The sequence below is a fragment of the Lepisma saccharinum genome, chromosome 2 (assembly GCF_977018435.1).
Source record: "Lepisma saccharinum chromosome 2, izLepSacc3.1, whole genome shotgun sequence".
Taxonomy (NCBI): Eukaryota; Metazoa; Arthropoda; class Insecta; order Zygentoma; family Lepismatidae; genus Lepisma; species Lepisma saccharinum.
Window position 1 is genome coordinate 17,554,526 of NC_139230.1, and position 67,145 is coordinate 17,621,670.

The following is a 67,145-nucleotide window of genomic DNA, read 5'->3' on the forward strand; positions in this document are numbered from 1 at the left end:
TTCGTACGTTTTTTCCACGTGTCTCCACATCCAATGTATCCATGCAAAGTTTGATGAAGATCTGAGTATGTCGTTTTGGACCTTATCTGGAACCTCCCATCTGAAAATTTGAAAATTCTTAAAAAATTCGTCCAAAATCTTGATGTCTCCAATCTCTTGTTTTGTACGTTTTTTCCGTGTCTTGACATCCAATGTATCTCTGCAATGTTTGGTGAAGATCTGAGTATGTAGTTTTTGACCTTATATGGAACCTCCTATCTGAAAATTTGACCAAAATCTTGATGTCCCCAATCCTATGTTTTGTATGTTTTTTCCACGTGTCTTGACATCCAATGTATCCCTGCAATGTTTGGTGAAGATCTGAGTATGTAGTTTTTGACCTTATATGGAACCTCCTATCTGAAAATTTGAAAATTCTTAAAAAATTTGACCAAAATCTTGATGTCCCCAATCCCATGTTTTATATGTTTTTTCCACGTGTCTTGACATCCAATGTATCCCTGCAGAGTTTGGTGAAGATCTGAGTATGTCGTTTTTGACCTTATCACGAACATCCTTTCTGAAAATTTGAAAATTCTTAAAAAATTCGTCCAAAATCTTGATGTCTCCAATCTCTTGTTTTGTACGTTTTTTCCACGTGTCTTGACATCCAATGTATCCCTGCAAAGTTTGGTGAAGATCTGAGTATGTAGTTTTTGACCTTATCTGGAACCTCCCATCTGAAAATTTGAAAATTCCTAAAAAATCCGTCCAAAATCTTGATGTCTCCAATCTCTTGTTTTGTACGTTTTTTCCACGTGTCTTGACATCCAATGTATTCCTGCAAAGTTTGGTGAAGATCTGAGTATGTAGTTTTTGACCTTATATGGAACCTCCTATCTGAAAATTTGAAAATTCTTAAAAAATTCGACCAAAATCTTGATGTCCCCAATCCTATGTTTTGTATGTTTTTTCCACGTGTCGTGACATCCAATGTATCCATGCAAAGTTTGGTGAAGATCTGAGTATGTAGTTTTTGACCTTATCTGGAACTTCATTTCTGAAAATTTGAAAATTCCTCAAAAATTCGTCCAAAATCTTGATGTCTCCAATCTCTTGTTTTGTAAGTTTTTTCCACGTGTCTTGACATCCAATGTATCCCTGCAAAGTTTGGTGAAGATCTGAGTATGTAGTTTTTGACCTTATATGGAACCTCCTATCTGAAAATTTGAAAATTCTTAAAAAATTCGACCAAAATCTTGATGTCCCCAATCCTATGTTTTGTATGTTTTTTCCACGTGTCTTGACATCCAATGTATCCATGCAAAGTTTGGTGAAGATCTGAGTATGTAGTTTTTGACCTTATCTGGAACTTCATTTCTGAAAATTTGAAAATTCCTCAAAAATTCGTCCAAAATCTTGATGTCTCCAATCTCTTGTTTTGTACGTTTTTTCCACGTGTCTTGACATCCAATGTATCCATGCAAAGTTTGGTGAAGATCTGAGTATGTAGTTTTTGACCTTATCTGGAACCTCATTTCTGAAAATTTGAAAATTCCTCAAAAATTCGTCCAAAATCTTGATGTCTCCAATCTCTTGTTTTGTACGTTTTTTCCACGTGTCTTGACATCCAATGTATCCCTGCAAAGTTTGGTGAAGATCTGAGTATGTAGTTTTTGACCTTATCTGGAACCTCCTATCTGAATATTTGAAAACCCTTAAAGAATTCGTCCAAAATCTTGATGTCTCCAATCTCTTGCTTCGTACGTTTTTTCCACGTGTCTCCACATCCAATGTATCCATGCAAAGTTTGATGAAGATCTGAGTATGTCGTTTTGGACCTTATCTGGAACCTCCCATCTGAAAATTTGAAAATTCTTAAAAAATTCGTCCAAAATCTTGATGTCTCCAATCTCTTGTTTTGTACGTTTTTTCCGTGTCTTGACATCCAATGTATCTCTGCAATGTTTGGTGAAGATCTGAGTATGTAGTTTTTGACCTTATATGGAACCTCCTATCTGAAAATTTGACCAAAATCTTGATGTCCCCAATCCTATGTTTTGTATGTTTTTTCCACGTGTCTTGACATCCAATGTATCCCTGCAATGTTTGGTGAAGATCTGAGTATGTAGTTTTTGACCTTATATGGAACCTCCTATCTGAAAATTTGAAAATTCTTAAAAAATTTGACCAAAATCTTGATGTCCCCAATCCCATGTTTTATATGTTTTTTCCACGTGTCTTGACATCCAATGTATCCCTGCAGAGTTTGGTGAAGATCTGAGTATGTCGTTTTTGACCTTATCACGAACATCCTTTCTGAAAATTTGAAAATTCTTAAAAAATTCGTCCAAAATCTTGATGTCTCCAATCTCTTGTTTTGTATGTTTTTTCCACGTGTCTTGACATCCAATGTATCCCTGCGAAGTTTAGTGAAGATCTGAGTATGTAGTTTTTGACCTTATCTGGAACCTCCCATCTGAAAATTTGAAAATTCCTAAAAAATCCGTCCAAAATCTTGATGTCTCCAATCTCTTGTTTTGTAGGTTTTTTCCACGTGTCTTGTCATCCAATGTATCCCTGCAAAGTTTGGTGAAGATCTGAGTATGTAGTTTTTGACCTTATATGGAACCTCCTATCTGAAAATTTGAAAATTCTTAAAAAATTCGACCAAAATCTTGATGTCCCCAATCCTATGTTTTGTATGTTTTTTCCACGTGTCTTGACATCCAATGTATCCATGCAAAGTTTGGTGAAGATCTGAGTATGTAGTTTTTGACCTTATCTGGAACTTCATTTCTGAAAATTTGAAAATTCCTCAAAAATTCGTCCAAAATCTTGATGTCTCCAATCTCTTGTTTTGTACGTTTTTTCCACGTGTCTTGACATCCAATGTATCCCTGCAAAGTTTGGTGAAGATCTGAGTATGTAGTTTTTGACCTTATCTGGAACCTCATTTCTGAAAATTTGAAAGTTCTTAAAAAATTCGACCAAAATCTTGATGTCCCCAATCCTATGTTTTGTATGTTTTTTCCACGTGTCTTGACATCCAATGTATCCATGCAAAGTTTGGTGAAGATCTGAGTATGTAGTTTTTGACCTTATCTGGAACCTCATTTCTGAAAATTTGAAAATTCCTCAAAAATTCGTCCAAAATCTTGATGTCTCCAATCTCTTGTTTTGTACGTTTTTTCCACGTGTCTTGACATCCAATGTATCCCTGCAAAGTTTGGTGAAGATCTGAGTATGTAGTTTTTGACCTTATATGGAACCTCCTATCTGAAAATTTGAAAATTCTTAAAAAATTCGACCAAAATCTTGATGTCCCCAATCCTATGTTTTGTATGTTTTTTCCACGTGTCTTGACATCCAATGTATCCATGCAAAGTTTGGTGAAGATCTGAGTATGTAGTTTTTGACCTTATCTGGAACTTCATTTCTGAAAATTTGAAAATTCCTCAAAAATTCGTCCAAAATCTTGATGTCTCCAATCTCTTGTTTTGTACGTTTTTTCCACGTGTCTTGACATCCAATGTATCCATGCAAAGTTTGGTGAAGATCTGAGTATGTAGTTTTTGACCTTATCTGGAACCTCATTTCTGAAAATTTGAAAATTCCTCAAAAATTCGTCCAAAATCTTGATGTCTCCAATCTCTTGTTTTGTACGTTTTTTCCACGTGTCTTGACATCCAATGTATCCCTGCAAAGTTTGGTGAAGATCTGAGTATGTAGTTTTTGACCTTATCTGGAACCTCCTATCTGAATATTTGAAAACCCTTAAAGAATTCGTCCAAAATCTTGATGTCTCCAATCTCTTGCTTCGTACGTTTTTTCCACGTGTCTCCACATCCAATGTATCCATGCAAAGTTTGATGAAGATCTGAGTATGTCGTTTTGGACCTTATCTGGAACCTCCCATCTGAAAATTTGAAAATTCTTAAAAAATTCGTCCAAAATCTTGATGTCTCCAATCTCTTGTTTTGTACGTTTTTTCCGTGTCTTGACATCCAATGTATCTCTGCAATGTTTGGTGAAGATCTGAGTATGTAGTTTTTGACCTTATATGGAACCTCCTATCTGAAAATTTGACCAAAATCTTGATGTCCCCAATCCTATGTTTTGTATGTTTTTTCCACGTGTCTTGACATCCAATGTATCCCTGCAATGTTTGGTGAAGATCTGAGTATGTAGTTTTTGACCTTATATGGAACCTCCTATCTGAAAATTTGAAAATTCTTAAAAAATTTGACCAAAATCTTGATGTCCCCAATCCCATGTTTTATATGTTTTTTCCACGTGTCTTGACATCCAATGTATCCCTGCAGAGTTTGGTGAAGATCTGAGTATGTCGTTTTTGACCTTATCACGAACATCCTTTCTGAAAATTTGAAAATTCTTAAAAAATTCGTCCAAAATCTTGATGTCTCCAATCTCTTGTTTTGTACGTTTTTTCCACGTGTCTTGACATCCAATGTATCCCTGCAAAGTTTGGTGAAGATCTGAGTATGTAGTTTTTGACCTTATCTGGAACCTCCCATCTGAAAATTTGAAAATTCCTAAAAAATCCGTCCAAAATCTTGATGTCTCCAATCTCTTGTTTTGTACGTTTTTTCCACGTGTCTTGACATCCAATGTATTCCTGCAAAGTTTGGTGAAGATCTGAGTATGTAGTTTTTGACCTTATATGGAACCTCCTATCTGAAAATTTGAAAATTCTTAAAAAATTCGACCAAAATCTTGATGTCCCCAATCCTATGTTTTGTATGTTTTTTCCACGTGTCGTGACATCCAATGTATCCATGCAAAGTTTGGTGAAGATCTGAGTATGTAGTTTTTGACCTTATCTGGAACTTCATTTCTGAAAATTTGAAAATTCCTCAAAAATTCGTCCAAAATCTTGATGTCTCCAATCTCTTGTTTTGTAAGTTTTTTCCACGTGTCTTGACATCCAATGTATCCCTGCAAAGTTTGGTGAAGATCTGAGTATGTAGTTTTTGACCTTATATGGAACCTCCTATCTGAAAATTTGAAAATTCTTAAAAAATTCGACCAAAATCTTGATGTCCCCAATCCTATGTTTTGTATGTTTTTTCCACGTGTCTTGACATCCAATGTATCCATGCAAAGTTTGGTGAAGATCTGAGTATGTAGTTTTTGACCTTATCTGGAACTTCATTTCTGAAAATTTGAAAATTCCTCAAAAATTCGTCCAAAATCTTGATGTCTCCAATCTCTTGTTTTGTACGTTTTTTCCACGTGTCTTGACATCCAATGTATCCATGCAAAGTTTGGTGAAGATCTGAGTATGTAGTTTTTGACCTTATCTGGAACCTCATTTCTGAAAATTTGAAAATTCCTCAAAAATTCGTCCAAAATCTTGATGTCTCCAATCTCTTGTTTTGTACGTTTTTTCCACGTGTCTTGACATCCAATGTATCCCTGCAAAGTTTGGTGAAGATCTGAGTATGTAGTTTTTGACCTTATCTGGAACCTCCTATCTGAATATTTGAAAACCCTTAAAGAATTCGTCCAAAATCTTGATGTCTCCAATCTCTTGCTTCGTACGTTTTTTCCACGTGTCTCCACATCCAATGTATCCATGCAAAGTTTGATGAAGATCTGAGTATGTCGTTTTGGACCTTATCTGGAACCTCCCATCTGAAAATTTGAAAATTCTTAAAAAATTCGTCCAAAATCTTGATGTCTCCAATCTCTTGTTTTGTACGTTTTTTCCGTGTCTTGACATCCAATGTATCTCTGCAATGTTTGGTGAAGATCTGAGTATGTAGTTTTTGACCTTATATGGAACCTCCTATCTGAAAATTTGACCAAAATCTTGATGTCCCCAATCCTATGTTTTGTATGTTTTTTCCACGTGTCTTGACATCCAATGTATCCCTGCAATGTTTGGTGAAGATCTGAGTATGTAGTTTTTGACCTTATATGGAACCTCCTATCTGAAAATTTGAAAATTCTTAAAAAATTTGACCAAAATCTTGATGTCCCCAATCCCATGTTTTATATGTTTTTTCCACGTGTCTTGACATCCAATGTATCCCTGCAGAGTTTGGTGAAGATCTGAGTATGTCGTTTTTGACCTTATCACGAACATCCTTTCTGAAAATTTGAAAATTCTTAAAAAATTCGTCCAAAATCTTGATGTCTCCAATCTCTTGTTTTGTATGTTTTTTCCACGTGTCTTGACATCCAATGTATCCCTGCGAAGTTTAGTGAAGATCTGAGTATGTAGTTTTTGACCTTATCTGGAACCTCCCATCTGAAAATTTGAAAATTCCTAAAAAATCCGTCCAAAATCTTGATGTCTCCAATCTCTTGTTTTGTAGGTTTTTTCCACGTGTCTTGTCATCCAATGTATCCCTGCAAAGTTTGGTGAAGATCTGAGTATGTAGTTTTTGACCTTATATGGAACCTCCTATCTGAAAATTTGAAAATTCTTAAAAAATTCGACCAAAATCTTGATGTCCCCAATCCTATGTTTTGTATGTTTTTTCCACGTGTCTTGACATCCAATGTATCCATGCAAAGTTTGGTGAAGATCTGAGTATGTAGTTTTTGACCTTATCTGGAACTTCATTTCTGAAAATTTGAAAATTCCTCAAAAATTCGTCCAAAATCTTGATGTCTCCAATCTCTTGTTTTGTACGTTTTTTCCACGTGTCTTGACATCCAATGTATCCCTGCAAAGTTTGGTGAAGATCTGAGTATGTAGTTTTTGACCTTATCTGGAACCTCATTTCTGAAAATTTGAAAGTTCTTAAAAAATTCGACCAAAATCTTGATGTCCCCAATCCTATGTTTTGTATGTTTTTTCCACGTGTCTTGACATCCAATGTATCCATGCAAAGTTTGGTGAAGATCTGAGTATGTAGTTTTTGACCTTATCTGGAACCTCATTTCTGAAAATTTGAAAATTCCTCAAAAATTCGTCCAAAATCTTGATGTCTCCAATCTCTTGTTTTGTACGTTTTTTCCACGTGTCTTGACATCCAATGTATCCCTGCAAAGTTTGGTGAAGATCTGAGTATGTAGTTTTTGACCTTATCTGGAACCTCCTATCTGAATATTTGAAAACTCTTAAAGAATTCGTCCAAAATCTTGATGTCTCCAATCTCTTGTTTCGTACGTTTTTTCCACGTGTCTCCACATCCAATGTATCTATGCAAAGTTTGATGAAGATCTGAGTATGTAGTTTTTGACCTTATATGGAACCTCCTATCTGAAAATTTGAAAATTCTTAAAAAATTTGACCAAAATCTTGATGTCCCCAATCCTATGTTTTGTATGTTTTTTCCACGTGTCTCGACATCCAATGTATGCCTGCAGAGTTTGGTGAAGATCTGAGTATGTAGTTTTTGACCTTATCACGAACATCCTTTCTGAAATTTGAAAATTCTTAAAAAATTCGTCCAAAATCTTGATGTCTCCAATCTCTTGTTTCGTACGTTTTTTCCACGTGTCTTGACATCCAATGTATCCCTGCAAAGTTTGGTGAAGATCTGAGTATGTAGTTTTTGACCTTATCTGGAACCTCCCATCTGAAAATTTGAAAATTCCTAAAAAATCCGTCCAAAATCTTGATGTCTCCAATCTCTTGTTTTGTAGGTTTTTTCCACGTATCTTGACATCCAATGTATCCCTGCAAAGTTTGGTGAAGATCTGAGTATGTAGTTTTTGACCTTATATGGAACCTCCTATCTGAAAATTTGAAAATTCTTAAAAAATTCGACCAAAATCTTGATGTCCCCAATCCTATGTTTTGTATGTTTTTTCCACGTGTCTTGACATCCAATGTATCCATGCAAAGTTTGGTGAAAATCTGAGTATGTAGTTTTTGACCTTATATGGAACCTCCTATCTGAAAATTTGAAAGTTCTTAAAAAATTCGACCAAAATCTTGATGTCCCCAATCCTATGTTTTGTATGTTTTTTCCACGTGTCTTGACATCCAATGTATCCATGCAAAGTTTGGTGAAGATCTGAGTATGTAGTTTTTGACCTTATCTGGAACCTCATTTCTGAAAATTTGAAAATTCCTCAAAAATTCGTCCAAAATCTTGATGTCTCCAATCTCTTGTTTTGTACGTTTTTTCCACGTGTCTTGACATCCAATGTATCCCTGCAAAGTTTGGTGAAGATCTGAGTATGTAGTTTTTGACCTTATCTGGAACCTCCTATCTGAATATTTGAAAACTCTTAAAGAATTCGTCCAAAATCTTGATGTCTCCAATCTCTTGTTTCGTACGTTTTTTCCACGTGTCTCCACATCCAATGTATCCATGCAAAGTTTGATGAAGATCTGAGTATGTCGTTTTGACCTTATCTGGAACCTCCCATCTGAAAATTTGAAAATTCTTAAAAAATTCGTCCAAAACCTTGATGTCTCCAATCTCTTGTTTTGTACGTTTTTTCCACGTGTCTTGACATCCAATGTATCCCTGCAATGTTTGGTGAAGATCTGAGTATGTAGTTTTTGACCTTATATGGAACCTCCTATCTGAAAATTTGAAAATTCTTAAAAAATTTGACCAAAATCTTGATGTCCCCAATCCTATGTTTTGTATGTTTTTTCCACGTGTCTTGACATCCAATGTATCCCTGCAATGTTTGGTGAAGATCTGAGTATGTAGTTTTTGACCTTATATGGAACCTCCCATCTGAAAATTTGAAAATTCTTAAAAAATTTGACCAAAATCTTGATGTCCCCAATCCCATGTTTTGTATGTTTTTTCCACGTGTCTTGACATCCAATGTATCCCTGCAGAGTTTGGTGAAGATCTGAGTATGTCGTTTTTGACCTTATCACGAACATCCTTTCTGAAAATTTGAAAATTCTTAAAAAATTCGTCCAAAATCTTGATGTCTCCAATCTCTTGTTTTGTACGTTTTTTCCACGTGTCTTGACATCCAATGTATCCCTGCAAAGTTTGGTGAAGATCTGAGTATGTAGTTTTTGACCTTATCTGGAACCTCCCATCTGAAAATTTGAAAATTCCTAAAAAATCCGTCCAAAATCTTGATGTCTCCAATCTCTTGTTTTGTAGGTTTTTTCCACGTGTCTTGACATCCAATGTATCCCTGCAAAGTTTGGTGAAGATCTGAGTATGTAGTTTTTGACCTTATATGGAACCTCCTATCTGAAAATTTGAAAATTCTTAAAAAATTCGACCAAAATCTTGATGTCCCCAATCCTATGTTTTGTATGTTTTTTCCACGTGTCGTGACATCCAATATACCCATGCAAAGTTTGGTGAAGATCTGAGTATGTAGTTTTTGACCTTATCTGGAACTTCATTTCTGAAAATTTGAAAATTCCTCAAAAATTCGTCCAAAACCTTGATGTCTCCAATCTCTTGTTTTGTACGTTAGTAGTGTCAATATGTACTTCTGAGGCCAACTTTGATTTTTTGACCAAACGACCACAAAAAGTTGAAAAACTCACTTTCTCTCCCCGTTCCGCGCCTCATTTAGTGCGCTGACGATGTTTCACGGGCGCAAAAAGGCAGTGATGAGTGAAAGATGAGCTCTCATTCTCTCATCCTTCTCATCTTTCTCATCTTTCTCATTGTTCTCTCATTCTCTTTTTATTCTCCTCTCATCCTCTCATCTTTTTTTTATTCTCTCATTTTTTTATTCTCTTATTTTCTTATTTTTTGAAAGATGAGTGCACCTTATCGTAATTTTCCAAGTCTGGGACCAAATGTTTATATATCGTGACCTACGTAAACCTCTCCTCTCATTCTCTCATTCTCTTATTTTTTGAAAGATGAGTGCACTTTATCGTAATTTTCCAAGTTTGGGACCAAATGTTTATATATTGTGACCTACGTAAACCTCTTCTCTTATCCTCTTATTCTCTCAATCTCTCAATCTCTCAATCTCTCAATCTCTCATTCTCTCATTCTCTCTACTTTTAGAATATTGTCGTCAACATTAGAGATGAAGTTGGAGTGCTGGAATCAACGGGGCCAAATGTTTATATATATCGTGATCTTCGTAAACCTCTTCTCTCGGGGGAAGGATGTGGCATATACACACACACACACACACACACACACACACAGTGTTATTTGATGTTGTGATATTTTTATCTATATCTCACAATAAAACTCTATATCCAAAAATATCACAACATCAAATAACACTAGAGTCGTTAGTACACGTTGCATGCATTACGGAGGTCCTCTGTAGGGTTTCATGGAAGTTTGGGGGAAAAAAAAACACGTGAAACCCTACAGAGGTGCGGTTATCTAGAGCCGTAGCCGTTAGAACCTTTTTTGGGTTGGGCACCACGCACCCTGGCGAGGTTAGGGGCCAGGTATCCTAAAAAACAACAATTATTATTTTGTTTGTTTGTTTGTTTGTGTTACAATACGGAAATAATAAGAGGCATACGCGCGCGCGTGTGTGTGTGTGTGTGTGTGTGTGTGTGTGTGTGTGTGTGTGTGTGTGTGTGTGTGTGTGTGTGTGTGTGTGTGTGTGTGTGTATATGCCACATCCTTCCCCCGAGAGAAGAGGTTTACGAAGATCACGATATATATAAACATTTGGCCCCGTTGATTCCAGCACTCCAACTTCATCTCTAATGTTGACGACAATATTCTAAAAGTAGAGAGAATGAGAGAATGAGAGATTGAGAGATTGAGAGATTGAGAGATTGAGAGAATAAGAGGATAAGAGAAGAGGTTTACGTAGGTCACAATATATAAACATTTGGTCCCAAACTTGGAAAATTACGATAAAGTGCACTCATCTTTCAAAAAATAAGAGAATGAGAGAATGAGAGGAGAGGTTTACGTAGGTCACGATATATAAACATTTGGTCCCAGACTTGGAAAATTACGATAAGGTGCACTCATCTTTCAAAAAATAAGAAAATAAGAGAATAAAAAAATGAGAGAATAAAAAAAAGATGAGAGGATGAGAGGAGAATAAAAAGAGAATGAGAGAACAATGAGAAAGATGAGAAAGATGAGAAGGATGAGAGAATGAGAGCTCATCTTTCACTCATCACTGCCTTTTTGCGCCCGTGAAACATCGTCAGCGCACTAAATGAGGCGCGGAACGGGGAGAGAAAGTGAGTTTTTCAACTTTTTGTGGTCGTTTGGTCAAAAAATCAAAGTTGGCCTCAGAAGTACATATTGACACTACTTTTAACTTTACTCAACTCGAACAAAATCGTACGCACAAAAACACATTCCGTTGTTAGTAAGCCGGAAATAAGGGTTTTTCAGGTGGTATATACCAAAAGAAAAAGATGTGCATCAAGTTTCGAGACTTTACCATATGGATTCAAACAACAGAAAACAGAATGAGTTAATTTTGTAATGCAGTGGAATATATTTTTATTAGATTAAGTTAATGCTATCCTTAGTAATAGTATATCTGTGATTTGGTCAACATACAAACTGGATACCAAAACAAATCTCATATTATATGCAAATGTTAAAGCTTTTCATTACAAAATCTGTTACTTAGTAAAAAATAAAAGTGAAAACCATTCATTTGAAACCATTTGCTGTCATTGAAATATAATTATGCAGCCGCTATAATTTTTTGCTTATTATCAGTGCAAATCTGATATTATGTTGTGCACTTTAATGATGGAGTGAGTGACTAGTTGACAAGTTGGTTCTTCGGTGCAACGTTGTATGGTACAAACGGCTTTGTGCCTCTCCAACTTAAAAAAAAAAGAGGCCCCCACAGATGGTAGCCACGTTGATGTCGTTGTGGGGCTTTCTACAAAAAGCTACCTGTACCAAGCCGAAAAACTTATTTTGAGATGGCGAATAAAAACTTTCCATGCCAGTTTACCTTTAGTTTCCTCAACACACATACCCAGTTGTAATCGAACCCTCGACCCCCCCTTTGGTTTCAAAACACATCTGTTTGTGCATAATGGCTAATCGAGACTGGTAACGCATTTTTTAACAAATTCGATACTATTATTTATTTTTGGTTTTAAAACATAGCATACATTAGTGGTAAAGTCTTTGCATTGTAATCAAAAGGTTCCAGGTTCGATATTCGTTGAAACAGCTTTATGCATTACGGTTAATCGGGACTGCGTTAAAAAAACGCCAACATTAGCCCCTTGGTTGCAAAACTCCAAAATCACCCCATTTTCTATTTGTGTATCAAAAATAATCGGGAATAGTAACTCACTTTTTAAACAAATCAATGTTATTCTGCAAATTTGCCAGCATTGGAACCCAAAACCTTTTGAATACTAAACAACAATATCAGCTATTTTGTTTTGCTTTTTGAATATCTGTTCGTGTTAATCGGGACTGATAACACACTTCTTTTTTATTTAAACAGAAAATCATTATTAGCCACTTTGACAACAATTTCTATGTATATCTCCAACATGTCCAAATGCCACAAAGGGGGAGAACGTGTTCGCCAAAACGCAATAAATGGGGACTAATTCTGTAAACTAAAAAAAAAATAATTAAAACTAGAAACTCGAACCTGGAACCTTTCGAATACTAAACACCAGTCACAGCCATTTTGTTTTGATTTTTAATATCTGTTCCTGCCTAAATACTAATGGGGACTCAACACACTTCTTTTTTTTTAAACAACATCATTATCTGCCAATTTGACATTGTGAATCGAACCCGGGGACCTTTTCATTACAGCATAAACATCCTATTTCCAATTAGTTCATTTTCTCTTTGTGCACAAAAAGCTAATCGGAACTTTTAAACAAATACAATTGAATATCCAATTTTCACCAACATTGGGAATCGAACCCTCAACCACTTGGTTAAAACATCTCGCGGAATAAAAAACACCCCCCGCGCCGCCCCGCCCCGCCCCGCGCCGCCTTTGTTTTGATTTTTAATATCTGTTCCTGCCTAAATACTAATGGGGACTCAACACACTTCTTTTTTTTTAAACAACATCATTATCTGCCAATTTGACATTGTGAATCGAACCCGGGGACCTTTTCATTACAGCATAAACATCCTATTTCCAATTAGTTCATTTTCTCTTTGTGCACAAAAAGCTAATCGGAACTTTTAAACAAATACAATTGAATATCCAATTTTCACCAACATTGGGAATCGAACCCTCAACCACTTGGTTAAAACATCTCGCGGAATAAAAAACACCCCCCGCGCCGCGCCGCCCCGCGCCGCCCCGCGCCGCGCCCCGGTCGCCGCCGCCGCTAAACACAAAACGCGGCCGCCATTTTGATTTTATTCAAATACTATTTATGCACAGATGGACTAATCGGGACCTATAATGGCGGGGCAAAACAATTGGCCTAATTTAACTATCTAGAGAATCGAACCCGCGACCTCTTCATTGCCAGGTGACAACATTAACCACTAACCCAACTCGATTTTCGAACTCAACCATTTTGTTGCCTTTATTTACACACAGGCTAATCGAGACCATTCAATATTGACATCGTCGCCTTGTAATCAACGGGTCCCAGGTTCGATACTCGGTGGAGGCACATAGTGGTCCGAATCACCACTTTTCAACTGTAGCTCCAATCCTGATTAGTTTTGCCGTGCATAAAACGGACTTAAAAAAAACTAACTCAATCTATCAACCAATCAATATTGACTCTACCAGGAATCGAACCCTCGACGCCTCTTGTTTTACAGAGCAATAACCTTAGCCGCTAAACTTTCGGGGGTAAAGCACCTTCGGCGCCATCTTTAAATCATTTCTTCATGTCTTTGAATCATACGCAATGGTTGCGCGCGCATTTCCTCCACACACACACAAACATACGCACGTGTTAGTTTAGCATACATCAAGAAACAACGTGACAAACCCATTGACCCCCCTCCCCCCATCGCTTCCGATGTCTTCAAGGTGATCAGACACGTTCTGCTGACTCAACAATAAAATCACTCGTGGCCCGCTACAACCGGATGTAACGTAACACCAGGCGCATCAAATTTTTGCTGACGCGTAGGAACAAAATGCTGTCATTCTACTTAAAGCAATTCGTACAGGAGGGTACTTAATTGCAAAAAGGGCCTGAAGCAACTCCACCATGTTGTAAGCCCGTTTTACCTGGGCTCTGAGAGGTCACAGGGAAGTTTCATTTAAACATTTAGGTAGAGCTTAATAATGTCTGTTGGCTAAACCTGCTCCGTAGGAGGGTAGAGATATGGAAAGTTGGTGTAATAGGTTATTCACGCTTGTTCATACCTGGTAGATGTGTGTGATGTCTTGTCCTAATGCTTCTCGCAGACCGAATCGTGACAGTTCCAAGGTTCTATCCAGCGACCCTCAGTTCACCAAGCCAAGCGATCCCTTGCGCCTTGTAGCATGCTAGGCAGCGGTAACTCCGTGTTCCATCGTCGTAGTTAGCAGTGTAACGTGTTGTAAAGTAATCGGACTAGCTATCCATGTAGCGTCGATGAGTGTCAGAATCAAAAGCGAGCCCGCTCCGGGTAGGAGCTTGCTTTTATCATTCTAGGCGTCGAAAGGTTGTTAAACCTTTCAAACGCGGTAGATCCTGTTTAGATCCACGCGTTTGCCTTTCTAGTTCCTTGTTTTACGGAAGTTACAAGTTAGCGCATTCTTGGGATCACTCGCTGGTCGGACAAGTTCAGGAAATAAACAAGTGTGAATATTAACATGACGAGGTTTTCTCGGTTTAATGGTCTCCATATCTCTACAATATCGTCATTGTTATATACTGTTTGAAATACCATGTATTTTTTTTCTTGAAATTTGCCTTAAATGACTGCAAGAGCATATTGTAACATTGTTTAATTGCAAGATCAGAAAAAAATAACTTGAGAACAATCGAGTGTTGATACAAACCGAAAACATGACCCGCTTACATTTTCTTGTTGATATCATTGTAAAACTTGCATTGGGATGAAGAGGGAGTATAAAAATATTACCATTTCACTTTACTGCATCCAGCCAAGTGTTATTGCAATTCAATGTTGTCCGCAGAATGGAACAGATCATGTAACTTGGGCTGTAGTGTATATATCTACTACTTTATGAACCGAGCACGTTGCATTTTAGTTGGTAATGCTTTCTTTCCTCCCGATATATGAATAACACATATTTTATTTCGAATATTATTTGTTTTGGGCATAATTTACATCCGAGAGGACAAACGCCATTGTTGTTTCAATATTTCCATTCGGGAAAACGCAAACACATTTTACATTTCACAACGTAGGTTATTCAAGTGCAAGAATAATTCCGTATAGTACTTACAGGAACTAATGGTCCACCTGTAACATGTTATCGTGTAATCACAAAATAAATATAATAAACATCTCCTTACATGAACAATAGCTCCAATTCCGAGTATAAGTAAGTTGTTTTTTTTTAAAAAAAATCTATTTATGCAAGCATATTTTCTCCCCTTCGCAACCGAGAACCGATATTTGCTTTCGTTGTCAAGGACAAATCATCCACGTCGAACTTGCACAAACAATAAATGGCCGTTTAGTATCTAATTTACGTGATGTTAATAAATTTGCAACATATTCGAATATTTACTACGTCCAGCACCTCAGATTTATTCTTTATTCAAATATTAAATACATGCATTTTCCGAAACAGACTTTAAAATGTTTGCTGTTCGGTGTTGGATAATTGGCAACATCACAGGCACACTAGCGACATGTCTGGATTTGCCACGTTGCCAAACGTATTTCTTTGACCCAAGATCAGGATTTGATCTAAGATCGACAGTTAGCTTTATACAACGTGATAGAAGCTTGAACTTAGTTCACTTTCGGATCGTAGGTCAAATCTGATCTCCAGTTAGTGATGTTTATACAACCGGCCCTTAGGTATTTTACGAATAATGGCCGTGTGCACGAACGGAGATCAAATTTTAAACTCGGATCGGGAAAGGACCACTGGAAAATTCCATTGCACGAAGACGGTTCAACACTTGATCGCGATCTAGGAACATCAAAACGAGTTTATCTTCTGATCGGCCATTCGCCACCGTTTTGGTGTCTGATCCTAGTTCACGATACTGACGCTTCGACTGCAGGCAGTTGTTTTTGAATATAAAAAGAGCGGAAAGTGATATTGAGGGCGTGCAAACGCTAGAGATGTTGGATGTACAATGCAGATAATTCCAGAAATGTGTAAAGTAAACTAAAAACTGCCAAAATAATAATAATAATTTGTGGTTCTGTGGTGCAAAGTCGAAATGTTTCTAAATACTGCACTTTCTATCCCAGAACACAAAACATGTGCAAGTGCAAGGTAAATTAGAACAGAGCAATGTTACGATATTGCTACATGGTGTTGCAAATATGATTATAAATTTACGAAAATACATGTTACTGGCTATTTACACGACACTACAATTTAAATATATAAGAATTAAGAAATGAAAAATTAAAATACTTACCACAATACAGTAATAATAGTAATAATATATCTTTATTGAGCGGGCGAGGTTCAGCGTACGCTGTTCTCTCGCGAATGCATTTCGTAAGGCATTGAAGTACCGTAGAAGAAGGTTCCATGCTTTCTCCTTATCCTTTTGTCTTGTGCCGTCAGTTCTTTTTTAAGATTATTACTTCTTTACACCCTACTACATCCTTGTACTCGTCGACAAGGTTGATCAGTACATTTCTCAAATTCAGATAAATTTGCGGCCCGAATTACTTTCTTCTCCTACACGTTGATACTTTAACACATCACACTACTCTGTGGGGTTCTTGATTGTCATTTGTTTTAGCCAACCAATCAGGTATAGCCTTACAAATTAATCTCGGATCATTTGAACGAAATCTCGTGAACGTCGTTTTTCGTTGGTGCAATGCAAATATTTAAACCAAGTTCATTTAGAGTGGATTAAAATTTATCTCGTTCATCTGAACTTCGAAATAATCGGCGTTGGTGCACGCGGCCATAAATGCTTTTTGTTAATCATAAATTTAATGGCATTTTTTAAAAAAATAAAACTACAGGCTATGCATTGCGATAGTAGTTATTTTAAGCATAAAAACTATTTATAATAGAATAAAAGTACAAAAAAATGATTTGAAAATATTTTAGAACCCAAATTTACTGACATTTCATCATAACTTTGAGCGAAAGTATGTTTTTTAAACTACAATTTTTTCATACACCTTGTTTATCGCACGACAAAGTACTTTCTTAACATATATGATTATGCACATTTCTCTTTCGAGGAGATTAATTCCTCACGATTAGAGTGGAGTAAAATTCACGTAAGTATTCGGAACGTGTTCAAGTCACAGTAATCCATATTTTTTAAATATATTTTCCCCGATGATTAGTACTTTGACTATGCAACAAGTATATTGCAAGTATATTGTTTTGTTTCGCCTACGTTTTAAAACCATGGTAACAACAATAATAATATGTTTTTGTCATTAAGCTAGTACAGCAATAGACGACGTCCATTTTATGCACAGCAAGGCTAATCGGTACTGGACCTACAGTTTAAAGTTGGATCCGAAACACTATAAGCCTCCACCGGGTATCAAACCCGGGACCCCTTGATTACAAAGAAGGTGGTTAATGTTTTCTCCTAAGCAGAAATAGCAGAATGGACATTTCCACTCATTTTTTTTACAATTTTAAAAACTACACCCTGAAAAAATGACCCCTGCAAGTTCTCGCATTTCTCTGCGTACATTTTAAGCCAGAAACGAGATTTCCAAAGTTGCGAGGCTACCGTTGCGCTGAAAACACGCCCCGCCATGTTAATACGTCATGACTTAGAGATAGCTCGTTTGTCGTCTGCTTCGAGCGTCCAGTTCACTGCGAGTAGCCCACGTTGAGCGAACATGTGCAGCAGTTTTACAAATCTCTACAGATTTAAATAATTGAAGAAGGAGCGATAGTGGAAAGGAAAGCTATGCTTTGTAATGATCATTCTTCCATGAAATATCCCTGCTGCTAACGCCCAAGATAAATGAAAGGGTTCTGCTGGTTCCGTGTTCTCAGTTCATGCGAAAATATTGCTTGTAAAATTGGTTGCTGACCAAACTTTCAAAAATATATATATATTTTAAACTTATATTTATCGAGTTGAGTTGCTTGAGTTGTTGTTTTAAATCCACTTTATGCACAGTAAGCTAATCGGGACTGGACCTACAGTTTAAAGTGGAATCCGAACCACTTGTGCCTCCACTGGGTATCGAACCCGGGACCCCTTGATTACAAGGCAACGACGCTACCACTGCGCCATGGGGGAGGCCCTTATATTTATCGAAATTTACCGTAACCTATGTAGTGCAAAATAAGTATTTTCACATTCTGCACTTCATTTATAAAGCCTATTTTACTTTATTTTCCATAAAGCAATTTCAGTTTGTGTTTCATTTCTGTTGCGCAAGTTATGATCAAATATTTTTGGGCAATTAAGAGAAAATACACTGAGAAGATTACATCAGTTGCACAGTACATATTAATACTTAGTTTATGTATAATTATTATTACAAGGAAATAATGTGTATAACCAAAGGTGTATTTAAGGGGAGGGTTCAACGGATCCACCCATCTTTGGGTCAGTAAAATTACCAGAGTTACCTGATCATCCGCTTGTTCATAAAAATTTCTTTGGACTTATTTTATTCTCTAAAATTAGAGACGTAGGACGGGATACGGATGGGAAGGAAATTACATAATTCCACACACCAGATGGGACTGCAGACCAAATGTCTGCAATTTCCTGATAGTTTCGAAATTTCTGCGATAAGAAACTGCATTGAGACTGTCAAATCAGTTATTTTTCCCCCTCGAGTCATCTTAGAGATATTTGGTTTTTAAAAACGCAGTGACACAAGATGAACAGAAAAGTATCAATACTAACAACTTCGTCGGGTCCAGCACCCCTTTCCCCCTGCTCCCCAACAAGCTTCCGGCCAGCAGTGTCCTGGATTTTTACTTAATACGAAATAAAGCAACCCTAATCATACCAAAAGTTGATCCACCCCTCCCCCTTACCCACGTGAACTATATATACGCCCATGTGTATAACAATATTCCATACTGAAATGGTACGATATATTTTGAATTTTGTACTGCGAAAAAAGCCGCCTCATCTCGTTACCCCGAACGCATTAATTGGTTGGTTCACAACTTCACTACTAAGGATCCTCTCGAGACGAGACATGGCAGCCTTGGTCTCGTTCTCGTTGAGAGTTATAAATATCTGTCTCGTGTTTATTTGTAAATGTCTTATTGACAGTCTCGTCTCGATTTCTAAACATCCGTCTCGGTTTGGGAGGGCAATTCTCGTTCTCGTCTCAAGTCTCGAAAAATATAGAATTAACATGGTATGCAAATACAAAAAAAATCTTTCTTAATATATATATATTAATTTTTTTTGACTCCTCGTTTAGACGGTACGAGCCCTCGAAAACTGAATATTATCCTGCTTATATATGCAAACCAAACCGCAGATTCAGAATTACCAGGAATGAACTGGCGTTGTAATAATTATTATACACAAAATTCATGATTTATCTGAGGAAGTCGCATGTTCCAGGTTTGACTTTCGACCTGGACATGACTGTTTCCTTGTGAGTGACATTTCATTGAACTGGAAATTGTTACATGGGAGGATGTTTGCTCGAGACTTTGGGGACAGCTAGGGGGATGCTTCTATTGTTAATGTTAGTGTTGCTCACGAGACGAGACATTTTCCGTCTCGTCTCATAAAAGGAGATGGGATAAGTGAATGTTTTCAAAATGAGATGGGACAGAAGAAAAAGTTCGTCTCGTATCGCGGCAGGTTGGGTGATACTTCGATTGTGCTTGTTGGTGGTGGTGTTAGTGTGTGTGTTTTTGTGGGGGGGGGGAAGAAATGTGATGTTAGAGGAGATACATAATAAATTAATCATGCGTTCTCATCGGTGCGGTTAAACAAAGTGACGGAAAAGCGACGTAAAAGTAGGCTAAATACAAACATTTGCCATATATATATTAACTGAAGAAAACTGTCATTTACTGCAGGAAATTTAAAAACGCACCGTACCTTTTTATACCGTATCACCTCTTATATTGCAGAAATTGGCGTGTAAACCAGTGTTCTAAACGTATTATCTTAAATTTGCGAGAAAATTTTATGACGAAAATAATTGTAATTCCAGAAAAGGCATTCCTATAACATTAAGTTCTTGCCAGTCAGAACCAACCTATGTATTCGCAATGAACAAGGCTGTTCACGTGTTCAGCCATTGACTGTTTCAAGTTTTGCTTTGTCACCCTAATGGGAAAACCCTCTACCGAGTGGCTGAATTATAGTAAATACTGCTATACTGCTAGGGCATAATTCATCTCCAAGAAATGGAGCACAGGTTTTTGCACTGGAAGTTACAAGGTACTTGTTTTACACAGTAACAAGTGACTTTGCTGTCGCTTCCGCGGCTCATGCTAAGTTGACGGGACGAGCACGCGCGCACTGCACGCATTTCTAAGTGATGACGTCAGAGGACCTCGTGTCTGTGGAGAGGACGTTTTCAAATCCGTGACGTAGGAGGTGAATTTCAGCGGTGTTTGAAGGCGTGTTTCTCGAGAACCAAAACAAATATCGCCGAGATATTTTGCACATCTCATGTTTGTGTCATTATCTGTAAAAGGAATGGATTTAAAACGTTTTTCATGTCAAAGTGAAAATGTCCATTCTCCAACAGGAGAATTGCACTTCATTAAGTGACTTTCGTTGTTTCTAATACTTCAGAAAATTATTTTCTTCCAAGATCATATTTGTTTTGTAGAAAAATTAAACTATACGAAACATGTTATTTTGGTCATTTATATTACGTATTATCTCTTAACTTAAATATTTAAAGACGATGAATTATGAATTTATACGAGTAAATGGAAAGTTATTTTGAACCGTTTCTACCTGTCTCTCAATACTGAACTGAAATAAATAGCTAGAAACAACGCAACTTACGGCAGTTCCCACGCACGAAAAGAATGAATGCCTTTATTAAAACGAATCATATGGAGATAAACTCGTAATCAAGAATTACATTTGGGCAGTAAACGTCCACTCTGCATAAGGGACAAACACAAAACACCACATGAACATGAATTATATAGTGTTTTCAGGTGTTTTAATGTGATTACCCCCTACAATATTCTCTCCCCCCTTCCAACATGCCCCCCGTCACTTTGCCCTGGCGCCGCGCTGCATTGAACTATACCGCGTTTGGTAGAACCTGTCCCGCTTCCCGCGCTAGGGAGCGCTCCACAGTTTCGGTGTCAATGAGAAACGAGGAAAAAATCGTCTGCTGGGCAGCGAGGAGCGAATGAAAGCCAGAAGAGAGGCGTTTACGTAGACGCTGTTGCGACGTTGCGTATTTTAATTGGCTGCCTGGCTTTGACTTTCCCCAGCACGGAAACTGTTGAGCGCTCCCTAGCGCGGGAAGCGGGACAGGTTCTACCAAACGCGGTTATTTCAGTCGTTTACCGTCACAGCGTCGGCCGCCGAGCGGCCCCTTCATGCAACAGGTCCCGGGAAATTGACTTACAGGAAGTCCGTAACAGAAACCGCTTGTTTTGTAATGTTTCCACTTTTCACAATTACAGTTACAATTACAATTGAAATAAGCACGTATCTTGTCGCAAGGATGCTGGAAAAGGTGTCCTCCCAAATACAAATATTTCTGGCACCTTATTTCTGACATCTAATCTCAGATACGTAAGACATCCCTACTTTATCCTCAGTTGACAGAAAAGGAAGACAGCTTCCCGGCGCATAAAGCAAACCGAAAGCGTAAAATGATATTTAAAAGTAACAATAAATGATGATCACTAACCTCCTGTGTTATAAGAGATGTTGAAAATGACCTCCTTCAACAGCAATACAGCACGTTTCTTAGGTTCAAGAGATCCTGTATCTCGTAATTGCCTGACTACTTTTCTGCAAGAATTCGTTTTCACGTAATTATCGTACATAAAAACTCTTTGTTCAAGACTATATTTGTTTAGCGGCATAACTAATGAATGAATAACAATTAACACACAATAAAGCACTAGCACACCAAGTCAATAAAACAGTATAAAAAACACGCGTACTGATAAACGCAAACAGAAGTGAGCATGAGGGTACGGTACACTCACTACGTCTGGTAGCCGACAGTGTTGCTCACCATTTTTCGGCAATGTCCCTACGCCAAGTAAAGCGACTAAAAAAGACAACACCTCATGAGCATGCAAAACAGAAGATAAAATATACACATTTACTTACCAAATCTTTCTGCTTGGTGCTTCCACAGTTAATGAAGGAGTGAATTTACAATACAGGACCCCTCCCCGTTTTTTGTAATATTTCGCATACTCACTCATTGAGGCCTCCTAATCACGAATTTGAAGTTAAAATTTGGGGGTCACGTGTAGAAATTGCAAAATAAGTGAAACTGAGTGGTCCGCGATCGGCAGGATTGCGAATTATTTACTGGAAGATTTTGTGTTTCCAATACTTAAAAAACAAAATATACATTCCTGATATTACTACGACCCCAAATTTTAACTATGTTTGTCTATCCTATCCTAACCTAACCTAACCTTACCTGAATGGTTCGTGGGGATATCCGTCAACGGTTTGTAGGGCTACCCGTACATGGTTTTTCGACCCCAAATTTTAACTATGTTTGCCTTGCCTCACCTAACTTAACCTAACCTTACCGAGAATGGTCAGTGGGGCTATCCATGAATGGTTTTGCTAATTGTGATTGCGAACCGATAAAAATCTTATTTTCGTAGCACTTTAACGGCAAACATTCATCATCGAACGCGCCATTTTCGTATCCTGCAATTTTACGATGATGCACTGTTGCCAAACTTACCTGTAATCAAATCAGTCCACACTCCACATGTTCTTCTATATCGTGATTGTCGCTGGCACATGTAAGCACCTTCTTTGGGCAATATACTGAAATTCATAAGTATATTAATTAGCCCACGGCCATCCTCCTGCACACTCCACCTAACAATCTGTACAACATTAAGAACTGTTTTACTGTTCTCTTCCGCCATTCTTACACGATCTATGCTCTCCAAGTATGAAATCAACAGTGTGGCAACGCTGTAGACAGCGTAACTAATTGCGAACGTCGTCAATTGTTCATATCAACAAATATGGCTACCATACTTGTATACTGAGAATCATTGAGAGAATTGAAAAGCTTATTTTACAACTTCTACACGTTAATGAACAATTTTTTCACTCCACACCAACATGTTAACTTGAGATAAATCATCACGATTAATTATTCGTGAGTATAAGACGTAGCATAGAAATTACAGAAGGGTCCGGTATTGTAAATTCTTGCTTTAATGAATAATAGGGGTGTACGGGACAGAATGTTTTGGGTCGGGACGGGACTGGGACTGGAATTTTTTTAAATCCCGACATTCGGGACGAAAAAATTTGCAATTTCCCGACCAAGTCGGAAAATTTTCGGACGGGAAATGTTTGAAATTTCCCGAAGGTCTGGAAATCTCGAATTCTACACGTCATTTTCACTTTAAGTGATTGTTTTTGCATTTCTAGAATAAAAACTTACAATTTCCGATAAGTTCCAGAAACTTGCAATGCAGAAAACGTCGAGAATTAACGAATTTTTAAAGTGACCATTCGATATTTCCCGACTGCTTGGGAAGTCGGGAAGTCATTTCTCGAAGTCGGGATCGGAACGGGAAATTTTTTTCCCGATTCCGGTCCTGACTTTTCGGGATCCCGCACATCCCTAATGAATAACATTGAGTCGTTTACTGTTGATTATGTTATTTGAAGTCATACATGCTGTTGCTGTGAAGAGATAGATGTTGGTTGGCGATGTTGTATTTCCTGCAGTCTTGAACAATTCTGGTCCCATTTTATTTATCTTTTTTTTGTTTTTGTATCACTTAACATTGAAAATATTCTTTCCGTTTCCGCGTTAGAATGTGGCAATGTTAGCACTATGTTCGCGAGAGTGGAAATGTTTTAAAAAAGAACTTGCCTTGAAAGTTCTTGGTAACCGATAACATGTTCCAAAATTCTGATGGAGATTTGTTAGTTAGTTCTTTTTTCCCCCTCCTCGCTAAAGTATCCAGATAAACTAATCCATTCATTCCAAACGGAGCACGAAGAAAGTGCAACTGACTGGCGAGTAAGCTTTGCACCTTTGCACAATAAAATGTTATTTTCCAGGATTGAAAAAAGTCCCTACGTTTTCCCTTATTTGGTAAAATCTGTCCCTACGCGGGTGAAATATAGTGAAAAGTCCCTATGCGTAGGGACATGTCCCTACGGTTGGCATCACTGCCGGTAGGTGTCGCATTCGTTCAGTTTGAAGCGCCCTCTCGCTGCTGACAACTCCCCCGACCCCCGATAAGCTGCCGGCGCTCTCGCGAAAACTGAAGATAAAGTAGCGATGTCTAATCTAAGAATAGATGTCAGAAATAAGGTGCCAGAAATATTTGTATTTGGGAGGACACCTTTTCCAGCATCCTTGCGACAAGGTACGTGCTTATTTCAATTGTAATTGTAACTGTAATTGTGAAAAGTGGAAACATTACAAAACAAGTGGTTTCTGTTACGGACATCCTGTAAGTCAATTTGCCGGGACCTGTTGCATGAAGGGGCCGCTCGGCGGCCGTCTCTGTGACGTTAAACGACTGAAATAACCTCCCTGTATATATACCGGATGAGTTTTTTTAGCTTGACACAACGAAATATCTCGAAAAGTACCCATCTGATAAAAAAAAAGTTTTGAATGAAATTTGTTCGCCTCGAAAGGGCTCATCCAATGATGCCAAACTCCACCCCCACCCCACCTCCTGGGCGTGGGGCAACTTAAAAATCTCAAATGGGAACCCCCATTTTTTTATTGCAGATTCGATTCTCAAGACAAAATACGTAGGTTTTGTCTGGAACTTTTTGTTGAATTTGTGATAGATGGCGCTGTAATCGCAAAAAGGAAGATTTTGCGCAATTATCGAGAAATACACTGTCCTCTTCGTCAGGCTTCTTGGCAGATTATGCCGTGTCTGTTTGACTAGGAAACAAGGTGGAATGGTTTGTAAGATAAAACATGCGGTCCTGAAACATGCTCGGCAATCTGTTAAAAACGAGGTTAACTGATTATAAAACTGTAAAACGTTGAAGAAAGGGAATGTAGAGGAAAGATGGGTAAAGATGTTAAAAAAAATGGAAGAAGATAAAAACAAATAGGCTTTAATGTAACGAAAGAAATGACACGAGCGTTCATGATGATAGAGGAGTTCCAAGGCGGAGGGATGATGTAATAATTCAGGAGTAGCAATGAAAAGAAGGGGGAGGAAGCAAGTGGGCGGGGCCAGTACCAGCCATCGGCAGCGCATCAGCACCACAACATTAGCTGTGAAGACGACTAACTCGACGATCCATTCCGCGGAAGTGAGATTGTTTATTTTCACATGGTAAAAGGTTTTTACGGAGCTTTGAAATCTTCAACGTTGTACAGTTTTATGAGCGGTTAACAACGTTTTGAACAGATTGCCGAGCATGTTTCAAGACCGCATGTTTCCTCCTAAAGACCATTTGACCTTGTTTCCTAGTCAAACAGACACGGAATAATCTGCCACGAAGCCTGAAGAAGAGGACGGAAGTAGTGTTTTTCTTCCTTGACTCCATTAGTGATTATAATGCAGGCTACAACGGTGCAAGAGAAAATTGAAATGGTGTACATTTATGGAGAAAGTGGCAGGAATATCAATGATGATGTGATTTTCCAGACCGGCTGGGATCGCACGCTTCTTTTCGCAGAGTTGTTCAACAGTTTTCCACTGAGGGAACTGTACAACCAAAAAAAAAAAAAAAGGAATCGCCGATGAACAATTGTTGCAGAAAATAATGAAAATGCGGTATTAGCTGCAGTGGCTCATAACCCCCACGTTAGTACTCGACAAATAAGTCGTGAATCGGGAATTTCGCAGACTACTGTGTGCCAAATACTGAAGCGTAAAAAATATCATCCGTATCATGTTTCGTTGCATCAAGAAGTTCATGGCGATGATTTTCAGAACCGAGTGACATTCTGTCAATGGGCGCTTCAGCAAATACAAGGAGACCCCAATTTCATTACTCGAGTTTTGTTCTCTGAGGAGTCGACTTTTACAAACCACGGTACGACTAATCGACACAACATGCATTATTGGAGTGTTGAAAACCCGCATTGGTTAAACCAAGTTGAATATCAGCGCCCTTGGAATGTAAATGTTTGGTGTGGAATAATTGGCGATAAACATATTGGTCCATACTTTACCGATGGGAACTTAAATGGTGAGAAATATCGAAACTTCTTGCAGAATGAACTTCCAGTATTGCTTGCAGACCTTCCCTTAGACGTGCGACAAACAATGTGCTTGCAACATGACGGTTGTCCAGCATATTATTCCGTTGCAGCACGGGAAGTATTAGATCGCGTGTACAACCGTCGGTGGATCGGAAGAAGTGGTCCAGTGTCTTGGCCTCAAGATCGCCAGATCTTACTTCGCCTGACTTTTGTTTGTGGGGCTACGTGAAGAGTGACGTTTATCTTGAACTATCAACAACGCGTGAGAACATGATTGAGCGAATCACCAATGCATGTCGAAAGATTACACGCTTCTCAGTTGTGTCCAATTATTCCAAGTGCGGATAAATCAGCGCGTCAAAGTGGATGGTGACATTTTTTAGCACTTATTGTAAATTGATTATTACAAACAAGCACCCCGATGGTGAGAGGCGAGGGGACTCACCTACAACAAGCACCCCAATGGTGAGAGGCGAGGGGACTCACCTACTACAAGCACCCCGATGGTGAGAGGCGAGGGGACTTACCTACAACAAGCACCCCTATGGTGAGAGGCGAGGGGACTCACCTACTACAAGCACCCCGATGATGAGAGGCGAGGGGACTCACCTACTACAAGCACCCTGATGGTGAGAGGCGAGGGGACTCACCTACAACAAGCACCCCGATGGTGAGAGGCGAGGGGACTCACCTACAACAAGCACCCCGATGGTTAGAGGCGAGGGGACTCACCTACTACAAGCACCCAGATGGTGAGAGGCGAGGGGACGTTCCTACAACAAGCACCCCGATGGTGAGAGGCGAGGGGACTCACCTACAACAAGCACCCCGATGGTGAGAGGCGAGGGGACTCACCTACAACAAGCACCCCGATGGTTGGAGGCGAGGGGACTCACCTACTACAAGCACCCCGATGGTGAGAGGCGAGGGGACTCACCTACAAGCACCCCGATGGTGAGAGGCGAGGGGACTCACCTACAACAAGCACCCCGATGGTGAGAGGCGAGGGGACTCACCTACAACAAGCACCCCGATGGTGAGAGGCGAGGGGACTCACCTACTACAAGCACCCCGATGGTGAGAGGCGAGGGGACTCACCTACTACAAGCACCCCGATGGTTAGAGGCGAGGGGACTCACCTACTACAAGCACCCAGATGGTGAGAGGCGAGGGGACTCACCTACAACAAGCACCCCGATGATGAGGCGAGGGGACTCACCTACAACAAGCACCCCGATGGTTAGAGGCGAGGGGACTCACCTACTACAAGCACCCAGATGGTGAGAGGCGAGGGGACGTTCCTAAAACAAGCACCCCGATGGTTAGAGGCGATGGGACTCACCTACAACAAGCACCCCGATGGTGAGAGGCGAGGGGACTCACCTACAACAAGCACCCCGATGATGAGAGGCGAGGGGACTCACCTACAACAAGCACCCCGATGGTGAGAGGCGAGGGGACTCACCTACAACAATATATATATATATATATATATATATATATATATATATATATATATATATATTAGACGCGTATATTCTAGGCTACCTAGGCTATCGCCGAAGCCCAGATTAAATACAGAAAATAATCGACTATCAAATGTGACTGATGGGTTCACTCTGAAACAACGACCGCGGGAAAAATTGATAGTATAAAACCCGCGACTCCTGTGCAGGATTAGGGGGAGAGTGGACCATGCTTCCTTATGGCCCGAGCTAAACGGAAGAAAAGGCTGCGCGGGGATTTTTCGTCCAAGGTTTGTTTTCCTTGTGCTCCCTCTATACATGGCGATGTACTCCTTTCCTTTAAAACTACCAACAGACTTCAGCGGCTAAATTCTTCCCCGACCAGCGCCTGGAGGCGATCGGTGACGTATTTGTAGTGGCTTCTTAGACAGAGAACTCTTCGTTTTACAACGGCGGTAAAACCTTACAGCGATGCCAATGCGCTAACCAGCATGGGATTTTCCCAGGTAAAGGAAATTTTGAAACTAAACAGGAATGGGAAAAGAGTGGCTGGCATGTGATAGGAAATTTGTCCTCTAGGCCAAAACAACACTGTCCCATCGAACATATGCAGAACTCGCGGGCCGCTGACCTTCAACCAACCACGCTTTACGATGTTTTCAACCCCTCTGCTGCTTTGTTTATGACTGGCTGGGGTAGACTGACTGGCCGGAGATGACAAACGGCATTTTGCGAGTGGAAATCGCGTTGCAGGAAGTTTAAGAAAATTAGGTTTCTTACTGTGTGGATTTTCTTAAATGTATTGAGTGAGTGAATTACGTATCAATGATCTGTGCTGCGTCGTGTAGTGAACGAAAATGAATGACATAATTAACGAACTACTGACGAAACAATTTACTATGCTTTTGCATGAGGATAAACTTCAAATCGTGAAGATATGCAGGCCTCTGGAATCGCAAAGAAGAGAAGAATGGATCTGATTTGTTATTTTGCGTTGCTTTTCTGTCACTTTAGCTAATCGCGACGATGAGAATGAGTGACGATACGATGAAATTCATGAAAGGTCATTCACAAAGAATACCCATGTTCTTGCCTGGATTTGAGCCCGGGACCCCTGGCGTCGTAGTGCGCTGTGCTAATAACCATTTTACCACAGAGGTTGCCAAGAGAAGAATGGAGTTCCTGTCCAAATTAAATATTCAAGGTAAGAAGCTTATTATACGGGTATATTATATTCTCACACGTAACTAACTAACTCTCTAGCCTTCTTAAACCCGAAGGTTCATGGCTGCAGCAACACAGGCCTTCCATCTGTCCCTATCTTGAGCAAGATCTATATACTCTTTTCCATCCCTACCGATTTCCTTTAGGCCCATCTCAACGTTGTCCCTCCATCTTCGTCTTGGCCTTCCTACAGGTCTCTTACCATCGGGTTTCCCAACAAGAATCCTGTGAACTCCTTTTTCCTCTCCCATTCGTGCCACATGGCCTGCCCACCTAAGTCTTCTTGATTTAATTATTCTAATAATATCTGGACATGAATACAAATGATGTAGTTCTAAATTATGTAACCTTCTCCACTCACCTGTCTCCTCATCCCTTTTAGCTCCAAAGATTTTCCTAAGGATCTTATTTTCAAATACTCTCAATTTATGTTCCTCTTTCAATGTAAGGGACAAAGTTTCAAACCCATATAATACTACAGGCAAAATTACTGTTTTGTATATTTTAACTTTTAGTTTCTTAGATATTAAACGAGAAGACAAAAGTTTATGAAGAGAGAAGTAACATGCATTTCCTGAATTAAGCCTACTTTTTATTTCCTCTTTAATATAATTTTCATTTGTTAATATTACTCCTAAGTATTTGAATTTGGAAACTGGTTCAAACGAGTTGTTATCAATAATTAGATTTTGATTATTACCTAACACTTGGTTTCGACCTGTAAGCATATATTTAGTTTTCTCTTTGATAACTTCCAAACCTATCTCTTTAGCAGTTTTGAAAAATATTTTAGCATTATTCTTAATTGTATTTATATCATCCCCTAATAAGTCTACATCATCTGCAAAAGCTAACAACGGAGTCACACCATTTAATTTTAGTTTTCGTTACTTTCTTTTACCTTCCTAACAGCATATTCTAAGGCAAAATATTCTCACACGTAGGCCTACATAAATATTTCACAATAAGGGTCTCTATATTTTATAAACAACCATGAAATATTTGAAATGTTTTCCTTATTGTTTTTATATTAATGAAACAGTGATTTATTTAAAATTATTAGTAAATTGTAATGTATGTATTTTAATCGCAATGTCACATCACCTTAAAATCCAAAAAAATTGAACGAGAAAGATTCTCCCATTTGAACATTATGATAAAAAGAGATAGCCCAGGTTTTAAACCCAGCATACGCCACTGGTATATATATGTATATATCTATCTATATAGAGGATGTATAGGAGAGGGTGGGTAGGGAGAAATTTGCTCATTTTGTTACGAAATGTTGAAGAATAGCATTTTATAACCTATATGTATGCAACCACGTAACAAATATTTGAAAAGCAACATATGTGTGTGGGGTTGATAGATGAGGGTTCACACCCACTTTGCAAGTTCCTGACTTTTCCAACTGTGTAATGATTCAACATGCTAAAAAATAAGAGTTACACTTCAACTTTGTAAGTTAATCAAATGAATCACGTTTGTTGAACATTTTTAAAAATAAATGAAAAATTAAACGAAAGAATCTTTTTATAAGCAATATTACCCAAGAAGAAAGATTGTTGGTAAGATATGGATGGGTTAATGTTACAGTGGTGTAACTCACTTTCTTAAAAAGAAAAAAACAGTCTTACTCACGCCACTTTCCTGATCAACACAACAGCTGTTTCCTTTATCACTAGACCTTAAACTGTCATCTATTGACAGTTGAATGAATCTCTAAATTACTTCACGTTTTCTTTTAACAGATTTACTTATATAGATCTGGTTTCTGTGTCCAAGTCTTTTATTTTAAAAAGTGACTTACACCACTGTAACTTTAACCCGTTCATATAACGAAACCTGTTGCCGGTTACAAATTCTGCCAAGCAAAAAATCATTTAATTCCCCTGACTTTTCCACGTTTTGAAAGCTTTTTTAAAAAATCATTTGTTTCCAATGACCTCAATCCTAGCCTTGTTTTCCTGACTCCTCCAGTTGTCCAGGACTTTCGAGTCAGTGCGAACCCTGTAAATAAATTTTCTGAAGGAAACGGCTAAGTGACTTCACCCTGGCAGTGTGTCTGCTGGCGTAATATTGTTGCTATGGTGTATTTTCGCTTGTAGAATATTATTCGACAGTATAAATAATGACAGTGGTAACCAAGAAGCTATTGAATGGGGATGCATACATGTGGGATAGAAAATGCCATTATCAACGGCTCGTATCATCGAATTTTTTGGCCTTGATGTCTTCTGCACACTGTGAAAGTTGTCTGTTGTAGGGTCACACCACTGTATTTATGTTGAAGACAATTAAAAGTATAAAAGAAGAAATGTTGCAGTAAAACAAATTCCGATTGACAGAATTTCGTAATTAATAACGTACTTAATTTCTTGAGTGTTTTGGACAAATAACGATATATGTTAAAAGTACTTCAGGCAATTTTTTACCCTAAAAATCTAGCAACGATTCTGCTGTGAAGTGAAATCCTATTTACATAATATTAAATAACCCTAAGCCATTGAGTGGCAGGATGGACATCAGTTGCAGAAAAACCCTGATTTCGGAGAAAGAAAACAAAGTTTTTTATCCTTCTGCTCAGTGGTGGCGAAAAGGGATCACAGATCTTGCGGTGAGGGTGGAGAGCTAAATGCCCCTTATATGGTTGGTTTTGTATTGGAGTCATTGAGGGACCTTTCTTCCATAATGTAAAGAGTATAGAAAATTCCCCTCTATTCTAATTATGTGAAACATTTGTGACCGAGCCAAGACGAAAAGGAATGGACTGTCCCGACTATATCGGTACGTCTGATAGCCTTGCATCGATGGTTATAGAACTAAAATAGCCCAATATTGCAGACTGCATACTTCTAGAGCCTGCCTCTGTCCAGAAACAACCTATTAATTTGTGCAAGGACAAAATCGAAATTCATGCAAAATTTGAAAAACCATCAACGTAATTTTTGTAGGTTTTTATACGTTCAAATTAAAATTTGTCATGGCTCGAGGGGGAGGTCCATGGCCCTCCTGCCCCCCTTGGGTATGGGCCTGGGTCAGGCTAAATCCTTTCGTTGTTACGTTAAATGTAGTGTATTAAAACGGTAAAAAAAACTATTCCGCGCTAACGTCAGACAATACACCAAGCAGGTGTTTGAGTTTAGTACGATGAGTCATATCCTTGACTAAAAAATAAGACAAGTCACAGATAAACGTATTGTTTAAGTGGACAAGGTGACGTAAATATAAGACACATTTGTTGATTCTCCGTGTCTTTATCAGGTAAGGCCGTACCTAAGGAGAGCCATGCTCTCCCCCTCAAGCTATGAAATATTTTAATGTGAACTATAAAAACCTAAGGAAATAACATTGATGTTTTTTTTAAAAATTTGCAAGAATTTCGATCTTGTAACGATAAGGGGCTGGACCCGTATAATGTGACGGGTGTAAAATAGCCTTAGTGCTGACGCACCCACAATTTTAAATTCAAATTCAAATTCATTTCGGAAAGGGTCTGTAGCTCCATCAGCTCCCCCCTACGTACGCCAGTAAGCAAACGGATTTACTCTATCACATATAGCCACTAGAGTACGCAGTATTGTTTCTCGTAGAGGGCTGGAATTGTAAAAGTGGATATCACATAGCTGCGTTCTAGGAAGGGTGGGATACACTATTAAATATTTCATAAATACCATTTTAAACCTTCGTTTTTAAAGACTGAAATGGAAATCAGGAGTCATTTTTGGGGAGTTTGCATTTACCACTTTGGTTTTTCCGGAGTTCTTCACAATCTCATTTGTAAAATTTGATTTTCTGGAAATTTCGGGGGGAGGGGGTGCTGTAGCCCCATCAGCTCCTCCTCTGCGTACACCAGAGCCTGTTGCTACTGAATTACTAAGAAGACTACCACGTTAATATCACATGTAACACTTCATTACAAACCAGAAAATAAAACAGTGCAGAATCAGAATTGTCTTGTTAGTTTTCGGTTCTGGTGAATATCCAAGTGAGTACAAGCTACTTGGCTCGTTCCTTATCGTTGCGCTTTGCTTTATTGACACGCAGAACCCAAAACGTGTCAATTGACACACATATTTTGATTTCAATAACACGTTAACGTGCATAAACTGCAAATGATGCACCTTTTAATCTGTCAAGTCGTACATTTACGACATACTGTACTTCCACAACAAGAGGGTATGGCAATGAGTTCTCCACAATCACCAATACTAAGCATGTATATACATACTGGCATTCAGAGAAGTATTAAATGTTCTATGGTCTGGATTACACAATCTCAATAAAAGAATGATATTTTAAAAAAAAGCATTTATTTACTTCTCACACTTTGAATACACAAAATATTCATGATAGAATGATATAAAAAACACATTTATTAACTTCTTACATTTTGACTTCACAAAATCTTAGTGATGGAAAAATAATTTTAAAAAACATTTATTTACTTGTTATATATTTTGATTTATCATGTGAAAGGTGTTCCGTAAAGGTTGTAGTGATATTCTAGTGATTGCAATACTGAAGATCCCTGATTCTTTAAAGCCATGAATTTTGGAAATAGTTACTTGGCGAGGACCTGTGGAATAGGAATAGATATATAATAATCATGCAGCAAATTGAATTAAAGAAAAGCTTTAATATAAGTAATATAAGTCTGTAGTCATTGTTGCATTATCACAACATGCTGCACTTCAGCTCTAAATGTAGGAAACACACAAAAATATAATATACTGTAAAGATGTAACATAGATCGAATTTTCGTACGACGTCTCAAAATGTTAATTATTCATCTCTACATGTTACAAAATTGCACAAAAGTATGCTTCAACGTTTTACACCGAAATTCGATTTTTGGTTTGATTTCCGTTTAGACTCTCTTCACAATACGAAAAGTAAAACTTGCAACAAGTAAATTACGTTGAAGAATTGAGGCAGTTACACGAAGACCGTTGTAACTAACGTTTATGGTGACAGAAATGTAAATATGGAAAAACGTCATTCATAGTTTAGAGAATAATGACGATAACTGTGATATTAGTTGTACCTTTTGTGGACATTTGGAATCTTTTCTACACATCGAAACTTCCGTTTGGAAGAAACACGTGACAGAGAACATGCCTGATTGTTGTTCCATATCTGTGAAATTTTGCGTTTATTGGTTCATTGAAAGCTAATTATAGTCTCGGTGACCAAGCACGTTGAGTACTGTACTCATTATCTCGCCTCTGATGGTTCTGGGTTCGAATTCTGGAAAGGGCATGAGCGTTTAAAAGTAGAGTCCTGATAATTCGAGGTGGACGGGACCGAGACTACGTTGAATCAGCATCCCCTGGCCCCCCCAAAAAACTTCGCACTGTACGCAATAACGTATAGGAAATGGGGAGAGGAGAAAGAAAAAAAATATAACAAAAAACTACAGTATGTGAAAAAGGTATCTGCAGTAATATTGTGAATATTGTACTTACATTTGCTCACGATTATGTTAGGAAAACAATAGTCAAATACTGAACGTACACTTTAAAGGAATGATCAAGTGCCTTTTGATTAAGGTCGCTGCATAGTTTCTGTTCACACCTTCCACTTATCTGAGCACTTACCAGCAGAAAACTCCGATTTCTTTTGCCTGGGATTATACGGAACATCGGATTATCTAGACTCTACTGTATTTGATCTTTCACATCTAATCAAAATTGATTCTCTCAGTACCAACTAACCTAACACCAACACTGGCGTACGCAGGATATTCTTTCGGGAGGGGCTGAAATTGTATACGTGGATGGTACATTGCTGCTTTCAACGGCGTGGGGCCCGAACCCGTCCAATTATTTGTCGTGTTATTATTATTATTATTAAATTTGCTATTGTTATATATTTGCTTATTGAAATATTGAAATCAGTAAATAACAGATTTAAAATAGTAAGGATGCATTGTTGACGTGCATTAGTATCATGATACATGTAAGGGAGGATTTATGAGATTTTCAAACTTATGAGAACCCGATGCTTCTCAAACCCTGCATGCTTTCCAGGAGGCGGCATACACAATAAAATATTTCTTATATTAGAAACTTTCCACTCTTAAAAATGGCAAAGGGGGTCATTATAAGGGAAGTTTACATTTACCACTCTGGATTCTCCCGAGTTCTTCACTGCTTTTAATTGAAAATGTTGATTTTCTGAATATTTCGGAGAGGGCTGTAGCCCCATCAGCTCCCTCTTCGTACGCCAGTGAACACCAACGATCTACGTATTTCTTGGAAATATAACAAAGCCTTTGTACTTGTAAATGATTGTGCAAGCTACCATTTCTTCGTGTTACGAATACATTTTCGCTGCAGCTTCTGAGAAATATTTACGCATTGTATAGTTATTTGTATTGTTCAATACATTTCACCTAAACTATTCGTAATAATGCCTCTCTCTGTTCGTACTGTTCCGTTAGGCCGTTCGCCGACTTAACTGTTTGGCTACGAGAGGAATAGCATGAGCAAGTTCAAGATATCTAAACACTGATATATAACCAAAGCGTCACCACTGTATCTGCTTTGTTTCGTGGTTCCTCGGCTGGGTCGTGGAGCGACACTCCGTTGGTCCATCAACAGGGTGGCTACAAACAAGCAGAAATGAAATTCCCTGACTTTTCCAGGTTTTCCAGGACAAAATTTACATTTTTCCCTGACAATTACAAACTAAACTAAATTGATGTTTTTACAAATGGAAATAATAAACTCATACAGATCCACATATGGTTTTGCTAAGTATGAATATTATCTTCTATGAAATTGACTTAATTTCTCTATTCTCTATGACTTGAATTCAAACTGCAAAATAGTGAATTTGGAAAATTATTACAATTCACAAGCTAAGGAAGGATTATGGAATTTTGTCATATGCAGTAAGTTTAAAATAACATACTTGCTTATTGTAAAGTTACGACTAAATGAGATAAGAGTGACTGATTAAGAAATACAATTTGTAATTTATCAGTCTCCTTATACATTCTCGGTATTATATGTTGATATTTCCACTGAGGTTTGGAACCCTCTGCTTGCAAAAACTATGAGTGCGGACTCATTTTTCAATGCATAAAGTTACTTCTCTCTTCTCCGTAAAACAAACAACTTAACTCTTGCATATAAGTTTTCAACTGAATCAAACAAAAGAAAGTGTCATATTTCCTTACATTATCGATGGGATATCAAGGAATTTATAGAATTGCATTGTATAGGTACCTGATTTAGCTAACCAACACATTAAAACAGGAACACACTAATAATAAAAGCTTCTGAAAGTTCATATACGAGGGGCATCCTGGAAAAGCTCCAATGGTACCTATACGCAGCACTAGTGGTCAGAGAGCGACACACACATACAGGCAGGAAGAAGTGGCATGTAGCTGTAATCTGGTACAGTTGCAATGTAGCCGGTTTAGGACAGTTCTAGGTTAAAGATTGCAGCTCTCATACAGTCTCCCACCGACTGCGATGTAGCCTACATTGCACACTCAGAATTTGGCACAGAGCAATCGTGAGAGTTGTGCAGACCGGACGTCGTGAGTGATAGGATGGTCAGATGATGGTGCAGACAATTCACGGAAGGCCAATCGAATGTGCACAACCCCATAGAGCTGAGTACACACGGGCCCTTTGCATCACTTCAGGTGAGAGAACTTGGACCACTCCCTGTACAGCCCTGGCCTTGAATGTACCTACTTTCATCTCTTTGTTTAACTGAAGAGGTTTCTGGCAAGGCAAGGATTTGACAGCTACATTGCGGTAGAGATTGTTCCACTCTTTGGTGTCACACACATATACCATGGGCATACAAAATTTAGTGCCATGGTGCGACACATGCCAGAACAACGGTGGTGATTATGCCGAAAATTTTTCCCAAAATTCACATTTTCATTTTAGCGCATTTTCTGGCAAATATCTGAAATTATACCTTCATGGTGTTTTTAAACTACTGTTTCAAATTGTAAGTCACATGGCTTATGCCTCTTCGCGAGAGTTTGATATCTTGAAAGTTATTTTCCATACCCCTTTATTAATTTTAAGGGAAGGATTTTAGATAATGAAATTTTGGTGTGGGGTTAGGGCCCCACACTTTCTTGATCACGGCTGAACGTGGGGATGATGTGATCAGCACCACACTCTTGGCTGCCTTTATCCCTCAAAGTTTCCTCAAGGTACCAGCTTCGTATGATGCTGGGTGGGCGCCGGAGCAGTTTGAATAGGTGGAAAACATCCCGGTTCTCCCCCGCTGGGGATCGAACCTGGGTCTCTCGCATAGTAGTCAGATGCCCTAACGACTGAGCTCCATTATTACTCAATCGAGAAATGCCGATAGAACGCACTTAGCGTGGTAATTCAAAACATATCTCGTGCGACAAATACGAAGATGTGGCTCCCGTGTGACGGTAGATAAGCACTCAATCTCCTGTTATAACCTTGCCACTTTGCTCTGTGATGCAAATGGTTTTGATAGAAGTTGAAAAAATCGTGGGAAATATATGATTTAATGTGGCTGTCGGAATCATTTCACGTACGTATAACTCTATAGTTTACTCTTGAGTAAAATGTTGGAAAACTTGAATGTTCTTTGTACACAAACATGGCCTAGAAAAGACAAGGATGTTGGATTTCATGGTTTTAGGACATTTCTTTTAAAAAAATCGCTAAAAATGCCTACAATTCGCATTTTTTGCCAAATTCGCATTATTTCGATATTTCGAACGGGCGAAAAATGTGTCTAGACATCACTGCACATTCCTAAACATAATTTCGCAGCAATTACCATTTTTAACGGTTTTGGCGTTTGCAAAAAATCAATGTACCTACTAATTGGAAATTACTTTCTGGCCACCCCTCGTATAAATCAGTAGATGGAAAGTGAAAATTTAGCAGGGCTGGCAGAGAAAAGTCAATTCTTGAAGGAAGTGATTTGCTGTTATGAGTGAATGATTCGAGTAAATATGATATTAAAATATTTACGTATTTATTATTAGTATTTTATTTCATAATATTGGACATTAACTTCACTCAGTGAGAAATTTAAGACCATCTCTCACGAGATTAAACAGACAGGACAGAGAGTGGCATTAATTTCATTTCAATACTAGTGTTGCAGTAAATTTGATGTTGGGAGCATGCACTTGCCAATTTTTATAACGTTCACCAATGTAGATTTATGTTTAACTTTTTCGTGATAGTATTCAATATATATCCCATTTGGTTGGGTTCTTCTTGATATGTAAGAATAGTGCAATGTCATTGTAAACGTATGTTAACTTGTGCGAAACCAGTAATGCGTCAGGATGATGAAAGAAAACCTTCGTAAGCACTGCTACATTAAATAATGTGAAGTGAGCCAGAAGAGTAATAAAATTCCAGCAGCATATTTGCAGTCTAAAGCTCTTCTTGTTTATGCATGCGATTTTTTTTGGATGTTTCAGTCCATGCAATTTCTGTCGCATGGTGTAGTGAGATACTTTGTCGGGTGGTGATATTCGACAAAAATCGTATGTATCAATGGAACATATTTGTTTCCATGTTCCTTCAGTTTGCCCAACAAAATGCCTAACTACGACGTCTGACAACTATCGGACGGCGCCACCGGCTCTTATCCCCTCCATCTGTTGACAAGTTCCCTTACTACTCCCATACGGACAAGAAAAAATGATAATTCAATGCATTTTTCACCACATAATATTTAGAGGCTTAACCTTTACTCCTCCAATGATACCAACCATTATGGTATCATCAGGGTAAGGTCGTACTGGTCCGATGATACCATATGGTATCATGGTGCTGATTACGAAATGAATGTGCGTTTTGGACCTTCATACTCTTATGTTTGGGTGGAAAAACTGACACAGGTCTGGAGCAAGCCTGGGAAATTCATATTGATGGCCAAGCTCTCCGCCCCCCCCCCCCCCCTCCGCAACATATCCATGCCACATTTCCGAACAGAGTTTCTTTCACATTTTGGCTCATAATTCAACTTGTATGGCACCAAAGAACATGAAACATGTTTCATTCTCTTGAGAAATATCCATTCTTTGAAAAGAATACTAAAGTTCCCACCGTCTTCCCAAATAGTGGGAGAAGAGGGGGTAAACTCCAGATGTTTTTTTTTGTTGTTTTTTTTTCATTGAAACTCGGTAGTCGCTCCCCCCAAACCCCCTTTCCTCGGTTCGACATTCTGAATTGTACACCGTTGCATGCTCTGATGTTTTAGCTGCAAAACAAAACTTATCCGAAGTAGATTGCTCCCATAGTGCCCAAGTTATAACAATTTTCCTCCAAAAATGCAAATTACCTATTTTTCGTAAAAAACAGTTTCACATTTTGGCATATTATTCAACTTGTATGGCACCCGAGAACATGAAACATGTGTTTTATTCTCTTGAGAAATGTCCCTTCTTTGAAAAGAATGTAGCAAACTCCCGATATTTGTCTTTTCCATTGAAATTCGGGGGTTGCACCACCCCCAACCCCCTTCCTCGGTTCGGCGTTCTGAATTGTACACTGTTGCATGCTCTGATGTTTTATCTGCAAAACAAAACATATCCGAAGTAGATTGCTCCCGTAGTGCCAGAGTTATAACAATTGTCCTCCAAAAATGCAAATTACCTATTTTTCGTAAAAAAAAGAAAAATCACATTTTGGCATATTATTCAACTTGTATGGCACCAAAGAACATGAAACATATTTCAATCTCTTTGGAAACGTCCATTCTTTGAAGAGAATACTAAGGTTTGCGCCTTCTCCCCAAAAGAGAGGGAGAAGAGGAGGTAAACTCCAGATTTTTTTTTTCATTGAAATTCGGTAGTTGCGCCCCCAAACCCCCCCTTCTTCGGTTCGGTGTTCTGAATTGTACACGGTTGCATGCTATGATGTTTTAGCTGCAAACCAAAACTTATCCGAAGTAGATTGCCCCCATAGTACCCGAGTTATAATAATTTTCCTCCAAACATGCAAATTACCTATTTCTCGTAAAAAAAGAAAAATCACATTTTGGCATATTATTCAACTTGTATGGCACCAAAGAACATGAAACATGTTTCAATCTCTTTGGAAACGTCGATTCTTTGAAGAGAATACTAAGGTTTGCGCCTTCTCCCCAAAATAGCGGGAGAAGAGGAGGTAAACTCCAGATTATTTTTTTTTTCATTGAAATTCGGTAGTTGCGCCCCCAAACCCCCCTTCTTCGGTTCGGTGTTCTGAATTGTACACAGTTGCATGCTATGATGTTTTAGCTGCAAACCAAAACTTATCCGAAGTAGATTGCCCCCATAGTACCCAAGTTATAACAATTTTCCTCCAAACATGCATATTACCTATTTTTCGTAAAAAAAGAAAAATCAGATTTTGGCATATTATTCAACTTGTATGGCACCAAAGAACATGAAACATGTTTCATTCTCTTGAGAAATGTCCATTCTTCGAAAAGAATACTAAAGTTCGCACCTTCTTTCCAAATAACGGGAGAATAGTGGGTAAACTCCATATTTTTGTTGTTTTTTTTTCATTGAAATTCGGTAGTCGCTCCCCCCAAACCCCCTTTACTTGGTTCGGCGTTCTGAATTATACACCGCTGCATGCTCTGATGTTTTAGCTGCAAAACAAAACTTATCCGAAGTAGATTGCTCCCTTAGTGCCCGAGTTATAACAATTTTCCTCCAAAAATGTAAATTACTTATACATTTCGTAAAAAAAATAATAATCACATTTTGGCTTATTATTCAACTTGTATGGCACCCAAGAACATAAAACATGTTTCATCTGTTGAGAAATGTCCATTCTTTGAAAAGAATACTAAAGTTTGCGCCTTCTCCCCAAAATAGCGGGAGAAGAGGGGGCAAACTCCAGATTTTTGTTTTTTCCATTGAAATTCGGGGGACGTGCCCCCCCAAGCCCCCTTCCTCGGTCCGGTGTTGTAAATTGTACACCGTTGCATGCGCTGATGTTTTAGCTGCAAAACAAAAGTTATCCGAAGTAGATTGCTCCCATAGTGCCCGAGTTATAACAATTTTCGTCAAAAGACTGTTCGAAGTCAATCAAGACGAAATTCCCTGACATTTCCCATACTTTTTTTGACACCTCAAATTCCCTGACTTTTCCCGGTTTTCCAGGTTTTCCAGGTCTGTCGCCACCCTGATCAAAGGTTCGTGATTGGGTTCGCCCAACCCCTTTACACAGACTGACTTAAAGTTTACATATTACATTTCCTTTCGTATGAGCTTCAACCCATCAGTACATCTTATTTTCCTTTCTTAGAACCTAATAAACACTATTAAATGATTACAAGATTAATGTACTTTCACCAAAAGTGATTCTGATATCTACAAAATCATTATGTATATTATTCTACAAATTATTAATTTAAAGTAATTTAAATCAGTTATTTTTTTTTAAAATCCATCTTGTTCCGGACCCTCGTGTTACGACTAACGGCGTCCGAGGCACTAGTTTGATCTCTTTAGATGTTGAATAATGAAATCGTAGTCGGACAGAAATTGTGAAAAACGTCACAGGCGGCCTTTTACGGTAGTTGATTGTCGTATACTTTGAATACATTTGGAATCAGTGTGTAATATAAATCTTTTGAATAGGATGTACTGCCGAAAAGCTTTTAAAGTAAAAATGATGCCAGAAAGTCTTAACATGTTCATATCCTGTTCCCTTTCCTTATCTATTAGTATCCTGCTGACATATGCAATGGGCTTGACATTTCCTTGTGGATCTTCGTGAGCGATGATCTCCCCTAAAGCGATTTCGCTACTCTTCGTGTATATGTAAATCGTGAATACGAAGGGAGTGATGTATCTGGCTAATACTGGGCTCATGATTAGTGAATCTTTTAAAGCATAGAATGCATCATTTTTCTGTTCTCCATTAAAATGTTGGAATGTAGCTTCTGACTTCATGTTATACTCACGAATGTAAATTTTTCGCCACTGTATTTTTCGACTAGTAAAGGGACCTTTAGTGAAGTTAATAATCTCTGCTGGCGCTCAAGAAGCTATGCTGCCACATTAACGATTTCTGGACTTCGAAATATTTCAGGGCGGTCAGGTAACTCTTGAAGAAGTGTACATATTTAATAATTCTACAGGAATATGAAAAACGATCCATTCAAAAGCCAGATTTTTACAACTACTCCTTATGTCTAACTATGGATTTCATGTCGAAAGTTGAATTTAAAATCTAGGGTGTTCGGGAAAGGTACAAAAGTCGCAAACTGCGATTTAATGCTGCTTTCAGATGTCATACTGAATCAAGTAAAGAAAATATTATAATTTTATATTGGGTATGTGTAAAGATTGTAAACGTGATGTCTGTAATGTTTACTATCATAAGAATATACCTAAAAAACCTGTCTGCTGTAAAATTGCATTTATAACAAAAATCAAATCAAAATTGCATTTTTGACTTCAGTGATTTTTCCCGAACATCCTAGAATTTAGATACGAGTGTGGTAGATAGATAAATGATAGCTGTGGAACAAGAAACATGCAGCCAAGTATTGTATTTTCATTGATTTCAAACACTTGTGGATAAAACGAACAAAAAAACAGCCACTGAAAAAGAACTGTTTTCAAAAAAGCCGTTGTTCGGGAAAAGGCACATAAGTCAAAAAACGCGATTTCCTGTTGCTTTCATTTAAGTCACACTGAATCAAGTATAGAAAATATTATAATTTTATATTGGGCATGTGTAAATATTCTAAACAGTGATGATTCAACATGTGAATCATGTATGTAATTGTTGCTATTAATATAATACACAGAAAAAAACTGTCTGCAGAAAATTTGCATGTTTTGAATTAAGTGCTATTCCCCGAAAAGGCTAGATATGAGAAAAAAAAGATATCTTTTAAATTTGTCCGTACTCACCATCTATTGGTTAGAATCGCATTGGCTTCTTGGCTGGAGGATCTGGCTTCTTCGGGGTTGGGTTGGTCTCCGGCTTCTTCTTCAAGAAGGGTGCAACCAGTGCCAGAGGAAGAGAAACTCGTATAACAGGCCGTTGAGGCTCTTCCCTTTGGTTTTCTTTGCCAGTTGCTGGAGTTTCTGGGGTTCTGCAATGATAAATAACATAACAGTAGGTTTCTAACCATGGGCGCCAGCAGAGGGGGTACTTGCCGCCCCTGATATATCAGCAAAAAGTTCACATAATTGGAGTGGGGAAATTGCAGCGTGAAAACATATAAAGGGTGCCATGAAATACAGCAAATGAAGTGGTCTCCGTTTGATATCTGTGCATCGAGAAAAAGAACATATTGACAAAGTAATCTGTTCATCAACAAAGTGAAAGGTGTTTATGGAAAGGAAGCAAGTCGAATCCACTTGAACTCTGAACTTGAAAGCAATACCAATTCAATTTCAGTTTTATGATTTGTAAAATAATAAAAGGACAAATGTAGGTCTTACGACCAAAGGGCAAGATATAAAAATCTTACTCTGCCCCCCAGTGGTCGAAGTGGAAATGCCTAGCTGGGAGAAGAGCAAAGGATGCATTGTCCAGTTTGGAGAAAGGTGGAGGATGTTTGTGTGGATGAACATGGAGAAAATGCAGTTGGCGGGGAGAATCCTATGCAAATTATCCTAGCGAGGGGATGCTTTGTAAGAATATTTTTAACTGGGGGATAGCATCCCCCACGTTTCCCACACTTTAAACACTGCTGCTTCCCTCGGGAAAAAAATCCTGCGGGAGCCTCTTTTTCTCTCCGAAGACCATTATTTCAACAAGATTCATCGCTACATGTGAAACACGTGTAGCGGTTGTAACACGAAAAAATTTCGATATCTTCGTACATCCCGCTATTTCAGCCCTATATTAATCGCGACGAAAAAATATGGACGGTGAATGCATATTTTATCATATATTTTAATCCATAACATTCGTGTTTTATCCAGAGAGCATAGTTTCGCACTGATTTGCGAATATCTAGACCCCAGGGTTGGTAGGTGTCCTTTCATTAGTACTGGGTATTTTTAAAGTTTGCATATTTATGAGATAAAGATGGAATTTGGTCTAGTATGGGAAAATTCACATACATAAAATCCTTCCTGTACTGATTTATACGCATGATAGACTAGCAATCTCTCACGATTTGACTGAGAGCCTTCTGGGAATTGCATTCCGCGGAAGGCCTTATTCAGTATTTTTGAAAATCCTTTGGAATTCCACAATAAAAATTCTTCATAGTTTTGAAATAAACGAAAGCTGTTTTATACATGTAAAAATCTTCAGTTTTTTGGAATGCTTAGCAAACAAGGTAAGATATAAAATCTCTATATATCTCCAGTGAAAGTAATATGTACTGTTTTCGGGAGTCAATTAATATAAGCCCAAGATAATATATTTCTACTAGTATTGGAAGTGGGGGGGGGGATATGACACAGGAATTCTAGTTAAGATTTTGGCTTCAGATAAAATTAATATACTGAAGGATAGCTACATAAGTAGCAATAACATACATAACGTGGCAATAAAACCATTGCCAAATGTTTAAAACGAGCTATAAGATTTTTTCTGTTTCAATATGTTACAATATAAACACAAAATGCAATGCAAATAATACACCCTGCAATGCAATTTGATGAAGTTTAGTAAATCACTCTATGAGTTTCTTCAGCCGCGGTCAATGACTTTGTAACTTCAAGTTCAATCATTTGACGGTGCTAGTGGATACCGCATCTTCTTTTCCACAGGCTATGACAAACATTCTTAATGTGTTTAATATCTGCATATTGCAACACTGTGGTACCGTCGCTTCACATTCAAGCAATACATTAACTTTACCGCTAACAACTCATTGCACACGAAAACGTGAAGCGTAACCTTGGATACAGTCCGGGGCTGAGATGATTCTCGATTGTAAACGTTTCCATAGTGCGTCACATCCTTGCATGCATGCAATCCTGCGCATTTTCAGTGCGGGTTGTCTGTCTATAGGCGTACCACAGTCTCTTGCACTGTGGAACTACGTTGGATCCGATTCGTAAGTGACGCTGTCACTTGGTACATTATTTGGCATCTTTTATTTGATGGCTTTAAAAAAAAATAAAGGTAAGTCGGTTTCTAACCCTCGATCGGTCGCTGGTGAGCGCCGCGCTCACTTTCAATTTTAATGAAGTGCCATTTTAACAGTATTTAAAATATTGGCCTGTGGTGCTCTCTAGCTGACTTTTAGAGTTTCACGAGCGAACTGATCACATTTTTATGAGATGACGTAAACGGCATTATTAGAGAGACCATTGTTGTGGAAATAGTGTTGTCAGAGTGAGCGCAGAGCTCTAACGCAACCAATTACGTTATATATATATTTTTTTATTTACATTTGTGCATTATTTAGTCAATAGGTCTCCTGTTTCTAGCGAGTTTTCGTACCTACATGTTCTTGTCGTGAATAGAAAATTCTAAAAGTGTCGCAGTGATTTTATATTATATCATATTTATGAAGATCAGATGGAACTACCTCAGAGGAACATGCTCTTTTTGTTAACGGTGAGACTTGTTGGCTTTGACGAAGTATATACTACGCTGTTTGAAAACAAATAAAACATTTTAAAACAAAAATGTAATGAATAAGGAGGATTATAATAAACAGATCATTAAAAGTACAAATAATAAATTTTAAAAAAATAAAATACGGTTAAATATGCCTGAAAAGCAAGGGTGAGCGCCGCGCTCACCAGCGACCGATGGCGGGACTCGAGTGAGCGCGACCGATCGCGGGCTAAATGAAAATAATTTGCCTCAATCTTTATTCCCCTTATTATGGAATCCTCAATGATTTTTGACGGGTGAGATTTTCTAGGAATCAGAACGTATGGAATTCTGGGAACTCTCCCATGCAATTAGGGAGGATCGTTCAGTGCAAATAATAATGCGTGGACGTGGATGAACCGCACCACGTAACAAATAAGAGACGCTAAGAATAACAAATGTGACTTGCCTAACCTTCTCGTGAATGATGTAACAACATTCTTGACGTGATACGATTCTATATTAATAGTAAAATTATTCTGTCTAAAACTGGGGACAGCTTCCCCCCCTCCCCCGTGGCTTCCCTTAGCGTTACATTGTCACGTGTTACGTTGATGGGGTGAGCTTCAGCAATTTACACATACACGCAATAAACCTACAAAAATGTCAACACCCTACCAAAGCTTTTCACAAACGCCCAATTTATGGTCATGTTGGCTGAAAATTCACTCTTACACCCCTCCCCCCAACAGGAACTTACACCACACAGATGGAAAATTTTAGATATACCGCTGCTGAGTCTGAAATTCATGTGCGTTTCTAGCCAGATCCAAATGTGCGTAGCCTTTTCAACGCATTCTCGCTATCGTTAAGAATTGGCAACACCGCTGTTACTACCCTGAGCAGTCTCGGTGGTAACAAAGCTTCTCATGCTAGTGAAAGAGTATGTGGAAATGTAACTTCTGGAGTGACACAACACGAGTTCACAGTAGCTAATCCCCCAACCCCTCACACACACTAGGTTGCGGCAGGTGCTGGAAAATAGCGGTAAGGGTAAGGGATAGAAAAATCAGTTCTACTTGAACAAAGAAGTTCACTTCATTTTGTGAAGAAACAGATTAAAAATTCCTTCGTATCAGTACAAGAGAAAAAAGATTTAACATTCATTGCAAAATTCATTGTGTTGGCTTGGGAGAAGTATCAAGGCATTGCCTTTATTTTAAAACGTAACAATGCACTTTATGCACAGAGGCTAATTTGGAACTGTTGGCGGAAGCAGACGAGCTGAATTAACTACTCACTTGAATCGAACCTAGCACATTCAATATTTCTCCATATTTTTGCTTTCGAGATTTTAGATCAGCGTCGTTCCCAACTATTTTTGTACCATAAAACTATTATTTTTTAAAAAATGCAAGAGCCGCGGTCTGACTGCCACGCGGGGGACCCAGGTTCGATTCCCGGCGTGGAAATTTTCAATGATTCCCCATAGGTGGCTCTGGGACTAGGTACTTGAGGGCATCCCTTGGGGGTAAAGGCGGCCGGAGCGTGTTGCTGATCACATTACCTCCAACTATAGCCTAGATCGAAAATGCGTGGAACCCTGTCTCCTTACCACTGCCTTCATGTCCCGGTTCCACTAAAATAACAAACCATTTCAATGCTAAACTTGACATAACGTTGCCACTAATCAAAGATTAAATAAGTATCGTGTTACATTATCATAATATCTTCTCGCGACCCTACTTCATAACTTTCCGAGAGCCAAATGTCGGTAGCAGCATCCTACTGGGAAACACTGTCTTAGACTATAGAGTCGAAAACGGTCCTGTTAACTTACAAGTTTCACACTAGTAGAACTTTAGGTGTCATAATTTAGTTATTGTTGCAAAACACCTTTTTTATTGTTTAACGCAAGGGCGACCAAACTTTTCATGTGCAGGGTCAGAAACAATCTTGAGCGATTGGTCGTACACATTTTACTTACGCTAAAGATAATATATATATATTATAATATTATTAGGTTAATTAGTATTTAAGCGGGCTATAAAAAAATGTTGGTCGGATGTGGCCCGCCGGCCGTAGTTTGGGCACCCCTGATCTTTCTTCGAAGTCGCGTGGTTTTGTCAATGACAAAAGAGCCCTTTAGCTACGCTACACGGGCTATTTTGTAAGCATTTATTATTTTTTAATTTCATGTGTTACCCCCCATTTCCGATATGCGTAAGCATAGCTAGCTATATTCAGAAGTTTAATTCAATTCAAAACATGTACGACTAAATTGGCCTGCGTCTTGGAGATTCCACAAGTTTATTTCGCGACATAAGGTTCTCGCAGCCAGCAGCTTCGCCATTGTTTGATTTGAATTGTTGGTTCGCAACAATGTTTTATATTTTCTGATAACATAAACTTCCTACGGCAAGCACCATTGTGTATACGCCATTGTTTGATTTGAATTGTTGGTTCGCAACAATGTTTTATATTTTCTGATAACATAAACTTCCTACGGCCTCTGTTCAACTCATATCCACCGGCTCGGTGGCAGAACACGCAAAGTGCTCGACTTTTCGATCTCGCCACCGAAATTCCCGTGTTCGAGTCCCGGCCCGGACACGGGTGTTCTTTGCGAGTGTCCCTTCATCGATTTTATCTAATCAGCACTCCTCCTCATATTCGCGATTATCCAAACAAGACAGAAAAGCGACGTGAAATAACAAAAATACAAATCAATGGTTACCCCCCCCCCCCCCGCTCCGGTTACGGGCTGATATACGGCATGCAAAAAACGACCCAGATTTAATTAACACGAATCTAGAGACTTACGATAGGGAAGTTTTGTGTTTCATCCCCCCAACGAGAGCACATGTCATTGGTCCGGAACGGATTCACTTCTAAACTGTAAGCCCAGTTCCCATTACGTCATCGGAGATTGAAATCAACTTAAACAACCAGCATTATATTTCCTGATTATAGATTCACTTGTGATGGGATAAAAATGTCTGATCTCTATGTGGTGTAAAGTGATGTAAACGGGTTCGAATCCGTTGCACACACCGCTAACACGCTCAGTCAATTTTCCGCATAAGCCATCTTAAATGTTGCACAAAGATTCAAATCTCCAATAACGTAGCTACCGCTGCCCTTAGGAACGTTCCCCCACCCCTCGCCGATACATGTACATTGAACATTCTACGTGTAAAACATGGATTTTGGGACAGAAATGGGCATGTGGTCCGTGGTTGTATTAACAGTAACAGGTCATCAGAAATACTGCGCAGGCTCGAGCAAAACCGGAGTGGACATCGAAAACGCCAAATTTCTGCATCACACGACAATGAACGAATTATGTCAAGGCGGTTAATGCTTTTATACTATTCGTTAATAGCTATGGTATAATAACGTCATATTAAGTACTCACCTGCTTTGTTCCATTGTTTCCTGGCTTCGGAGTAACTTTAGATCACACCCTGAACACCGATCTTACAGGGAAGAATGACGTCTGGATACTGAGTTTACCGGCTAACTCGAGTCACCCTCTTATCAAAGCGATTGGCACAAATGTTGGTGGTAACAAACGATCAACCGTCTGCATGAATGCTGTTTTGGCTTCGTACTGGACTCTGCGGAGAACTTTCGGACCCAAAACAAACGCATGAATAAAGAAACGAACAACAAAGCGCGCAGTTTATTGTTCTTTTGCCCGCAAGCTTTGTCAACAATTGGTATTTAACAATACCTGTAAAGAAATTTGAGCGATAACTTATTTCTTAAAACGTAAAAAAAGCTTTCTTTCCACATGTTTCTTCATGACATTTTCATATCTTTCACTTTGACTTGTTCATTTCAAAGAATAGTGTAATTTTCGGTATGTCATGATTCATGTGCATTTACACAGGCTATATAATTCCTGAACAGATTAGAATGAATAAAAGCACATGTAGCAAATGATTTCCTTTTATGTAACTTTTTGAACTAATTAATTAAGATGATTTTTGTAGTGTTCTCTTGTGCATTGTGAAAATAGCTACGTAACTTCTGTGGTGTAAGGGTTAGCATCAGTGGCGTGCCCAGGATTTTCAAAAGGGAGGGGTTATGTATACTTTCTCTTCGTAGTTAGCCCTCATTTTGTCATATTTTCCTAACTTTGACGTTCTTTTTTTAGGAATACTGGGCCAAAGGGGGGGTTATAACCCCCACCAACCCCTCCTTGGGCACGCCACTGGTTAGCATAACACGCAGCGAAAACAAGAATACTGGGTTCGAAAGGAATGTATGTTATGAGTTTTTTCATAGTTCTTGATTTAAGTCCACAGATGGGCTAATCGGAATCCAAACCACAATGTGCCTCCACCGGCACCGGGTATCGAACCCTGGACCCCGGGACGTTACCACTACGTCACCAGGGAGGCCATGCATGTTCTGTTCCCTCCTCTCATCCATAATCGCGATTAAGGCGAAGAGGTGGAAAAGAGAAGTAAAATAACTAAAGTACATATGTTTACAGACAAGAAGAAAATTAACGGGGTTAAGTCCGCGCGTTTATTATGTCCCCATCGGCAACCCTTTCATGAAACTTAACACTGGCAAGAATAGCTAACAATAACCAAACCGCTCCAGATAAGCGCGTGCACTCAGACGTTGTTGCCACATTTTCTTTACATTTCTTGTAGTTGCAAGGCGCCTCTCGTTATTTTTGCGCCATAAACACGTGTGGGGTTGATTTTTTTTTAACTAGTTGTGTTGTGTTATTTCTTTGTTGTGTTATGGTGCTGTTTTGTTGCTTTGTTATAGTGTTGTGCTTTTTGTTTTTTCTTAGACTTTGCATAATGCAAGTTATCACTCACGGCTGCTAGTAAAAATCCCAAGTATGAAGACAAAACTGCAGGATATTATTTCCTTCATGGAGAGCAGAGGTGCCCATCCTCCCCAAAGCCAATGGCGCATTCCCCCAAAAAATCATGTCGCGCGTCCCCCCCAAAAAAACATCATTCGCTCCCTCAAACCATATCGTAATCCCCACAAAGTATTTAATTACGACAGCGTGTCTACCGAACACTATACTTGATCTGCCCCTCCTTACATAAAAAACGTTCAGTATCTTGAGTTCGAGATCTTCCTCTACATGGATCATGATCACGAAACTCAAGCATCACGCCCGGCCGCCTATATTCCCAGTGTTGTCCCCTCCGTAAACAGTGTAATAGTTGATGTCTATTTGAATGAAATACCATGTTACATTGTCCATATTTTTTGATTGTTCAATTTTCGAAAAACTTAAAGCTAGCACATTGATTGGTTAAATGTAGTAAATTAAAATATGTAAATATGCATATAAATAGTATTTTTGAGTGGGTTTATAAAACTCAATTTGAGTATTTAACACAAATTGTTACACAACTTAAGATAAATATAAAATATAAAATATTTAAACCTTGGCAAACCAAATAATATGCTCCAGCCGCATGGCAGATTCAATTTGTTTCACGAGACATTACAGAACCCTAGCTAGAAATTCTTAACCTCATGGCGATAATATAACAGGGTTCCTCTTTCAAAGAACTCACCCCCACCCTCCGTTTTCCTGCGGTAAATATAATTATTTTAGTAAAATCCATAACAATAATTACTTGGATTTTATCTTCACTGCAAATTTAAAATTTTCCTGTGACAAGTTAGAAATGCGTTACATTACATTAAGTTACATTAAGCAGTATACCAACACTAAGCATTATATTTTAAGAAGTGATGTTATTAATGAATATCGAGAATATCGTTTATGTCTTGTAATGCAGCTATAGTATAAAACTTCACATTCACCTCAGTAAAGCGCCAAACACTCATTCTCGCAACACATGATTGCGAGTGAAGCGAACAAGAAAATGTTTACATCCATTTCTTTGCAGGCTTTCAAGAATATTAATTTAATGGGGTGTCAATACTTTCTTAAGATCCCGAGATATTTAGTCTTTTCCAGCTTCTCTTTTGGCACGTTTGGGGTCGAAAACGTGTAGATGCAATATCGCTAAATACAGTCTCCAAAATTTAATGTTCGAACTCTCTCTCTCCACTACAGAAATCTCTCGACAATCTAAGATTTAACACTTTATCAAGAGCTTCCTATTTCCTCCTTTAAATTTAATACTCAATCCTACCACCAAAATTTCCATGCTAATTTTAGACAGCATTGCCTCCTCCAAAAAAATTAATTCTCAGTCTCTACACCAGAATTTCCGCAACAGTCTAAGACAATAGTAATACACAAGAATTGGATACATCCCTCAATTTAATGTTCAATCCCCCTCTAACTAAAATATCAGCCATAATGTAAGACCTAGAGTTGGATACTGTCCCCCCACCTTTAATTCAGAATCCCCCCCAGAAATAAGGCCTAATATGTAATAGTTGGATATTTCTCTCCCCTTAATACCCTTAAACACCTTCTTTTTAATCTTTATCTGTATTTCTTTTCTCTTTCCATATTCATTAATTTTGTTTCTCTTTCTATTTCTTTACCATTTCCTTCTGCTTTTCCTCTTTATCTCTTCTTCAATTTGGCAACATCGCTTTCCTACTCCAGTTTGTTTGCTGCTACTTCAAGAGAAAACCGCCCGCTTGGGGGGGGGGTGGCAGTCATGTTTAGCATACACCTAAACAGAATACAAAACGTGAATATGTGAGTTAAAAGAGCATGTATTTTTTTTATGGGAGTGGTAGGGGCGGATTGGTTCATTGGGCGACGAATGAGCTCTTCTGTCATTACCTGGCAGGGAAATTCACCCCTCTCAGAGGGAAGCAAAAAATCTGGCCTCAAATTTGGCCGGAGCTTATTTTTTAAAGAATTTAAAATATAATGACAATTCACATGAATTACAAAAAAAAGGTATTTTTTCTTCTAGACTACAAAACTGGACTTACTTTTTTGAAAGAATTTAAAATGTAATGACAAATTACATGAATTACAAAAAAACGGGTATTTATCTTCTTCTAAACTACAAAACTGGACTTATTTTTTTAAAGAATTTAAAATATAATGACAATTCACATGATTACAAAAGAAACAGGTATTGTTGTGAAACATACCTTTCTACGAACGTTAACTCCTGTTCTTCTGCTCAGCAAATTTTGTTATTACTTTTTCGTTGAAGCCCTCTATGTTTGAAATGTATTCTATCTCTATTGTAAGCAAGTGCCAAGGCATTTGGTCTGTCTTGTCCCATTGCATTTCTTAAGCAGGTTTTAATATGCTTCAATGTGCTGAAACATCGTTCAGATTCAGCTGTTGCCACTGGAGTTATTAAAACTATGTTTGTCATTTATACTGTTTCTGAAAAGGTACCTTCTAAATAATTTTAAATATAAAATGAATGCAATCTACTGATAGAGTTTATGTTTTTCAACTCTTCACTACAATAAAGAACACGAAGTTCCCTCTTTTGTTTTCCCTCTTCTATGAAGGGATAATAAATCTGGGAAGATGCCTCTGTTTAAAGATTGTTCTCTTTCATTATGTCCTCGTAGAGCAAGTTCATGTCGACCACAGAATTTTAAGCAATCGATAATTCTATTTAATATATGCCAATTTTTTCGGACAAATTCATTGTGTCTTGTAATTGACAGCCTATGTCCTTCATCAATTTGTGTTCGAACATCAACCCTGCCAACCTCACTCAAACATAGCGAATGAAAGCCACCAAAATACTACAGAACAACGCGCGAGATCGAACGCGTCGCAACGGAGCTAGCCCCGAATCAGCACTCAAATCCATTGCACTTTTCCCTTTTCTCTCTGCTAGCATGTGACCTTCACTGTAGCGTAGGTGGGTGTAGGCCACGCCTTCCTTTGCGACGTGCCCCGGAAAACGATAATTGACATCAATGCCGCTAGGAGCGCTGTCGTATCCATTGCAACTAGGGTGACCATCCGTACTGATTTTCTCAGTACAGTCCTTTTTTTTTGATGGGCTGTCCTGCAGAATGCGAAGCCATGTATAAAATTAAGATATGTCCTTTCTTTCATATATGTCCTGCGAAATGTCCTGATTTCTACTCCGGTCTCCGAAGTCCAAATGTCCAAATATTTATTTTCTATTTATATTTTCTTTTGTTTTTTCCATGTCAACAGTTTATGCAGTACATACTTTTCTGTTGTGGTCGGACTGGAGAGAATGAACATCCGGTTAGAACAATGCGTAGTTACCACGGCAGAGATCAGGTTGTAGACAGTTGCGAACAAAAGGGTCAGGTGGCGCCGATCTGTCCAGTTGTTGCGGGGTGCGTAGAGTGGAAGTCTCGTTCCTGAAGTGCACGTCTTGTATTTCAACACTGTCGGGTGATGATGCCTCCTAGGATGAAATGTGCATTTAATTCAGAACTGAAATCTCTTTATCCATTTCTTAAGAGAGGCAAAGGCGACAGTGATGTTCACTGTGAAAAATGTTCGGGTAAGTTTTCAATTGCAAACAGTGGAAGGTCTGAAATAACACGACATCTGCAAACGGCAAAACACAAATCTGCCGACGCTGCTGCTGCATCTAGTGCTACTCTTTCTACATTTTTTCGAAACAAGAATTTTGGGCCTAAAGAACAAAAATTGGCAGCAGCAGAAGCGTGTTTTGCATTTCATACAGTGCAACATAATCAATCGTTTCGTTCTACAGACTGTAGTTCGAAATTTGTTAAGAAGTGCTTCGAACCACAATATGCTTGTGCAAGAACAAAATGTGAAGCGATCGTGACAAATGTGATAAGCCCCTATGCAATTGCAGAGCTTCAGAAAGAGTTGGATCAGGTAAATTACATTACAGTTTACACAGATTCGTCGAACCATAAAGCTACGAAATTGTTTCCATTGTTGGTGCGCTACTTCCTTCCTTTGAGCGGAGTGCACGTTAAAGTTCTGGATTTTCAAGATCAGTGTGGTGAAACGTCCGATATTGTGTCTTCGTATATCCTGAACACATTAAATGAATACAACATTGAAACTAAAGTTGTTGGATTATGCGCTGACAACACCAACTGCAACTTTGGAGGAGCAGCAAGAAAAGGTTAAAAAAAATGTTTACAGTATTGTTCAGGAATGCTTAAACAAACCAATTGTAGGTGTAGGTTGTTCTGCATATATAGTGAATAATTGAGTACAAACTGCGATGGACTGTTTACCGATTTGCATAGAAAGTGTGGTGCACAAAATATACTCATATTTTTACATATATTTTGTGACTTCGTGGAGATACAGTTCTCAAAGCTTCTTTCTTATAGCAAAACTAGGTGGCTCTCTTTGTTGCCAGTCGTAGAGCACATACTTAAATTCGCACAGAACTTAAACAAAAATTAGTTGACAGATATAACTGCCTTTTTTGCCTCTTATAGTGCAGTCGAAACTGAAAAGTCTGGAGGAAAATGGGTTTGTTTGTATGTCAAGTTTTAAGGAACATGTGCGTTCATTTTATTCAACTTGTATTGAATATATTAAGCAGTGGTCCTCTCCCTTTTCTGAAATGACTGTGTTGGATTGGGTAAAACGGGATTCGATGATTGAATGGGACAGGGTGCAAAATAGCGTACAATTTTTCAACAAATGGCCAGGAAAGCAACTTAATAATTCTTATCTCTTTGATGAAATTTCAAATGTAAGAGCGTATGCTACTCTTGAAAAACTGAAAGCATGGAACACTGCTCAAATGAGAGTAGATTTAAGATGGGTTGAGATATTCAAATAATTATTTTCAGGAAAAATGTATTTCCTTTTATCAGGTATTTGATATTGTAGAGTTCAGTTTGTGCCTTCCAGCCACAAATGCACCCACTGAGAGAGTTTTCTCTTTAATGAATAACATGTGGACTGCTGAGAAGTCTCAATTGAAACTGAAACTCTGAAACACCTAATAATAACTAAATATAATTTCAGTTGTACCTGTAGTGAATTCCATGATATGGTTATGGAAAATACAAAGTTATTACATGCTATTCACTCGAAGCAAAAGTACAGAACCATTAAGGATGATACTTAAATATTGGTACATTTGATTATGAAATATTTGTTAATTTGAAGTTATTGGAATTGTTTTAAAGACTTAAAGTGTAAGTGACATGATCTCAACAAAATTTTGCTCACAACTGTAGTTTGTTTAATATGTCAAATTTTAAATACATTTAGTTTTCATTTTTGTTTTATGCCACTCATATACTTTGGGGATTCATAAAATAAAATAATAATTATTTTTAAAACTTTTGTCCTTTATGTCTTTCCTTTTTTGAAGAAAGTTTGTCATGGTATGTGTGCGTACTGTTTTTTGCTGGTAAGGATCTGGTAACCCTAATTGCAACAGACGATGAATTTACGTGGGTAAAATCGCCTTTTAAAAAACTCTGTGATAGTTATGCGTTATGGTGATTGATAATTACGTGAATACGTCCTTTTTCTTTAGGGGCTAAGCCCCGGAAGCCCCAAGGGACGAGACGCCACTGGTAGTTGTGATGGATCCCCCAGCGGCGGCGCCAGGATTAATCATCTAAGGGTACTAAGGGGTCTGCGGAATGATATTTTGGGGGTGTAATGTTGAAAATAAAGAAAACGTGAAACATGCTTTAGTCATTATACAGGTTGATAACTCGAACCTCAACATCTCGAATTCCTTGATAAGTCGAAATTTTTGTAATCCCCTTGAATTGTCCATAACACTCAATACTAATTTTACCTCAACAACTCGATTAAAACCTTGATAAGACGAATATTTGTACGGTTTATGGGATGACGTTCGAGCTCAATAACTCGAAGGTAGAGGATGAAAAACCTCTAAGAGTCGAAGTTAAATTATAATCACCTCTATAACTCGAAGTTTTAGTCGCACGGACCTCAATAAGTCGAAGTGTAGTGTGGTGCGTACGTACTACAATGTCAAGTGACCAACAATCGTGTCGGGACTTGAACTCCTTCACCCTGCCGTGTATGTAACCATCATTGTTAATGTGCTTAGTGTGCTAAGGAATGTTCATGTAATGATGCATAATTTTCTTTACTTTTTCCAATGTACGTACGTCTTGACAGTTCAATACGTACAATGCAGGCACGTATCAAAAGAGGGGGGGCTTAGTGGGCTCGAGCCCCCCGAAAGTTTTCAGTTTACACTAGATAAAATGAGGTTTTTGGTTCCTTGTGGTGTGAAATAAAATAAAATGAGGATAATTTAAGAAGAGAAATAATTATCGAGGAAAGACGGAGAATGTTCTGTAACCCTATTATTGATAATAGCACGTATCCAAGTTGGGAATCAGGATGATCGAGCCCCCTCCCCCAGGAAATTTTTCAGTTTACACTAGATAAAATTAGGTTTTTGGCTTCTTGCATAATGTGACAATTATTTAAGGAGAGAAATAATTATCGAGGCAAGACGGAGAATGTTCTATAAACTTGTTATTGTTAATAGCACGTATCCAAGATGGAGATCAGGGGGCTCGAGCCCCCTTCAGGATTTTTTTCAGATTACGTTAGATAAAATTAGGTCATTGGTGCTTGAATAATATGATGATAATTTGAGAGTAATAATTATAGAGGCAAGACGGAGAATGTTCTATAACCTTATTATTGTTAATAGCATGTATCCAAGGTGTGGATCAGAGGGCTCGAACCGCCCCTTCAGGAAATTTTTCAGTTTACACTGCACAAATTATGTTTTTGTCTTCTTGAATAATGTGATGATAATTTAAGGAGATACATAATTATAAAGACAAGAGAGAGAATGTTCTATAAGCCTGTTATTGTCAATAACATGTATCCAAGGTGGTGATCAAGGTGCTTGAGCCCCAATACCCCCCCCCCCAACACACACAAAAACAGGAAATTTTCAGTTTACACTACATAAAATTATGTTTGTGTCTTCTTGAATACTGTGACGATAATTTAAGGAGATTCGTAATTATAACGACGGAGAATGTTCTATATAACCCTGTTGTTGATAATATTACACGTAAACTTTTCTTGCGCTTTCGGTGTTGTCGTAGTGAACTTTTTGGAAGCTGCACAAAAAAGGTAGCGCCACAAGTAGGACGATTCGTTGTAATTTTAAATCTCTGGAAAGCGCGAGAGGCAACGTTCTTGAATAAGAGAAGGAGTCGAACTACTGGCAATATTTATGAATCGTTTTATCTGCGGAACGTTCTAGAATATAATGAGGATATAAATATGCGGCTTCAATTTACCAATTGATCTGTACAACAGAATCGGTTAATGAGACTTCAGAATTTTCAGAGTATGGCAATTCATACAGTTGATTAGTGATCCGTGAGTGTCCATTGCTTGCTTTGTAAGATCTAGTGATTCGAAAATACTGAATCCATTTTTCAAATGGAATTTTCCGAAACGAAATACTTTCACAATTCCTGCCTCGTCTTGTTTCCGAGATGCAACACGACAGACAAATTTGGTGGGGGGGTAGAATGTACTCCTGTGACTCACCGATTATTTTCTTTTATAACTTTGTCAGGGGACGTTCGGAAAACTTTTTTTTCTTTTGAAGATAGAGATGGTACGGAGACAAAAGAAGTCTCAAATTTCGAGACGAGACTGAAATAAATCTTTGCAAAATTAAAACGAGACGATCTCTTTCGGAACTTTCGTATCATATTTGAGGAATTTACTTAAAATAAATTGTGCCTTATTCAGATATACCAAGCGTATGTCTTGTTCATATTTCAAATAAGTCGTATATTTTGTTTATTGCACTTGCAAAGTTAATCCATTAGTAACAATTGTGAACCTATGCTGCACGATTTCATCTAGTCGGGATAACATTCCGTATTTCGACTGTTTGCAGCGTCGAACAAAATGTAAAACCGAAAAAACGTTATTAACGTTTTGCTTTAATGACATATGTACGTTGTGGAAGTTTGAGTGGTGACACATTCGTCTCACCTCGATACCATTCCTAGTTGAAATGAAGCAGCGAGGTTTCCTAGACATTAAAGCAGGGTGCGATTTGTGATTTTATCAGAAGGGAGAGGACTTATTTTACCTATGCACTGGGTATGCTTAGAATTGCACATAAATTGCTAAGAATTTAATTCAAGTTCTAAGGTCTCCTATTTTTCGTCATTAATAGAAGCAGTTATAAACGTGAGAGTTGTTTGAGAAGAAGCATCCATTCTTGAAGGTTGATGAGGCAAGATGACAGCATGATACGACCCATAGGAAGTTAGTGGCGCTATCTAACGACTGACATGTTTTTGATACTGGGAATGACATCATTTACATAGAAAGAACAGTGTGTTTTTATCCATTTTCTTCACCTGCGTGGAGTAACACCCATCGATATTCATCTTAAATTGACTCAGACATGCTGTGGTAGTGTCATGGATGTGACCAATGTGCGTTCGTGGGTCCCATAGTTCAAGGAATGTCGAACGTCGTATGAAAACAAACCAAAGGAGCCTCGCCCACGAACCAGCCGCCAGTTACTTCATTGCTGAGAAAAGGGATGTTTTGGGACAGCAAAGGCGTTATACTCACGCATTGCTATCCTAAGGGTACCACAATGATGGGTACAAGCTATGGAACTGATTTGAGGACCAAGTTGCTTCCATCATTGCGAAAGAAACCACCGAAAATGGCTGCAGCTGTGTTCTTTCATCAGGACAACGCACCTCCTCATCGGGCGACCATTGTTCAGACGATCTTCATGGAAAACAAATTTAAAGTGAATCACATGCTCCGTCCATACTCACCTGACCTCGCACATAGCAATTTTTGGCTCTCTTCAACCCTCAAGGACAGTCTCCGTGGTCGCAAATTTTCCAGGTGTTCCCCTCTTGCATCAGCGATTATTCAGTATACGGTACAAAACAGACTTTTAAAAAAGAGTTTGCAGATGCCATGCTATGGTGACGTCAGCATTGTGGAAAATGTGTACGTCTAGACAATGATTATGCTGAGAAATGATGGCAGTTTCAGGTTTCTGAGGTGGGTATATTTTTCAAAATAAATTAGGAGACCTTAGAACTTGAATGTACCTCATATCGAGTACAACACAAACATAACACCATTTATGTTTAAATTCTAAAGTCAAATGTAAGAAAATTACATTAGTCAGTTGAATGCACGAAATAAATGACTCACTGCAGGTTCGATGATTTGCCAGTTGGCTTGTCAAGGACACTGTAATGCTTAGTCTTGATCAAATTTGTTACAACATTTTCTGCATCAAAGCTATGCACTGGGGGTCATTTGAAATGAAAAGCAGATTTAAAACTTCTAAATGATTTCTCTAATCTGTTAGGGTATAAGGTTCTTGGCACTGAACTCGCTTTCAGATTCAACTGTAGATATTGGTACAATTTGGATTGGATTTACAAAGTCTTTGAGTGAGGTGGCAATGTGTTTTGGATTTTCTTTGTAGATACGAATACATTCGATTGATGATGCGCACATGCTCTCTCTTACATTAAAGTTCACATTTTCATATAAACCAGAAATTAACATGTCACCACAAAACACATGTCTATATCTGAATTTAATGTGACAACATCCGAAAAATAATCTAAACTTTTCAAACCGTCTCTTCATATTGTCCACCAAAGATTGAAACATAATATTTCGAACGTGTGATTTTCAACTTTGCTTGCTATGAGATCTGAAGGATTTCGGATTTGCATGTGCAATGGTAGTACTTTCAGTGTTTGAAGAGCATCATAAGGTACAGCTTATTGCATTACAAATAATTACTATGTCAAATGTTTTACAAATACTTCAAAATTAGATCTCTTGCGAGTTGATCGGGTATCATCTCGACTCAGTATTTTTTTTTAAAAGACAACACAACGCCACAGCTGTCAACAAAGGTTTGATAAGTGTTAAGGACGAAGTGGCCCAATATACGTCAAAGACAGGGCACAGTTTTCGTTCGATAGAAAGAACTTTTGAAACACCCTTTAGAAGTCTGAGAAAATACCGAATACATCGCTTCTAAAAGGCACTGTCCAGGGTACATATCTGCAATAAATTAGTTTAATGATATTTTATGTATAGCTCTAACATGAACTGAACTGAATGGGATTCTAAAAGTATGATATATTTTATAATATGATTTTCAAATTCAGTGCGTGGGAAATGATTATACCTGATTTGGAATTGCACAGGTTAGAGAAGGGTGAATCCTCCTCACCCCCTTTAAATCGCAACATGCATAAAAATGAATAGATGTATCTTTGTTCGCAATTTTCACATTACAAAATCCTGCTTTTTCCATTCCATTAAATTCAAAATGAGCTCAGAACAAGATCCAGAGCTTTATATGTTTTGGAATTGTTATCCGGTCTTGAAATCTGTTTTTAAGACAGCCATCAATTATTATTTTTTAAAAAAGAAAATAGTATATAAAATATTAATGCAAATTTTGAATTAAAAACTGGATACTCGCGTCTGAAATGGAATTTCCCATGCCCCCACATTTTACTCAGATATACATATGTGTGTGAAGTACACACACACACACACACACACACACACACACACAATATATATATGGAAGGTTGAAATTTTGTACCCTCCCAAATGAAAAACGTTCCTGTGCCACTGTTCCGGAGCCTCAGTGTAGTGCAGCTAGTTCAGGTCGAGGGCTGAAGAGATCGAAGGTCTCTCTCTCTAAAGTTAATATTTCAGCGGTTTAATAAAACAGAAATAAGCTTCACAGATCAACTGAAAATCAAAGTTTTGAGTGATGATTTAGTTGTGCCCGAACAAAATTTCATGTATGCAGTCCGAGAATTTCATGGCATAAAAGAAATAATTTTGTTTAAGCCTACTGGGTTCGCACACACACAAAAACTTAATTACCATGAAGGGACAGTCGAAAATTTAAGAATGTCGAGAAGAGGAAGCAAGAAGATGTTGTATATGTAGTTTTTTAACGGAAATTGCAGGCTCTACCAGGACCCGAGTCAGGGCTCTGGCATACCATGCCATTGCTCTACCAACTGAGCCACCGAGCCACTGAGCCACCATTGACTTCGATTGAGTTTGCGCTAAAATGTACAGGCTAGCTACACAGTACATGTTCTGTGTATGTCAAATTGTAAGATGTTACCAGTTTTATTAACAAGCACAGAAAATAAAGGAGAAAGAAGAAATCTGAGGGGGCATTCCCACCGGTTGAGGAGACATTTTTCTTCGGTGGTCAACACGAGCTACCGCTTCGAGGTGACGATGACAGTGGCATACTAAGGGAGATTTCACACTGTGTTGCCTGAGGATTGCACAAGTCAAACGTTGGTTTGTGAGGCCTTTTGTGTCCCTACGGTGTGAAACGTTTTTGTTGATTGGCTCATTCCATACGTTATGTATCGTGTATCCCTTCGGTCTGAAATCTACTTAAGTCTTAAAGATCCAAGTCACAAGGATGAAAAATTAGGGCTTTGTTAAGGTTAGGTGCGAAGGCAGGCGAAAACACCCTAAAGCATAAGGATAATATCCAAACCTGCAGGAAGAACGCACTTTACCTAAGTCTTGAATACGAAATGATAAAAACTTTTGGTGAGTTGATTTAAAAAAAAATGTGTCCAAGATAAAGAATGGCGTGCCCAGGATTATCGGTACGGAGACGGGTTACGAATACTATTTTTGGTAGTCAGTCCTCATTTTGCCATCTTTTCCTGTCTTTCACGTTCCTTTTTTAAGGAATACTGGATCAAATGGGGTTATGACCCCACCAATCCTCCCTTGGGCACGTCATTAGAAATATATAAGTAAACATTTGATCATATTGGGAGACGAAACTATAGATGTGTTGGGAACGGAAGGGTTTTCAGAGGCCTGAATATGAACAATTTAGTGGGTTTCGGATTTTATAAGATCTGCAAACATGGGAGGACAAGACACAGTAGTGGTGTTCAGGCTCGAATCAAAGAAATATTCGAGAACTGTCTGCGTCCACCTCGCAGCCCACAGTTTGAGTCTTGCGTTGTCGAGTGGATTGTCCATCCCGTGCATGTGTAAATGCTTCGCAAAAACACTCAGACACCATAGCTGTGTTGATGCCTGATGAGAAGAAATGGACAAACACACACACTCAGATGATTCTGGCACACAATATTAATGCATAGAAACAGAGGAGTCGAGTGGCAAAAAACGTTCCGATTTCACGTTCTGATTAAAATGGCAGCCTTAAACAGTGGCAACCATTTAGGGGATAGTTGCTCCCCATTTTTTGCCTCTTAGTCCTAGGCCTTGTCTACCAAGAGAAAGTCAACTTTCCTTGCACCCCCCCCCCCCTAGTTTTGGAACCCAATCGCCACCACAGGCCTTAAATATACAATTGTGAGGTTCTATCTATACCCCTTAAAAATATGATGTTCAGCCCCCCCCCGAAAGGAATTCCTGGATACGTGCCTGGTGCAATGTAATTCATTACGTTCATAATTGTAGGGCCTACTGTTCTTAAGTGATTTTGTACAGTATGTACATACTTGTAGTACGTAGGTACTGTACATGTATGTATGTATGTACAGTGTCTCTCAAAAGTTTTAGGACAACGACATTTTAAACTAGGCAACCCAAATTACACAAGGCGTTGGTGGGTTGCATGTAGAGTTAGGCTCAATTTCAGGGTTTCCACATGCATAATAGATATTTATGAAATACGCGAAAGAAATAAAAACAAGTATTATTGTATAAAATTATAAAAAATATCACTATTATATGGCAAATGACAAAATTCTTTCTGAAAGAAAGAAATAGGTTTTCTAGTATTTCATCGTTGATGAGTCTACAGAAAGAAGAAGAGGTGAGAGAAAACGAAAGGTGAAGAGAGAAGAAAGAGAAAAGGAAAGGAGAAGAGGAGAAGTAGAGGAGAAGAAAGACAGGATAGACGAGGAGAGGAGAAGTAGTGAGAAGAAAGGAGAAATATTCGAGGAGAGATGAGGAAAATGGAGCAAAGAAGAGAAGATAGGAGGAAAACAAGAGGAAAGGAGGGGAGGGGAGGCGACGAGAAGAGAGGAGTGGAGAGTTGAGTAAAAGAGAGAAAGGGAGAAGAACGAAAAGAAGAGAAGAGTGAAGTGGAGTCGGAAATCGAAGATAGGAGAGGAGATAAGGGGATTGGAGAAGAGTGTTATGGAGACAAGATGCGAGAAAAGTAGGGAAGGCAATATGAGATAAAAGCAGAGGAGAAGGAGAGGAAAGAAGAAGGAGAACGAGAAGATAAGAACAGAAGAGACTGGAGACGAGAGGAGAGAAGAGGTAGTTGCAGAAAATATCGTCTCAGCGTCAAGAATTGATGCATTGATCAAATTATGGACATGAAATAATCAATAACATTTTGAAATGTATTGGAGAATGTATTAGATCGGTGCACAATGCCTTTAGGCAGAGTACAGATCAAGAAAAAATCTTCCACGTAAGATCTTTGATTTTACCTGCGATTATATCTCTAAAAGCATGAATGTAATTTTAATATTTATAAGAATTATCCCATTCTTCTCGGTTCGTTTAAATGCAGATTTTGTAATTTAATATTTCCCCTCCCCTCATCGTTAATTCCAAACTGAATCATTCCGTTACACACGGCGTGAACACAGTGGGATATGTCTAAAGCTTACGAAAATTTTCTGCCACCGCAGGGGTTTGAACCTACGACCATCAGCTTGTAAATGCTTAACGGTAACCACTACTCTACAAACTTTCGTTCCTAAAAAGCAGGTAGAAGGAGCTACCCAAGGTGAAATGTAGATGAAACTCTCCTCCTACATGTAATGTGCAAAAAATACTTGTTTGTAACAAAGAAAACTAAAGGTACGCGTAGTACGAATCGGCGAAAATATTTAATGAAGAATTGCACATGTTAAAAACTTTTCAGTCGATATTTGTGGCGGTATCTTTGCATTGAACTCGAGTGGGAAAATGGGTAAAATTAGTATGTCCTGACAGTGGCGTCGCTAGGCCCTTTGGGGGGGGGGGGGCTTCAGCCCCCCAATCCCTCGATAAGCCCCCCAATTTTTAGCTATTATTACATACAGTATTTCGAGAAAACATATTTGAACAATTGTTAATGCAGGAACATACCTCTAGATACATATTCTGGAAAAGAATCGTTTCGTTGTGACATAGTTCTTTTTAGACCACGATCTTACAACTGACACGTCATGTCTTTAGCTGGCAACAGTGCAAACGATTGCCGTCATTTGTTCTATTTTCACAACGGTTGCTACGCGAGGAAACGGTAGTGGTGCGTTTTGTGTTACGGAGTTTGTGATATTGTGTGTTTGTTATCAAAGCTTTTTGTGACATTTTTGTGATATCCATCTGTTTTCATAAAAAATAATGCAGTAAGTCTGTTAGTTTTAATTCCTTATGCTTGTTATACATTATTGTCTTATTAATCACTTTGCTATTTCCAAACATTAAAAATAATTACAATAGTAGTAAGTCATTTATTTTTTATTTATTTGATTTAGTTTATTTTACTTCGCGTTTTGTGCCTCTTGGCTAATTTGCAAAGATGGGGATGAGTGATGAAATGATGAAATTGATGAATGGACATTCACAAACAACCAAGCCCGACCGGGAATCGAACCCGGGACCCTTGGCGTCGCAGCGCGATGTGCTAACCACTCGGCCACAGAGTAGTAAGTCATGTATCTGGTTGCAGCCCCCCCAAAGCAGATGGCCTAGCGACGCCACTGTGTCCTGAATTGCCACAAATATTTCGGTTATTTCATTAATATTTGTCAATGTCTTTGAAGCAGTACACAATTATCGTTAGAGTATCATAATTCACGATCTTATACATGAAAATATCTCCTTGAACGTGTGTCGATTTATTTATATATATATATATATAAATTCCAGATGCAGAACAATGTGACCACTTTAGTCTGCTATTACAAATAATGTCACCATACTCTTCATTAGTAAAAAGAGAATTAAAAAAAGAGAATACCTGGTAAGGAGAATCGAACTTGGGACCACTAGCAGTCCAACCGAGAACTCTAACCACTATTTTTTTTTTTAAAGGAAATACCCCCTACACGGAGGTATCCCCCACCATTCACTCTTTTCCTCACTTTTACACTTTTTAATTCTTACATTTTCTTTGTTTCTTATCAACTGGACGAACACAAATACCCATGCCTTACCCGGGACTCGAACCCAGAACCCCTGGCGTTGTAGCGCGCTCTGCTAACCACTTCGCCACGGTCGACTCCACTACACCACGCCCTTTCCTTCCTTTGTAACAACAATTGTTAAGTATTCTGTCCCTCCAATATTGTAAATGTCGTTGGGTATACATGTAGTTGAACTTTTACTTTAGTTTTGAATTGCTTTCTTGTAGTATAGCATCTATCTCTGAGAAATAATTTCCAAAGTGATGAAAAAAAAAAAACCGAGAATATTGGTAGTTGTGAAAATGCGAGTTATATCTTCTAACTTATTATTGTGATTAGACATTATAATAATCCAATAGCGCAACAGCCCAATATCGGGCCAAGGCTTGCCTACCGACTGCTGGCCTCCCTCCCACGCGAGCCACAAAGGGGGCCAGACTAGGGGGACGGGTGGTCAGCCCGACCGACCCCCAGCCGATGTAGGACTTCGCGACCGGATTACGCTCACTCACTCGGAGCTCCCAAATTTCCTCACGATGGTGGGTTGCCACCGGCCCTATATATAGGCCGAATAAATTCCGACCAGAGCCGGATTCGAACCTACGCCGTCCCGCAGCGAACGATCTCAAGACGAGTGAACGCCTTTACCCGCTCGGCTACGGAGGAGGACTTTGTACAATAATAGTTAGATTTCTTTCTTTCGCGTATTTCATAAATATCTATTGTGCATGTGGCAACCCTGAAACTGAGCCTAACGCTACACGCAACCCACCAACGCCTTGTGTAAATTGGGTTGCCTAGTTTAAAATGTCGTTGTCCTAAAACTTTTGAGAGACACTGTACATACAGTAGTTTACCAAATAGTTTACCAAATCAATGTCGTACGTATGTACGTAGTGCATCTAAAGTTTTGTTCAATAAAATTTATTTTTACGCAGTATACGTATTAACTTAAAATGATGCTACATATGTTATAGGCATACGTAGTGCCGACGTTCAGAAGGATCAGTAAACTTTAGACCTCTATAACCCGAAGTCGGCGATTTTGGCCCTCAATAACTCCAACCTTGGAAAGTCGAAATCCTTGATACCTCGAATTTTTCTTCTTCCCCTCAAGTTCGAGTTATCAAAGTTCCACTGTATGAAACACTGATCAACCTCTAAGGCTTCTTTGAAAATATGCCAAAAGAAAGAAACTGAAAACTACTCGTTTCGTTTGGTTTGATTTGGTGTTTTCAGTCCACTTTGTGCACAGTAAGGATAATCCGGACTGGAACTACAGTTTATAGTGGGATCCGATCCACTATGTGCCTCCACCGGGTATCGAACCCGGAGCCCTTAGATTACAAGGCAACGACGGAAAACTACTCGTGATTTGCTTCATTTTATTTTACTTTGAGCACAACAAGCATATAGGTAAATAAATGTTCTTTCAGATTAGTGCCAATAGCAAACCTGTTGTACACAATAATAGCAGCCTCACTTCAATTTGACGCTCAATATGACGACATGGTCAGTGGCGTGCCCAGGATTTTCGAAAGGGAGGGGTTACGTATACTTCTTTTGGTAGTCAGCCCTCATTTTTGCAATATTTT

The 67,145-nt window shown here is 38.5% G+C and overlaps 1 long non-coding RNA gene across 1 annotated transcript; it reads right to left on the reverse strand.

Annotated features, from left to right (window-relative positions):
• Positions 1–33,453: 33,453 nt before the first annotated feature.
• Positions 33,454–48,960, reverse strand: LOC145984371 (uncharacterized). The gene is made up of 3 exons (XR_014441300.1): positions 48,881–48,960; positions 42,864–43,048; positions 33,454–33,539 (listed from the first exon to the last, which is right to left on the reverse strand). It is a non-coding gene; the product is annotated as an uncharacterized LOC145984371 (long non-coding RNA).
• Between the last annotated feature and the right edge of the window lie 18,185 nt (positions 48,961–67,145).